Source organism: Ceratotherium simum, chromosome 4 (assembly GCF_057802395.1).
Source record: "Ceratotherium simum simum isolate JZ-2026a chromosome 4, ASM5780239v1, whole genome shotgun sequence".
Lineage (NCBI taxonomy): Eukaryota > Metazoa > Chordata > Mammalia > Perissodactyla > Rhinocerotidae > Ceratotherium > Ceratotherium simum.
Window position 1 is genome coordinate 25,178,362 of NC_141903.1, and position 72,089 is coordinate 25,250,450.

General features: G+C 42.0%; 1 protein-coding gene across 2 annotated transcripts; it reads right to left on the reverse strand.

The window, feature by feature from the left end:
- Positions 1–14,805: 14,805 nt before the first annotated feature.
- Positions 14,806–38,980, reverse strand: LOC147917217 (uncharacterized). 2 transcript variants are annotated; one of them, XR_015551931.1, is made up of 5 exons: positions 38,814–38,980; positions 30,084–30,192; positions 17,952–18,146; positions 16,136–16,299; positions 14,806–15,434 (listed from the first exon to the last, which is right to left on the reverse strand). XR_015551931.1 is itself a non-coding variant. In XM_087429523.1 (4 exons), the coding sequence occupies exons 1-4, from the start codon at positions 38,921–38,923 to the stop codon at positions 16,240–16,242; spliced, it is 474 nt and encodes a 157-aa protein (XP_087285649.1). In that variant the 5' UTR covers positions 38,924–38,980; the 3' UTR covers positions 14,806–16,239. The 2 variants fall into 2 exon arrangements, 1 of the variants encoding a protein (XP_087285649.1); XM_087429523.1 differs by having other exon boundaries at positions 14,806–16,299.
- Positions 38,981–72,089: the final 33,109 nt, after the last annotated feature.

Below are 72,089 nucleotides of genomic sequence, written 5' to 3' on the forward strand. Positions count from 1 at the left end.
TGCCCTGATACTGTCAGGGCCTTGCTACTCAAAGTGTGGTCCTTGGACTAGCTTTATCAGCACTATCGGAGAATTTTTTAGAAAGGCAGGAACCCGGGTTCCCACCCCAGACTTATAGAATCTGCATTGTAACAAGATCCCCCAAGTGACTCACATGTGCATTGAAGTTTGAGAAGCACTGGTCCAGGGGTCAGGAGGGTCTCTATGCACTTTTAATAAGCTGGAGGTGGGAATAAAGCTGGAAAGAGTGGCTAGGACCAGGTTGAGCAATTTGGGCTTTCTTTGTTAGACATCTGAAGACAAGATAAAGCATTTGAGTGGGGGAAACACATAATCAAAGCCAAGATTTATGAAGATTCAATCGTCCATGTGTAGAACAGATTGTAGAACATAAACTAGAAAAAGGGAGACAGTTACTATGCTATTTATCCTGAAGATAAAATAAAGAGAAAGTAATGAATAAAACCTAATGCTATTTTTGTATTTCAACGGCATGCTTACAAAAACCACAAGATTTTCTTATGATTTTAGAGTTTGTTCTCAGCCTCTGAGAGACTTAAAATCAGCATAGAGATCTTAAATCTCTTTCCAAAGTGCTAGGGGTAAAAATTTTAAATGACAGTAATATGTAAAATAATACATGCATTTCATGTATACAAGTAAAACCTGTCGTCAGCCACTCACACACATGGGTATTTAATCATCCATGGGTTGTTCTCCACTGCCAAAATGATCAAGTCATAAACAAACAAATAAACAAACAAACCTCTCTATTGGGCAACATGAATAAATAAATTAAAAACATATAAGTAAGCCACTTCCCTTTTCTGCAACTCTCTCTTCCCATCAGCCAGTTATGATGGTTAGATTAGTCTCTCAAGGGCCCTTAAAGTCTGACATCCTGGAATTCAACCATTCAATGGTATCATTCAGGGCCGGCCCCATGGCTTGGCAGTTAAGTGCGCACGCTCCGCTACTGGCGGCCAGGGTTCGGATCCTGGGCGCGCACCGACACACTGCTTCTTCGGCCATGCTGAGGCCGCGTCCCACATATAGCAACTAGAAGGATGTGCAGTTATGACATACAACTATCTACTGGGGCTTTGGGGGAAAAATAAGTAAATAAAAAAAAATTTTTTTTTAAAAATGGTATCATTCATTCAAAAAATACTTAGTGAGCACCTATTAAATAGGTTCCGGTACCAATTCCAATGTAGGGGGCAGCGGTGGTTCCCCACACCAACAAGCAATTCTCAGGACACCAGCTAGGTGTCCCACAATTCAACTCAATTCTGACACTATCTACCTGGAGATAGCATCAGATTCCACAGGTTAAGACTTCAGTCCTACAAGACTGTCCCCTACTCCCACTTCAGATGCCAATCACCAGTTGCAAGTCCAGGTTGTTACCTGTGCTTCTGACTGACTGGCTAGAAATCAGAGGTTCCCAAGACCCCCTCCTTCAGTTTGATTGATTTATTAGAGTGGCTCACAGAACTCAGAGGAAAATTTTATTTACTAGATCACCAGTGTGTTATAAAAGCATAGAACCCAAGAACAGCCTGACAGAAGAGAAGCATAGGGCAAGGCATGGGGAAAGTGTGAGGAGCTTCCATGTCTTCTCCTGGCACATCACTCTCCCAGCACCTCTACATGTTCACCAACCTGGAAGCTCTCCAAAGCCTGTCCTTTCGGGGGTTTTTTATGGAGGTTCCATTACATAGGCATGATTGATTAAATCATGGCCATTGGCAATTGAACTCAGTCTCTGAACTCAGTAGGGGGCTGAGACTGGAAGTTCCAACCCTCTACTCACATGGTTGGTTGTTCTGGCAACCAGCCCCTCATCATTTTACCTAAGAGCTTTCCAAAAGTCACCTCATTAAGATAACAAAAAAACATCTTTATCACAGGAAGTTCCAAGGGCTTTAGGAGCTGTAAGCCAGGAACCCTGGACAAAGACCAAATATATATGAGAAATATATTTTGGTCACTTGAATGATCAAATATATATTTTTTGTAAATCACAATATCGCACTTAACGATTACACCAGGAGCTATCCAGGCATGTAGATATGATGGTGAGTTTAAGCAGATGCAACTGTTGCCCTCACAGAGCTTGAGTTTCATGTGATGATCCTCCTGGGTAGACACAGGTTAAATTGCTGGAAAGATGCCCTGAATATTTCAAAGCTTAAGCTGGAAAACTTGGAGAGAAGGTGCATTAGTTTCATGTGACTGCTGTAACAAATTGCTGCAAATGTGGTGGTTTAAATGACAGAAATTTATTTTCTCACAGTTCTAGAATCCAAAATCAAGGTGTCAGCAGGACTATGCTCCCTCTGAAGCCTCTAGTGGAGATCCTTCTTGCCTCTTCCTGCTTCTGTAGGCTCCAGACACTCCCTGGGTTGTGACAATATAACTCCAATCTCTGCGTTCATCTTCACATGGCTTCTCCTCTTGTGCCTATGTCTTCTCCTCCTCTGTCTCTTATTGGATTTAGGGCCCACCTGAATAATCCAGGATGATCTTGTCTTGAGATCCTAAATTTAATTACATCTGCAAAGACCCTTTTTCCAAATAAGGTCACATTCACAGGTACCAAGTGTTCAGACTTGGACATACATTTTCTTGGGAACTACCATTCAACCTACTATAGAAGGCACGCTCATAAAATGATTAGGTACTGATAATCTGGTTGTATAAATAAAGCTACAAGTCTACCAACAGAACCGACCATTGATACTGCCCCCCAAGTTGCCTCTACTTGAGGAAAAACATAAATCAAGCAGAGAGCTAAGGTATTATAGAGGCACACACCTTATTTCTGCAAACCACTTAGCTTGGGGACTTTGAGGATGACTTCAGTGACCCTTCAGAAGTGCTTGAATAAGCTGATGGAGGTTCAGGAGAAAAGCACCATTTAATTGAGGGGCCAATAATATTAACCCTTTTAGGAAAAGCCTATCAGAATCACTCATTAGTAGAGCTCTATTTAAGTGAACCAGGGAACAAAACATAGCCCCATTACCCTTAGGAGAGTGAGAAGAGTCAAGGGAATGAATTTTAAAGCCAACAAAAGCTCAGTGAGGTTGATGGGCTTCAGATCGACTTGAGTATTTTCAATCCACTGCCATTTATAGTTTTCAATGAGGGTGTCCCCAACTCAATTATGTTTATTGGACGCGTGTTGATGGACGTTGGAAGCATGGAATAATATGAATTACATTATTGTTATCCCTAATATTAAATTGTACAATTTTGCATCATCAGAATATGAAGAAAAAATTATTATACATAAGATATATAATGACATTTAACCACTCACTATTATTTGAGAGAATAAGTTGGATAAAAAGCCGTCATCTACCGTGAATCACTGAAATCTTTCAAGTCAGAGAACATCTACATTATGCTTCTCTGATATTTTATACTAACTATAAAATTATCTGAAAGTGGAGATATATGTCATGTATGGATGTGACCAAAATATATTTATAGCCACAAAATAAAGAAATAGGTTTCTAGCCCAGGCCTTGATCATAATAAAATTATTAAGCTAGCCTAGAGCAAGACATCTTCTCCTCTGTGAGCTTCAGTGTTTTCTTTTGTCAAAGGAAGGGAAGTATCTCTAGGGTCATACGACACAGGTCCAGAGAAAGAAAAGGATATTGAAGTCAAGTAAGTTTGAGAAATGCTGCAAAGTATGTGTCTTTTTTAGACAGTTATATTTCACATTAGTCTACTAATGATTCTGTGAAGCCCTATAGTAAAAAACATATTTATGCAAGCTATTTTGTAGATGTCAATACACTAATTCTAAAGTTTATTACCTACTAACACCTAGTGGAATTCACATTTTGTAGAATACTCTTTAGAAAATACTGAGTGAGGTGGCTGCATAGTTCTTTCAACTTTAAAGCTTTATTTCATAAGCTTTGACCAAAATAATACTTGGATTTATGGCACATCCTTTCCAAATGGCCATTTGTAAGTTACAACTTCCCGGGAGTAAAAGAATGAAGGTCACTCCTGCCCCTCAGTGGTGTTGGTTGGTTCACAGTGTCCTTGAAGATTCCTCTAAAACTCCCACTCTGTTTGCTATCCCATCTTCAGGACTTGTCCCTCTAGGTTATGCAGTTCAAGGGTGACTGGCTTCTACTGCTAAAATGTCTCATTTGAGAGAGCTATTTCTGTCCAGGTCCTTACCTGATAGGTGAGCAGCAACTGATTGACCTTTCCCTTTGGATCCAGCTTGATATTGCCTTATACTCAGTGCTATGTGGGGTCAAGTCACGGTTCTTCTCCTTGTAGGGAGCTTGGAAGCATCTTTTTACCCGAATGTCAGTGTCTTCCCCTCTGAAAAGGAGAATATGCTACTTACCATGCCTTTCTCAGCAGAACATTGTCAGAGGCAAATGAGAAGATGGATGGCAATAAAACAGTGAACTACAAACTCTTACCTACCTATGAAAGTAGAGAATGACTGCTTTATACACACCACTCTCTTCCAAGCATTTGCCAGCATTGTCAATCTCCTTGTAATGAGCACAACCTATTCTCTCTTATGAAAACTCACCGATCCTTCGAGACTTATCTTAAATACCACTTCTTCCATGAAGGCTTCACCTATTCCCAAGTCAATACTCCCATTGTTCTCACACTGTTTTATACTGCTAACCCCTCCTTCCCTTGCATTTAATTTTCTGTGCATCTGTCCTATAGTGGTCATCTCATTCAAGATATATCTGAATGGTATTCTTGACTTCTCTTCTTTCACTTACTGTGCACATCCAAGCAATAATTAATCCTGTTAATTTGACCTCTTTGGATTTCATCCTCCTCTTCCCATCACCCCTACTATTGCCTATGTCACGATTATTTGTCACTTGGATAACTGCAACAACAATTTTAACATATCCCCCAAGCTCTGATCTTATTCTGTTCCACTCACTCTCCATTATGCTACCAGAACAAACTTGTTAAAATTCAAATATAATCATGTCACTGTTAATATCTTTCCATATTTCCCCACTGCTCTCAGGATGAAATTCGAACTCCTTAATATAGCATGGCCCTGCCATTTTTTGACTCTCCAGCATCATTTCTCACTTAGTCATACAGAATCTAGTCTTATAGAACTTTCTAAAGTTGTCTGAATGCACTAAATTTTCTCAAAGCTCTGCCACTCTACTGCCTAAGTCCTCCCACCCACATTCCTGCCATAGCTGCCCCCACTCCCTTCATCTGAATAACCTCTAACAATTTTTTAAGATTTCATCTACGTGCCGTCTTCTCCAGAAAACTTTTTTGAACCTCCCTCAAAGCTAAGCTATGTGCTTGTTCTGTGTTTTATAGATAGCACTCTGGACATAACACTATACATACAAAGGCTAAATGTATGTCCCATACATTTCTATTATTTTTATCTATCTCCCCATTAGACTGTGAGCTCCTTATTGGATAAACAAATGAATGAAGTCTATACCATGTTCCAGAATGTTCCATCACCTGTGTGGTTTTTGAGACAAAAGACTGCTCTAAAATCAGTATTTTCCTTTTGAAGTACCTGGGCCCATGGCCTAGTTTCTGGGAAATTAGCCTCATTTATTAGACTGTGAGCTAGTCTTCCCCTGGTTGCTGATGACCTGTAACAGATGAATTTCAGATACTAATCTGTTACTCAAGGACTTTATCTACGCTCTAAATTCAGTTGAAGTGATGATGAAATAATTTAACTCAGTGAAACATTGTATTGTTACAGTCACTAATTGGGTGTTTTCAAATCAAACTATTGTCTCTGCCAAATAGAAAATCGTCTGATTTCACAGAATCAAGTTCTTGGCCATTTGGCCCAGCGCTTCCACATTTTTCTTGAGTCAAATGATATCCTTTCATGCATGGGCTGACTAGATGGAAAACTACCTGGTGTGAGACGAAGGGTAAACAGAAGACCTCTGAAGAAGGTCCCTCTAGTACCCCATCCAGGAAAATACTTTTCCCTTAGATAATTTTTTATTCCAAATCAGCTACTCATTTCCTTTGTTACAGCAAATTAAATTCCTGCAATTGATCTAGAGCAGGGGGTCAGCAAATGTTTTTTAAAAGGCCAGATGATAAATAGTTTAAGCTTTGTAGGCCAAGCCACAAAATGGAGGTTATGATGTAGGCACGAATATGACTATTGAAAATGTAATCATTTAAAAATGTAAAAAATCCATTATTAGCTTGTGGGCTATGTGGCTGGATTTGGTCCTTGGGCTATAGTTTGCCAACCCATGAGCTTAGAGTGTTGCCTATCCTTTTCTGACAGCCTTGGGGTATCTGAAGATACCACTCATGCTAGTATAACCCCTGCCCCATACCCAAGCCCTAACCACAGTCTTGGCTTCTTTATTCCTCCCATTTCAAGGTGCCTAGACTCCTCCCTCTTAATAGCGCTAATAATGGGTTATCTATTTAAAAACATGGCACTCGGACTAAAAGGAATACTCTAGCTCTTGTTTGTGTGGCATAAATTTTGGCAAGCATCACTTATTCAGAATCCACACTTTTATTTAGAATGTTCTTTTGTTCTCCCCTCCTCCCTCTGCTTCACATACGCAAGGTCCTACTCCCCACTGAAATCTCAACTTAAACCTCCTCAAAGAAGCCTCCTCTGAGCACCATATCCAAAATCCTGCCCTCCCTCCTCATGTTTCATCTCTAGTTCAGTGCCTTTTTTTATTTGTTTTCTTCATAGAACATATCCCAATTTGTAATTATTTTCTTAATTTATCTGTTCACTTGGAGGGTTTTTTTGTTTGTTGCCCCATCCAGCAGAATAAAGTAAGAGCATCAAGGAAGCTAGGATAACTTCTAGTTCTGGCTTTGATGGAGTAGCTGATATCAGACTTAACCTCTGCTGTACAAGCTGAACAAAATATATAAAACAATTGTGTTCAGACGTTGGACAATAACCAATGCAGGGCTATGAGCCTCAAGAGAAGGGGAGCACATGAGGTAGGATGTTCCCATGCACACCAGCTTTCTTCTGAGGGCATTGTCCAAATCGTGGTACAGAGAAATAGAGTCAAGCAAACAGCAGCACTTTTGCTGGGTTGAGGTAACAAAGATCAGAGTTCATGACTGATAAGATGACTGGGATTTGTGGTGCAGAGAAAGGAGAAAGCAGCAGAGAATGAGCCCCAAAGATCTATGGAAAAATCCCTCCTGGGTCTTAGAAGTGGCTGTTAGCAATAATGATGAGGACAAATTATGTCCTTTGTAGATGTAAAATTCGTTGAAGTTTATAAATAACTTACATGCACCTCCCCTCACCGACCCTTAGAACAGTCAATGTCGAGGTGAAATGAGAAGACAAAGACTCAGAAATTATTTAACTTGTAAGGGAAGATATGTTTGCAGTCAATGGATGAGCTAGAACCAGAACCCAGAAGAAGATGATGAGACTAATAGTAACTTATTATTTATAAATATGTCATATATGTTTACAATACTAACAATTATTTTGACTAGCATTTCCTGACCACCTATTCTATGCAGATACTGTGCCAAATCCTTTCCATCGAGTACCTCATTTAGTCAGCAAATCTGCTCTAAGAAGTACTATAATGTGCTGAACTACCACGCCCTAATCTCTTCCCCAGAGCCTCTGCCTCTGGTGATTTTTCATGGTAATACTACTTCCATATTTGTACTTCTTTGGACCTGAGATTGTCAGTAACTGGACTCATTAACACCATTTCTTTAGTTTATTTGTCTGGACATGAGAAGTAAATGTGTTTCCTAGCAACTCTGTCCCCTGCTCCCTCAATTTTCCCTATTCATTATCTTCCCCATGATCAGCTACAAATTAGCCAAATTATGGGCAGGTTTTAGATTTCCCACAAATGTAAGGGACACTTGCAAACATTTGTTCTCTTAGCATAAAGTGGCTCTAAGGACCCACGCTTACTGAGGACAAAGCAGGGAAACGGAAGTGGCCATTAATCTTAATGTGTCTACAGATCTGGGAGCCAGGTCTCCCAGGATAGTCACTTATGTGCTTTTTTTTATGTCTTTTGGCCATTTCATGTCAGAACCAATGTTAACCCCAAGAGGAATCATCATTTTGGTTAAAAGGGGATCCACATGACATCCTTCTGCAAAGTTAATTGTCAACATGGTGGTTTTACTCTCAGCTCTGCTGTAAAATCCCTCAACGACTCCCCCACTCCACCTCCCACACTTTAATATCCTGAGAATCAGACAACTATTCAAACTGACCTGCCAAATACCCTTCGCAAACACATGAAAAAACGACCCCTATACCAATACAACATGCAACTGTAGGGACTCCTGCAGCCCAGATCCTCCTCAAGCCCAGGGCTTTCCAATCATGAATAATCTATATTGAAGACAACCTTCCCAAACATACTCCTTTCAGGGCTTATTTGCTAAAATATTCTAACAAAGATAATTTCAGAACTGTGTCCAGGAACCAAGGTTAACCCTGGGTGATGTGAACTATTATTTTACTTTCATATATTTATTCCCTCCTTCGTTTACTCTGTGCATATTTTTAAGCATCTACCATGTGCCAGACCCTGTTCTAAATGCTGGGGATGATGTAGAAGATAAGTCAAACTCCCTGTGCTGGGCTTTATGAACGAGTCTCTTCTGTCAGGCCCATAACAGGATTTTACTTCCCTGCCTACATGAAGTAAAGGCTTGATTTGGCTAATGCAATATGAACTGTACTGATGTGTCACTTTGGGGTGGAAGCTTTCAAAGCCAAGGTATGTTTTGGCATGAACTCCTTTCCCTCTGCCTCAGCAACTAGCCTAGTTCCTGGAGTTAGAGAAGATCAGAGTAGATAGAGCCCCCAGAAGATCCAGCGTAGATGCGTAACATCAGCAATAAACAAACCTTTGTTGTTGTATGCCACTGAAAAAAATTTTATTAAAATCTAACCTTTTCTGATAAATAGATCCCAGTTGTTATGGACATATAGATTCAAAATACAATCTCCCAAGATATCTACCTGAGTCCTACCTAGCCTGACTGTCTGGCATAAAGGCTAATAATCACACCAAGACAAACCATATTTCTCTGTTATAAAAGAACATTGTGATGTCCTTCTTCAACTATAAAGGCAGCAGGAAGATAGAAAGGAAAGAGTACTAGACTGGAAGTGAGAGGACCTAGGTCCTTGCTGCTGTAGGCTGGCTCAGAATCTGGGGTGTGTAGGCAGCTGAGGGCCCTAGTAAGTCAGAGGTTCCAAATCTGACCCTCAGAGTAACCACTTGATCTTGTCAAAAGAATCCTCTCAGCAGATTACTATATCTGGGCGAGTGCCCTAAAATCAAGAACCTCACATAATTTTGATGTATAGTGTAGACTTTGTAGTCATTCCTCTAAGCCATAAGACTTCTCATAATGCATGTCATCTTGGCCCATCCAATTTAACAGAAACTCTATCTTGATTCCTGATTTGCACGTTGATTTTCATTCTGAAATTGGGATCTTGTTCTGAACCTAAGCTTACTGGACTGGAACCTTGACCACACACATGTCAATCCCTTTGTTCTGCTAACTGAATCCTGTCATCCAAACTCTCACCTGGCTGGAGTTCTGCTTAACATAGATGACAGGGGGCAGCCACGTAACACCTCTGTGATTCAGGGCAATATCACTGCTTGAAGAAGAGGCCCTGCTGGGACTCACTGTGGTATATAACGTTGAGGGACCAGTTAAGAAAGGTGGACATGTTTTAACAGGTGATCTACTGCAAGCTACAGCCAATGGTACAACCTAACACACAAAAAAACAACACAAGGAAAGCCAGTCCACTAATTAGCTAGCAAATAATCAAGGTCTTCCTTGAGAGTTGGAACAAAGAAAAAGAATGAAAACATTATAATCAGACACTAGTGTATGTCTAAACTGAAGGTCATGTGGAGTCACCGCTGGGATGGTCATTTTCTTGCTGGCAAGTTGTCTTAGAAAGTTGTATTACAGAGAGAAACCAGTCAACAGTTTCTAATGCAGCTAGAGAGAGAGAAAAACAGACAGAGGAGGAAACTCAATCCTTAGGACCTTTTCAGCAAAACATAAGCCTTTTTGAAGCCAGGTATACAATTCTGTGTCATTTTTGTGAAATGTCCCTGTGAACTTTCAAAACTCTCTTTTACTTGAACCAGCTTGAATGGGTTCACCTCTTTGCAAATAAAAAGATTTCCCCATGCTGAATTCCCTTAAGTGGTGAACATCAGTCTTATTCTAGCTTGGAGTAGCCTCTTGGGTATGACAAATTAGACTATTATCCAGATTTGGGCCATCCTTTCCACCGGCCTGGGCCACTAAAGTCCCAACAATATTCCTCTCAGCTGAGTCAGTCTTAATTTCTCTTTTTTTCCAGTTTTATTGAAGTATAATTGACAAAATAAAATTGTCATATATTTCAAGTATACAATGTGATGATTTGATATACGTAAACATTGTGAAAGGATTCACACCATATAGCTAATTAACACTTCCATCACCTCACGTATTTACCTTTTTTTTTTTGAGGAGAACAATTCCATTCTACTCTCTTAGCAAATTTCAATTATACAATACAGTATTATCAACTATAGTTACATTAGATCCTCAGACCTTATTCATCTTATAACTGAAAGTTCGTACCCTTTTACCAACCTCTCCCCCTTTCCCCCACTTCCCAGCCTCTGGCAACCACCATTCTATTCTCCATTTCTATGAATTCAAATTTTTTTCTTTAGATTCCAAATAGAAGTGATACCATGCAGTATTTGTCTTTCTCTATCTGGCTTATTTCACTTAGCATAACGCCCTCCAGGTTCATCCAAGTTGTCACAAATGGCAGGATTTCCTTATTTTTTAAGGCTGAATAATATTTCATTGTGTATATACATCACATTTTCTTTATCCATTCATCCATCAAAGGACACTACAGTTGTTTCCATATCTTGGCCATTGTGAAAGATGCATTAATGAGCATGAGAGTACAGATCTCTCACTTCAAGATAGTGATTTGATTTACTTTGGATATATACCCAGAAGTAGTATTGCTGGATTGTACGGTAGTTCTATTTTTAATTTCTTCAGGAAGCTCCATACTGTTTTCCATAGTGGCTACACCAATTTACATTCCCACCAACAGTGCACAAAGGTTCCCTTTTCTCCACATCCTTGCCAACACTTATTATCTCTTGTCTTTCTGATAATAGCCATCTTAATAGTGAAGTGATATCTCATTGTGGTTTTGACTTGCATTTCCCTGATGACTAGTGATCTTGAGCACTTTTTCATGTACTTTTTGGCCATCTGTATGTATTCTTTGAAAAAAAGGTCTATTTAGGCTCTTTGTCCATTTTTTTTAACTAGGTTATCTGGTTTTTTGAGATGTATGAGTTCCTTGTATATTTTAGCTAATTAACCCATTATCAGATATGTGGTTTGCAAATATTTGATCTGATTTCATAGGCTGCCTTTTCCTTTTGTTGATGTTTCCGGTGCTGAGCAGAAGCTATTTAGTTTAACGAAGTCCGATGTATTTATTTTTGCTTTTGTTGCCTTTGCTTTTGGTGTCAAAGCCAAAAACATCATTGTCAAGACCAAAGTTAAGGAGCTTACTCATTATATTTTCTTCTAGGAGTTCTAGGGTTTCAGGTCTTAGTTCAGTCTCTAATCTATTTTGAGTTGATTTTTGTGTATGGTGTAAGACAGGGGTCCAGTTTCATTCTTTTGCATGTGGATATCCAGTTTTCCCAACACTATTTATTAAAGAGACTATCCTTTCCCCATTGTATGTTTTTGGTACCTTTGTCAAAAATTAATTGTTCATCTATGTATGGGTTTATTTCGGGGATCTCTATTCTGTTCCATTGATCTATGTATCTGTTTTACACCAATAACATACTGTTTTGGTTACTATAGCTTTGTGATATAGTTTGTGAGCAGGATAAACAAACTCCTCCTATGTTCTTCCTTTACTCTCACACTACTGACTACACTTTACTTCTAACACCAGATGTGTTTATTTTCCACACATCAAGCAATTCTAAGCAACAAACTGGGTGTTCTACAATTTAACTCAATGCTGATACTATCTACCTGAAGATAGCATCAGATCCCACAGATTAAGGGCTCACTCCCATAAGACTGCACTCCTGTTTCTGATGCCAGTTGCAAGTCCAGGTTGTTACTTGTGCTTCTGACCTATGGCTATAAGTCAGAGTTTCCTACAACCCATCCTCAGATTAGATTAATTTGCTAGAATGGCTCACAGACTCAGGAAAACAGTTTACTTAACTAGATTACTGGTTTGTTACAAAAATATATAACTCAGGAACAGCAAGATGGAAGAGATGCACAGGACAAGATATGTGGGAAGAGGTGCAGAGCTTCCATGCTCTCTCCCAGGACACCACTCTCCCCCCAGCTCTTCATGTTCACCAATCCAAACTTCTCCAAATGCTGTTCTTTGGGGACTTTTATGGATGCTACCTCAGGAAAGCATAATCAATCATTAGCTCAATCTCCAGCCCCTTTCCCCTTCCTGGAAAATGAGGGTAAGGATGAAAGTTTCAAGCTTCTAATCATGACTTGGTCTTTCTGGTGTCTGGACCCTGTCCTGAAGCTCTTCAGGATCCCACCAAGAGTCATATCATTAGAACAAAAGATACCCTATTAAACAGGAAATTTCAGGGCATTTAGAAGCTCTGTGCCAGGAGCCAGAAGACGCTCCTAGTGCTCTTATCACTTAGGAAATTACAAGGATTTTAGGATTTTTGTGCCAGGAACTAGGGGCAGAGATCAATATATATATTTTCTATTCTCTCACAGTTTGATATCGGGAAGTATGACGCCCCCAGCTTTGTATTTCCTTCTCAAGTTTGCGTTGGCTATTCAGTTTTTTGTGATTCCATACGAGTTTTAGGATTGTTTCTTTCTATTTCTCTGAAAAATGCCATTGGAGCTTTGATCAGGATTGCACTGAATCTGCATTCTCCCTCTGCACTGAGCCCAGGGGGATAGCTGTGGGGAGTTCTTATGCACCCCTTTAACAACTGCCTCTCTGTTTCCCGTAGTTCTGTGGGACTCATGAATGTAAGCCCCATTGGCTCTCAGAGTGAGATGATTTGGGGGCCTATTCCTTTGGTGACAGCCTTAAAAGTTAGGGTGCTAAATGTGTGGTTGAAATCCTCTGCTCCTCAGGGAGAAAATGGGAGCTGAGAGTTCCCTCCCATTTGCAAGGTGCTGCGCCAGGGATGGGGTTCATGGCGAGAGTGTGCCTCAACCTTTCCTACCCATTTTGATATGGATATTTTCTCAGATGCCTTATGTGGTGGAATCATTCAACTAGTTTCTGGATTTTTCTCAAAGGGAATTGATCCCCGTGTAGGTGTATATTCAGTGCATCCACGGAAGGAGGGAAAATCAGGAGCCTCCTATGTCGTCATGTTGGTGACATCCTCCCAAGTACTAGTAATGCTAATATTTCAACAAGATTGTTTATTTTTACTTTCTCCTACTCCTAAATTGAAATGGCTTTATTATTCATTTGATACTCTTAAAAAAGTATTAAAACTTTTTCAATCGACAGCAATCGCTATCTCTTTCACAAAGCATTAAATAGTTGGGTAAATAGGATATTAAAATTCAACCTAGCACCTTAATTGAGAAGTTTCCCCTATCCTTTCTTATAAATCCAGATGTGCCCTGACTCAATGAAATTTATAATGACAAATATCACCACTTGTAATAACTGATGAGGGTAAATTTGCTTTTCCAAAGCATTTCTTCAAATTCAGAGCACTTTCCTTCTACACATAGGCATGTATCTCAAAGATAAAAAAGACTCAGAAAAACTGAGTGGGAGAGGGAGAAAACAGTAATGCCCACTGAAGAATATCTTAGTGTATCATAAAAATCAATAGGAAAGCAGGACTTGATTTGCAGAGTATACTTCCAGGACACACCACTTATTAGTGACAGTCACCCCATAGAACCTATGACTCCTGAGACTCCGGAATGAGTTTAGCTGACTCTAACCTCATTCAAATACACTCAAGACAATCCCCAGAAAATGATTTCACAGCATTATTCTTTCCAGGAATCAAGTCTCAGTATGAGCTGGTTATATTTTTCTCGTCTCTTCACAACACAGTTACCATAATGCTGCAAGTCCTGGCTGCCTTCACATCTTAATGCACCGACTCTTTTTTTCCTGAAATTGCATCTGGTATGACCTAGGACACTCATTGTGAAAGGGATACTGAATTCTCAGTGTTTGCTGAGCAACACTCTCCTCATTGTATCTTGGCTTTCTTCTCCAGAATTAGGAAAAAATTTTAAAACACCAATTTCTTGGAAGACAGGTATTAACAGTACATTTATTTACTCATTTGATAGGAATTAATGGATGTCTAATATAATTAAACTATTATTAGTAATTACATTTGTGTTAAATTTCTGTAAGTCTTCTATAAATAATCAATTTAAAATATTTATTATAACATAGTGGTTAATGATGTGGCCCCAGGAGTCAGTTGCCTGGGTTTGACTTCTGGCCTTTTCACTTAGCAGCTGTTGTTATTCATGGACATGACATAAACCTTCCCAGGTGAGTTTCCTCACCTTTAAAACAGGAATGAGGGCTGGCCCTGTGGCTTAGTGGTTAAGTGCTCGCGCTCCGCTGCTGGCGGCCCGGGTTCGCATCCCGGGCTAGCACCGACGCACCGCTTCTCCGGCCATGCTGAGGCCGCGTCCCACATACAGCAACTAGAATGGATGTGCAACTACGACATACAACTATCTACTGGGGCTTTGGGGGAAAAATAAATAAATAAAATCTTTAAAACAGGAATGAAAACAGAAATAACCTTGCAGGATCATTGTGTAAGTTAAATTATACAATCCATGTGTCATGATTAATTTTATATATCAACTTGATTGGCCATGATGGTGAGAGATGGAGAGGCACCCAGATATTTCACCAAACATTATTCTGGGTATATCTGTGAGGGTGTTTTTGGATGAGACTAACAATTGAATCAGTAGACTGAATAAAGTATATTGCACTCCCTAATGTGGGTGGCCCTCATCTAATCAGTTGAAGGCCTGATAGAAAAAAGGCTGACCCTTCTAGAACTCCTTCTGCCTGCCCACAAAAACCTGGGACATGGATCTTTTCTGGCCTTCAGACTTGGACTGAAACATCAGCTATTCTCGGTTCTCAAGCCTGCCAGCTTTCAGACTGGAGGTTGTACCATAAGCTCACCTGGTTCTCAGACTTTCAGACTAGGGCTGGAGCAACACATGGTCTCTCCAGGGTCTCCAGCTTGCCAACTGCAGATCTCGGGACTTCTCAGCCTCCATACGCATACGCACACACACTCTTCCTATTGGCTCTGTTTCTCTGGAGAGCCCTAAGTAATACACCATGTAAAGCATTTAGCTCAGTGTCAGACTCATAATAAGCACCTGATGAAAAATTAGCTATTACTATAAATAAGGGACTATAATGGGCACTGGAGGAGGCAACCACCAAGACGACTCAAAATCAAACATTGGCCTTCAGGGAATTCACAGATTAATAGGAAATATAAGGTGAGTAGATTACAAAATGGTATTCACTACTTAAAATCCTCCAGTGGCAGCCTATGAGCTATAGGATAAAATGCCTGACTCCTGAGTATGGAATACAAGCCCCTTCATTATCTAGTCCCTGCAGCACGTTTGCATGCCCTCTCTGTTGATATAGTCTTTTTCCCATCACACACTGAGCTCCCTCCTGCCTCAGTGGGCTTCAGAGACTGCACCCCCAGCCTCAGAAGATGTACTCCTGAAGTACTCCTATTCATCTGTCAAGCTGCATCTCACGTCACCTTAGGTGCTTTTCTCTGCATGTTCCCTGTCACACCTTTCCTTCTCCTTTAAAGCATACTCCACAATATAACACCACTGTTGGTGTGCAGTTCTGTAGAGGTCCCAGCATGAGTCCGAGTCATGTCCCCATCTAGGATGCCAACACATTGAAGAATTCCAGAGGAGCAACCAGAGGAATCAAGAGCCCAGGAGTCTTTGGGGAGAACCTAACCCCAAAGAAGATGAAGTCAGGCAGACCCACCTGGCCCAGGAGCAAAGCCTCAGACCTGGCTAGGAGGGTCCTTATAATCAGTTAACTGGGAATCTAAGAATCCAGTGCTCAAGAGTTGTCATCTTGTTTCCCTTTCAGTAGAAGTAATTACTCCATTTGTGCTTTCTCAGACTGGACTTTCTTCCTTTAATCTCCTGGAACACAAGACAGAATTAATTTGTATGGTCAATTCAGCCCATGCAGGGTTTAAACTTATCTTCTTGAAACCAGTATGCGGCTGATTATCTCAGTAGTTAGGAGCCCACAACATGGATCCAGTCTCCATGAAGACCAAAGAGCTACTACAGCCTGGGGGTATTTAACGCTAATGTGAACAGACTTCAATCTGAAATGGAACCAGGGCATATGAAATGGAGAATCTCATGAATTTACCCTAAGTGGAATGGAATTTAAGAACCAAGAAATTGATTTCCTGTAAATGCCTGATTTACAGAAGACTGAGACTTACCTCCTCACCAATGATCATCCGTTAAGAATCTCTTCCCATCCCCAAGTCAATGAACTTACTGCTTGGACTCTGGCTGGACTTCCCTATCTTTGCACTTTTTTGCCCACAAATACAGCCTGCCCCAAATCCTCAGCGGACTCGCTTGTAGCTTGCTGCAGCATGCATTTCCCCAATTGCAATTCCTTTGCTATTCTCAAATAAACTCAATTTCTGTTCATTTGAGCTTACCTCAGTTTACCTCTTTATTTAGGTTGACAACTAACATGGAGGAGAGGATAGAGTACATGACATGAAAGGAGGTACAGAACATCCTCTCTTCCAGCAAAACAAGAACATGTCTTAGTCTTGCAATGTTGCAGAAGCCTTGCCTGATGCTTTGCTGTCCCCAGCCCCTTCCCAGAGCTTTCCAAGTCCCATTGCTGATGCCATTCATTACCCTGTGAAGGTTCAGACACACTGGAGAGATCTAAGATGCAAATTCTTATCAGAAATAATCTTTAATAATATTCATTATTATTTTTTGATTACATGTCCAATGTAAAACCATTGGAAATTACACAAAAGCTCAAAAATAAAATTATCTCTAATTTAATCACTCAGCAACAGTTAATATCATAGTATATATCCTTTCAGTGTTATACTCATATACATAAACATACACATAGAGAGGTATTATATCAAAATATTGTTGGGCAACTTGCTTTTTTCACTAACTACATAATATGGACATTCTCTTATGTTATTAAACAATCTTCTTCATTATTTTTATGACTTTGAAACCCTCTATTGAATGGAAGTATCATAATACAGCTAACCAATCCTCCTTTTGTAGGATAGCAAGTTATTTCCACTGTTTTTGCTATTTCAAGTAATCTCACAATTAACATTCTTGAGCCATAATCTTTCTGAGCCTCTAGGGACTTCCGTAGGATAAATACTCAGAAGTGGAACTGCTGGATCAAAGGATATGCACATTCTTAAGAATTTTGGAGATTTGCAAATAGTCTTATAGAAGGGTACCTGGGGCAGAGTATATTCTTCCAACAGTGCCTGAGACTGATTCAGAAGAATTTAAGGAGTCCTAAGCTAATAGAGAGGTAACACAGCATCCAGCCAGCCAGCCAGCCAGCCAGCCGGGCATGAAACGGATATTTAGTGACTGCATACTCTACACCTGTGCTGCGAACAGAGTAGTGAATGAGACCGACATAACCCCTGCCCTCCCTGTACTCACCGTCTAGTAGAGAAATCAGACCAGCAATGACAATACTGATCAGTTTAGCCTTATTACTGCTTCCATTCTGACAGTACGTCTCATTTTAAAAACAAGGCCCCTACCTTATTTCTGGGACTAAGCATCCCGTGCTGGAAACTGGGTCTCCTTATTTTCCTACACCAGGGGCCATGTCTTGCTCTCTTGAGTTCTCTTGGAGATGCTACAGGATCTGGAACATCAGCCAATCCTGCCGAGATCATTTCCCTCTGTCTGTGCAGGTTACCCGTGCCAGACTCCAGCAGCATATTACTCCTTTTCTGGAAAAGCAATAAAAATCAGGGCCACTTTGTTCTTCACTTTATTCACTCTGTGCTAGGCCCAATACCAGACACTTAATATAAATTATTTCATTTAATCCAAACAACAATGCTATAAGAGTGATACTGTTGTTATTCCATTTTACAAATGATGAACAAAAGGATCAGAGAGTTTTTAACTTGCCTGCTATCAAACAGCAGAGCTGGGATGCAGATACAAGTCTCTCTTACCTTCATTTTACTGTACTGTTTGCCCAGGTCTCTGTCTACACCGATACAATGCTTTGTCCTGCCTGGCTAGACAGCCTCTGGTCATCCACTGCTAGATCCACCTCCAAAGGCCGGTTACACCCAGTAACAGCTGGGGCCTGGCACTCTCCAAACTCTACTCTGACAAGGTATCAGCCTGCCCGGGGACAAACTCAATGATCTCCACTGCCAGTGGTTCCCAAAGTGTGGACCAGAGATCACCTGCTAGAGCCAAGGGAAGTCGTTGTTTAAATGAATAAACAAAATGTGGGTTGAGCATACAATTAAATATTATTCAGCCATAAAAAGAAGTGAAGTTCTAAGACATGCTACAACATGGATGAACCTCAAAATGTTATGCAAAGTGGAATAAGCCAGATACAAAAGAACAATACTAGATGATTCCATCTAGATGAAATATCCAGAATAGGTAGATCCACAGAGACATAAAGCAGATTAGTGATTACCAAGGGCTGGGATGAATGGGGAATGGGAAGCGACTGCTTAATGGATACAGGGTGTCCTTTGGGGTGATGAAAATGTTTTGGGGGGCCGGCCCCATAGCCTATGGGTTAAGTGTGCTCACTCCGCTGCTGGCGGCCCAGGTTTGGAACTGGCGCGCACCGATGCACTGCTTGTCAGGCCATGCTGTGGTGGCATCCCATATAAAGTGGAGAAAGATGGGCACAGATGTTAGCCCAGGGCCAGTCTTCCTCAGCAAAGAGGAGGATTGGCATGGATGTTAACTCAGGGCTGATCTTCCTCACACACACACAAAAAAAGTTTTGGAACTAGATAGAGGTGATTGTTGCACAATGTTGTGAATGTACTAAATGCCACTGGATTGTTCACTTTAGGATGGTTAATTTTATGTCTTGTGAAGTTCACCTCAATTAAAAAAGGGGGGAAGGGGATAACAACCCACTAGGTCAAAATATCTGGGCCCAGAAATGTCCTTTTATACAATCTCCCAGGGGATTCTAGTGCACATTAAAGGGTGAAGAATGTTCTTAAAAATCTCCCAGTATGGCTCAATAGGACAATCATTCCAAAGAACCAAACGATTAAAAGGTTTTTTCAAGGGTTGATTTTAAGACAACAAATCCTAAAGCAAAAGTGTGGTTATAACCAGCACAAAAAGCCCTAACGCAAGGTGACATCATTGCTCTGCCTGATGTCATTATTTCCAATCAGCAAGGAAATCAGAGGGTTTGCCTGGACCATGTGCACGTGTCCAGCCCAGTCCCCAGGATGGGGAATGAGGACAGAAAGCAGGGGCAAGAAAGGAATGGTGACATACGTGAAGAAGGACAAACACTGGGCTGGAGGGGGAGGGATATTGGCGCATTGATATGACCAGGCAAAGTGATGGCACAGAGCCTGTAGAGCCCTGAATTACAGTTAACGGGGATCAATGGGCTAAAAACCGTTCGTTCAATAAAGCCATTAAGTCACAATGATTCCTTTTGAGGCAGATTAATTCCTTTGTGGCTGTGTCCCCTGTAGCTCCCAAGACTCAATACTCTCCTGGCAAAGGATTTGTGTGGGAGGGCTCCTGATAAAATCTTTGCCACCATCTCCTCCACCCATTTTATCCCTACGGGAGGGGGACTTCTTTGCCTTGGTCATCTTCCATCAGCACATTGTTCTTGCTTTAACCCCTAAGTCCATTGCTTTATGTTGCAAGGGAAAGAACCTAATCTCATCTGCACCTAACAAGGGGCCAGGCCTCTCAATGGTTAGTGCTGCTGTTGGCACCCATCCTAAGGAACATATCAAGTCACTGCCTATTCCCTCGCTCATGAACACAGTAGCCAGACTTACCCTGTGACAGGTACTGTGTTAAGAACATCGTATGCATTTGTCTTATTTAATTTCTGCAACAGCCCTATGAGGTAGACATTATGGGGTCCATTTAGTGGATGAAGAAATTGAGTCTTGAATGGTTTAGTAACTGTTGCAATGTCTCCTGACCCCAAAGCCTGCCTTGTGACCACTATACTATACCGTTTCCATGTGCTTCCCTAACTGAAACCCTCCAATACTCCAGGAAATGACTGAGTCTCACCCCACCCACCACCCACTAGCAGTCAGAGGGGATATCTGAGAGCATCAGACACACAAAGAAGAATGGACTTTCTCCCAACTACAAAGTCAATGTTCTGAAGGACACTGACCAATAGACTTCCATCATCCCCTGATCTCTTATCAGCCAAATCTTTCATTAGCACATAGCCTGGTCAGGAGGGAGGAAGGGAATGCTTCAGGTGAGTGAGTACTAAGGACCGACAACCTGGATTTACTACAAGGGGAACATACATGCAATACATTAAGGTAAATTAAAGCAATGGTTTTGGATTTGAACAACCTAGGTCCTAATTCCCAGCTCCTCTTTTAAGTTGTATATCCTCTGGCAGTTTTGACCTTGCTAAGAATCCACATTCTCTTTGTAAATTGGAGATGTTTATCTTACATGGTGGCTAGGAGAAGTGAATGGGGTATTCCACATAAGAGCATGTAGCACATTCCTAGCACAGAATGAATTCTTAAATGCTAGCTGCCATTATTATTCCCAAGACCAGACCACTGCCATGACAATAAACCACACACAAGCACCTTAGGCCTGCCGGGCCCAGGTTAGAGCCTGCGTTCACATGGACCTGTGCCCACACAAACCTAGGTGTTCTTTTCTGCTAACGAGTGTGTGGTCTAATTACTTAACCTCTCTGAACCTCAGTTTACCTAGCAGCTAAACAGGGCTAACAGTATTGTCTACCTCCTAGGTTTGTGTTCTGGAATATTAAGAAGAGGTTTTAGTGACAGCCTGATTTTATAGATTAGATCACCCATCATAACACCCTCTTGCCCAGAGTTTTAGACTCCACCATTTTTTTCTGTTCCAGTACCGCAAAACTTGTTGATTGGGAATTAATGCAGTGTTTTAAAACTCTGTAGGGCACACAGCCAGAGGGTAGCACGGAAGCCAAGGCTCACAGCTCATGGCACTTGGAGCCACTGGCCACTAGGGGCCGTTGGTAAGCCACAGAAAGCTGGAAGGATGCCTAGGTGTCAGGTTTTAAACACTGCGTTTCTTTTTTAAAGGGCTGTCTGGACAATCAGAAATCCAGCTCAGGGACCCTTGCAAGGAAGGCTGGCTTTATTTTCTCTAAGGGGTCAGCCGCATTTCCCCTACAGTTGGAGGGAAGGGAAGATGGGCTGTAGCCTGCTCCTACCTCGTCAGTGAGCCACAAGGCTGGTGGGGGAGGAAACACCTCAGTGGGAGCATTTGTGAAATCCGGGGAGATGCTCCACCTGCAAGAGCTTCCCCAATGCCCAGTGACTGAAGTCCCTTTAAGTCTTATAACACTGTCAACGTCTAAAGCCCACTGATAAATGCAGATACCCAGGGAAGGGGCCACATGTCAGGCCTCTAGTAGATGCTGTGATGCAGAGAAGGAATCAGAGCACAACAAGGAAGAGCGTGCAAACCTGGAATTCCCAGAGGAGGATTTGAATTCTAGCTTAGCCAGTTATTAGCTGTGAAGCCTTGGCCAGATTACTTAACCTCCCTGAGCTCTGGTTTCCACTGAAACCCCTACCTCATAGGCTTGTTGTGTGAGTTCAGTTAAATGAGATAACGTATACAAAATTTCACACATATAAAAAGACTAAGTAATTTTTATTTGTTGTTATTCTTTTGTCAGGTTAAAGTAAGAGCTGAACTCAAGGCCTGGAGAGCAGACATGCTGGCAGGGGTTAAGGGTTTAGGAAGAGGAACAGGGGTACAAGGAAAGCATAAAAGGCAGGAGGAAGCCAAAGTAGATGTCTGCATCTCACTGAAGTCCAGACACAGCAAGTCAAGAAACCTCGACATGCGTGTTCACATACTCAGACTTCTTTTCTTGTTGTGTGTTTGTAGGGTGTGTAATGTGATGTGTGTGTGAAGTTAGCAGTGTTAAAAATAGAGCTCAACTTTATATCCCAGATGCCAGAGAACTTGTCAAGTCCCCTGGAGGCAGGACACCAAAGGCGAAATAAGACTGGAAAAAATATTAGTTGGCAGAGAGATCAGGAAAAATGAAGAAGACTACAAGGTTACCCAATTCTGGACCTCACCTTGTGAGAAACACAAAGCAAATCAGAGCACATGCACAGGGGAGTGAGTGGCTTGGGAGGGGTACATGAACAGTCCCTGAAGAGGAGTTGAAGAAACGTGGGATGATCTGCTAGAAAAAGAGAAACACAAAGGGAATTGGATCTCTATCTTTGGAGCCCTCGAAGGCTGTGTGGGAAAGACGTGTGGCCCAAGAAGGTAGACTTAGGATCAGTGAGTGTTGGAGAGTCCATGAATCCCAATATTGTATCCTCACAGCGTGTATTGTGTGTGTGTGTGTATACTATACATATTGTGCATCTTTTAGAGGAAAAGAATCCATAACTTTCATCAGATTCTCATGACCACAAAAAAGCTTAAGAATCTCTGATATAAATAATAACAGCTAATATTTATAAAGCAGTTACTAAATACCAAGCACTGGGCCAAGCCTTTTATGTAAGTCACTGAATCCTCACAAGAATCCTCAAGAGGCAGGATAGCTGACTATGACTACAGGCTTTGGAGCCAGCATGCCTCAGTTTATATCCCAATTCTAGCTAGCTACATGACTTTTGGCAACTCACTTTTTCAGTTCCCCAGTCTGTAAAATGGGGATAATAATAACCTCAAAAGATTGTTGTGAGGATTAAGTTAGTTAGCATATGCAAGCTCTTAGTACAGCATATGACAAATAATATACTTTATAACCGTTATCTCTTCAGTGGCGTACTGGTAAATAAATGTCTTAAAATCAGCTCTTGAAGGAAAAAAATAAAGCTCTAATTATAGTATTCAACAATTTCTGGGGTGTAAATACGCCCATCTTGGCCAATTTCAAGCTACAAAGTAAAGTGAACCAGCTCAAAACATTCCAGAAATTTAACAATCATCTTTCATGAGATGATATAAGCCAGCTCCCGCACACTGCCTGATTAAAGCTTTCTCCCTCCCTCTGTCTCTGTCTCTCTCTGTGTCTCTCTCTCATTAATTGCTGATTGGAGATGGCCAACAGATATCTCCCTGGTTCCTTGAAGGAGTGGAGTCTACGTAAAATTGACAGAAGCAAAGTTCATATTCTGTTAGAGGAGATAGGTTAGAGAAAGGGAATTTAAAAGAGGCTGGCAAGAGAATGGAATCCGTTTGGGTCAGGAGTGTTTCTGCAAATGGTGGGCATGGATCTTCCTTGGGGTAAGAGGGAAGTCAGCGGCTCTCATATATGGAGTGCTGATTACATGCAAGGCGACTTCCTTCATTCTTTCATTTAATCCTCACAACAGCCCTTTGAGCCAGGTGGTACCAGGTGGTACTTGCCCCAGGTTCACAGAGGAGGGAAAAGGGGCTCTGAGACATTAAAAATCTGCCCAAAGATGTAAGGCAGGAGGGGCAAGAGCTGAGAGTGGAGCCCAAGTCTGTGTGACTCTAAAGTCTACACTCTTCCCACTTTTCTGTGCTGCTGCTTAAGCAATAGAGAAACATGCAGGGAAAGCCACTTGGGTCAATGTAAGAGTGGAAAGGGGCATCTGTGAAACTCTTTCTGGGTAAATTCTACAGGTGGAGCCTCACCTTTCACAATCTTTCCAGCAGCCTGCTCCAGAAAGCCCCTTCGTAGATGGACCCTTCAAGCTGCTGCATGAAGAGAAGGCTCCCCCAAATCTCTAGGACCTGCCGCTGCTGCCACCATGGGGTTACTCTCCCATGGAGGTTCTCTGGGACTATCGATATCCAATACTCTTACCCACTAGGGTCCTTTCCACAGAGCAAGTTCAATCACCCAACTTGAGGCCATTTAGGGCGACTGCACCCGTGGAGTCATATAGTCATGTGACCTAGGAAGACACGCAAAAATGCTAAGCCTTCCACCATCCCTGATGGGCATTCTCCTTTCATTCCTCTAGAGAAGCCATACAGGGTACACTTAGGAAGACAGTTTCAGGAATTAGATTGCTCAGTTCCAACCACGGCTCTGTCATTTGTTAATGGTGTGACTTGGGCAATTTACATAAAATCTATGTGCTTCAGTTTCCTCATCTGTAAAGGGGAGATGATATAGGGTCCACTTCAAAGCGCTGCTGTGAGGATTCAATCAAATAATATTGAAAAAGGACTTAGAGGGGGCTTAACATGATATTGCAAACATATTATACACTCGATAAATGTTAACTACTACAGGCTATATACCCTCTTTCCGGTGAAATATACATATCAAATTTTACATATATTTTCAGGGGAGTACCTTGACCCCTTGAAGCCCATCCTCAGCCATGCCCACCAGACTAAAATTCTCTGCCTCCCATCGAAGTGTGTCTGTCCTTGATTTGGCTCCCAGGGCCTTGCCTCTTACTGCTCCATTTCCGTTCCGCCCCTCACCCCATTTTCTCCGATTCTTTCTACAGGCAAGGGTTTTTCAGCCTCCCCTTCCTGCCTGCCTCCAATCCCTTAATAACTAACATAGCTCTTCATCCACCGTCAACCCCTGTAACCAGTAAGAATCAAAATAATTAGGTCCATACGTTCAAGTGTACGTTGACAGGGCTAGAGAGAATTGTAATATTGTACAGAGAAGAACCTGAAATATCTTCCCTTCTAACAACCACAATTTCTCCAATTCCAATTACACGCCACTATATTCACTTTTCCCATTTCTGAATGGGAAAATTTACCCCTCAATTCATAATAATACTTTCCATACAGGGCAATCTTGATACTATAGCATCCTGACTGTCACGAGGATAAGTCCAAAATATATACCTTTGGTATATATACCAAAATATACACCAAAGGCAACACTTTATAGGGATCTAGGCTGAAATTCAGTAGATCCCTAGAGATAAGACACTGTCCCTTGAAGTGGACAGCATGTTTAATCAGTAGAAAGATTGTGTATAGGTCATGCAGACCTATACACATTATATGTGACCTTAGGCAAGCCCCTCTGCCTCGCCTACAGTCATCTGTAAAATGGAAATAAGAATGGGAGTGAGGGTGGTGGTGAGTACTAAATAAAGAAGCCTATGTTTATCACCCAGGAGTCATTCATCACCTGAACACCTATGTGTTGAGAACTTGCTACCAAGACTGAGAATGCAACTGTGAGGAAGACATAGTGCCTGCCCTCAAGTTGCTCACAGTGCTTTTGGGGAAATAAACCTCAGCAGCTCTGTGTTAGACGAATACACAGGATGCTCTGGGAACACAGAGAAGGGACACTTAGGAAAATGCTTAGCATAGAGTAGCTACTGAGCAAATGTGAGTTCTCTTCCTCCCTTTGCTGACAGGTAGACCCTCCAGTCACCTAATCAATAATCTTTTTACAGATGATGCCCCAGACAGTGAGTTCTTGGTAATGCCTATCTTCTGAGACACCAGCAGGTGCCATCTCCCATCATCCACCCAAAATACAAGGGGAGAAATCCCCAAAGCTTCATTAGGCAGAGGACAGAGAGCCATTTAGACCAAATGAGTGGAGCCCAACTGTTCACTCCATTCGTTAGAGCACTCACTGTTCTTATCTTGTGTCCAGGAGAGCAATAAGAAAGAAAGCAGCCAGGAAAATTAATCAGGACCCAGAGAATTTTAATAAAATGTTATTAGAAGTCAGAGAAAACTGTGGGAAGAAGAGGAGGTACAGGCTCTGGGGTACCTGTTCCTGTTTTAATTGGATGACTCAGGTCTAGCCAGTCCAAAAAAAATGCCCCACTGATTCCTAAGCTTTGTTTGCAGGGCTCATTTGCCTACAGCAGAATCACATTTCTTAGCTCTTCTCCTTCAGCCCACAACCCACTTTTATCAGGAACCCTTTGCACTCCATTCCAGAGGCCCCAAATTATAGCACATTTGTGGCACTTTCTGTTGCAGACAGAAATCAAAGAACCAGGCTTTTGGTTCCAGCTTCTGCCACTAACCCATGATGAGACCTTGGTCAAAATCTACCCTTCTCACTAGGTCTCATCTGTAAAGTGGCGACATTGGAACAGATCTTTAATTATCTATATTGACTTTCTAGTATTCTTTTGTTCCAGAAAGTGCACACATACCCCATGATTTTCAATAAAAGGATTTTAATAACAGCTGCACCCCTACCTGGCATTAGAAGACAGGATGGTCTTGCTTTGTTCTTTTCTGCTCCCAGTGAAAATTCAAACCTGAATAAGAGTTGGCGTCCTTGTCAGCTATCGGTTATAAACCAGCTTTCTCTTTGGATCTTCCTGCTCATCCTTCCACCGGGCTCAGTGATATCCACACCCCAGCCTTCCCTTACCTGTATTGCTGGGCCAGTTCCTAACATTGGTGTAGTGCATTGTTATTAAAAAGGCTTCCTCGTCCCTTATCTTACTTGACCTTCTCAAAACGTCTGTGAGGTAGGTAGAATGGACATTATTATCCCCATTTTATTATAAGGAAACTAAAGCTGAGAAAACTTAATTGAATTGCTCAATTCAATTGAATATGCATCAATAAAGTGATAGTCTAGACTCAGACTCCAATCTTTCAGCCACTATTCTTTCTGCCATATTAAAATCCTCTGCTTAGACAACACCAAGGACATTGCAAAAGTAACATTCTAACAATCTAAGATGATGAAAGGGTGATACTAATTTAAAATTTACTAATGAATACAGACCAAAAAAATAATTGAGTAATGGATAAAAGTATAGGAGGGCCAAAGGCCAGATAGTAAGGAAGGGAAACAAGGGGTAATTTTTCTTTGGCTTCACCAAAGAAAATGACACCAACTCTAATGGAAGTGGATCAGCTCCTTGGCAATAGGAAAAAATACTGCAAACACAGCTTTGAGATTAAATTTTTTAGAAAGAGCAACGTAAGGATTTTTTTCCTCTTCTTTTAGTTTTCTATTTGCTCTTTTATTAATATTCTATATCTCACAGTTACAAAAAAAGCCTTCTACCACATAGTGAAAATAAATTGGTAACATCAGCACTTTTTCTTCACAGCTGGGTCCCAGGTTGGTAATGTTTTTCTCCCATAAAACCATAATCTCATAAAATTTAAGGTTATTAAGTTGCAGGTGAATAATTCATGAGGCAATTATGAAACATTTATGATGGAATATTATGAGCTTCCAAATAAAGGAAAACATTTGGGGTCGCCAAATTGACAAACTTTGGTAGTTGTGCTTAGATCTCCCTTGAGGGAACTATGTGGGCATTCTCTGCTGCCTTGGATATTCAGAGATGGGCTAAAGTCCCTGCAAGAGGTGTCTAGAACATCTACCAACAATTCAACCAGCTGGTGTCACAATCCACTGCAAGAGACATAAGTACTGCCTGAGGTCAATAGTAATGGTGAGACGAACAAAGCTCTGTATAGGGCATACTCTGCCAGGCTCTGTGAAAATCACTTCACATGTATTATATCTCTAATCCTCATAATGGTCCTGTGAAATCAATATTATCCTCCTCAGCCCCGTTATTTAGACCAGCAAACTGAGACTCAACAAGTTTAATAACTTGCCAAAGATCACATATCCAGCAAGAGGCAGAGCAGGGATTCCAACCCAGGCAGTCTAAGCCTTGAGTCTCCACCCTTAACTACCATGAGGTACCGCCAGGCAAGACAAAGGCTAGAGAATGAGGAATTGTAGCCTCATTAACATATCATTTACACATAGTGTGTCTTGTTCTTCAAAGCACTTTCATATGCATTATTCCATCCCCACAAGGCTTCTGTAACATTATTGTTGGCCAGATGTCATTATCTCCATTCTGCAGATGAGTAAACGAGGTCCAGAAAGGTTAAATGACCTGGTCAAGGTCACATAGCAAGTTAGTAGAGGAACTGCAACCAGAACGTCAAGGTTTAATCATAGTGATGTATCCACTATAAAATAACAGAATTGGAAGAGTTTCTTTGCTAAACCCTTTATCCAACACAGCATCTCTGAAGGCAGACAACCAGCCTCTACTTGAGCACCCCGGCCCCAGTGATAAGGAGCTCCTTGCTTAATGCAAAAACCCCTTCCACTGTTGTAAAATTCTGACCGTTTTTCCTTATCCTAAACCAGTGTTTGCCTCCTCACAACTGACCATTGTTTAATCTGGAAGGACAGAATTCTTCTCTCTTCTTCTCTCAGCAGTCACATGCCCCCTCCTCATCATGGGTTCTTCACCCATCACTTCACTCATCATCGCCCCACCGCTGGGATCTTCAATGATTCTTTATAGAACATGTGTTTTTAACCTATCTCCTTTCTTATCTCTCTTCCCAGAAGTATCCTACTATGTTAATACCCCCTTCCAAACAAAGCTGAATCCCATCTCCAGGGACATCTGTTTGGAGTTAGGCACCCCTCCCTCCTGCAAGGAGCTGTAACCATCCATCCCTTTTATTGATATAAGTGAATTTGGATGAGACCCCATTAACTATTGTCATAATGCATTTATATGAACTTGCTACCCACCCCCAAAACTTGTTCAGTTCAACTGCTTTCAAACTAAGTTGCCTTCATCACATCTCCCCTCTGTGCACCTTCCCTTCATCTCCTGCAGCATATGGTAACTTCAAAACATCTTTCGGTGCAGGCAGAAATAGCATTCCCAAAGCCATCCCATTTATCTGCATTTTCTCTGCCATGCTGAGCAGTGAGCATGGCCTAAGCCGCTAAGGATGCCCAAAGTGGTCCAAGGAAATGGAAAAAAAAGTGCCTTCTGGGGAACAGGATGAACCATCCTCTCTGTTGTAAGTTAACTCTCTTCTATTAGATTCTCAAAATGATTCAGCTGTGTTTCAGGAACCAGTATCTGATCCTTGCCTTCCTGCTATAGTGGTAATCCATCTACTCCTCAGAATTGAGAGAGATATTAAAGACATCCTATCCAAAATCCCTATCTTATACGAAGCTGATGCCCAAAGAAGAGAAAGGACCTGCCCAGTCAGTGTTAAATGTGTGACTCAGTCCGAGGCCTCATGACTCCAAGCCCCTCTCTGCTACATTTGAATCTTAGAGATCATTTGGTCCAACACTTCATTTATAGTTGAGCAAACTAGGGTACAACGAGAGGAGGTCATCCAGCTCAGGGGTGCTCAGAACAAGGACCAAACCCAGATTTTATTACCAATGTTTTTCACTGAAGTAAAATGGAAATGTTATCTCCTGCATTTCTGTGCTGAGGGCATCCAGCTCGTATCACAGACAATAACACCCATATCATTTGACTTCTTTCCGTACCACAAGTATTTCGCAGTGAGAGCCGGTCTCATCTTGACTGTTACCTTATTGCTCCATATTCCCCAATAAAAACAGACATGCTTGCTTCTCCAGGTCACCCTGAGGTCCTCATTAAACAAGGATATCCAGGAGGAAAATTTCAACCGGAGGTGGAAATGACAGGGAAATCCAAATGCACCTACGTCAGCGACTCCCGCCTGTCCATCAATAGTGTTGGCCTAAGAATTCACTCAAGAGGAAGTTCCATATGGAAGGCCCCAAGACGAGAACTCTACAAACAATTCTATCACGAAAGCTGCTGTAACATCACTCAACTGTCAATGTTCTGCAAAAAACACTCTGCTGCCAAAATTCTTCAAGCAAAATTCTATTATCCATTCTCTTCAGACAGTACATTGTTACCAACCTTCTGTCGTGGATACTCATTTTTCTGCCTGTTTTCTGCTTGGATGTGAGGCCAGTCGGTATCTCCAGGCAGAATTGCATCACTGTGCTTAGGAGTTAGCCACAGGATGCTGTGGAATAAGCAAAGAAGGATGAACAGGTGTCAGTGGGGGAGACTCCACACAGGAGGGGCTTAGGGTGGTAATCTACCCAGGCGCTTGTCTTAAACTACATTCATCTTACCTAGATTGTGCATGACTAATATTTTTTTAAAAGCAAAGTTTTTTAAAAAATGCTGCTCTCTTTCACATTTTTAAGGTTGAGGTAATATCTTTAATTATTCACATAAAAATATTATTACTTTCATTTGGCATGACTTGAGTGGGGGCTGATGGAGTGACAAGAGAAGTAAGCCACCTCCATCTCCCTCATGGCCACTGTCAGGGACTGACCACTAAGGCAAAGACAAGGAGACAAAAAATAAAGCCAGGTGGCCAGCCAGTCCTCGGACTTCCCTTGATGGTTCCCAGCCCTATACCTTTCAGCCAGCCTCCTGCACCACCTGGAGGCACTGCAGTTCCCCACACACAGACAACAGGAGGTGACACGTGGATTCCAAGACGGTGAGCTTGTCTCAAGAGCTTTGGCAATAAAGCTTGGGTTAAAAAAAACCACCTGCAGCCTGAGGTTTGATAACCAGGCAGCACCTCTGAAGAAGGATTAAGAGGACTCTACCACGGGAATAGCAGAATCTTTTTTTTTTTTTTTTTTTTTTGAGGACGATCAGCCCTGAGCTAACATCCGTGCTAATCCTCCTCTTTTTGCTGAGGAAGACCGGCTCTGAGCTGACATCTATTGCCAATCCTCCACCTTTTTTTTCCCCCAAAGCCCCAGTAGATAGTTGTATGTCATAGTTGCACATCCTTCTAGTTGCTGTATGTGGGACACCGCCTCAGCACGGCAGGACAAGCGGTGCATCAGTGCGTGCCCGGGATCTGAACCCGGGCCGCCAGTAGTGGAGCGTGCGCACTTAACCGCTAAGCCACGGGGCCGGCCCAGCAGAATCTTAATTGAAATCCAAGTTGCTATGTTTGCATGCCTAGAGAGAACCTGGGGACTTCAAGGTTTGCAAATGGTGAGCTGCCATCACTCTAAGAATCCAGCTCATCTAAACAGTCCTGAGCACAGGGATATTGCCAGCACACCTTCTTCTCTAACTGTCCTCCCCCCATAGCTAACTGGGGGTCTGAATAGTGGAATCTCACGGTAGGACAGAAGTTACTGCACATCTCCCTCATTTCCTTCTGATTTTCAATTACATTGGTATAATGTACTTAAAATCTGTCTTTTATTTGGAAAGATAAACACGGCAGTTTGGTTATTTCATTGTTATGTCAATTTGCAAAGAAAATTCTATTTAAACTCAGTGACTGGCCCACGACCACCATCCCAGCCAGTGGCAAGCTGCTGTCTAAAGGGACAAGAGAGGCGCCAGCTGAGTCTCTTGGGTGGATGTTGCAGCTGGCAGGAAACCTCCCCTCATCCCCCCAACTGTCCCCTCAGATGCTCCAGGGGTCTTCTCAGTGTCTAAATCCTAGACTTAGAAAAAAAGATTGATTTTTTTTCTTGTTTATTTTCAGCTAGTTTGCATATAGTTAATATTAATTAGATATCTGTGACATGTTTGGCACTATGATAAGTGTTTTTTACACACTAACTCATTTGATCCTCATGGCCATCCTTTGAAAAGGCTATTATCCTCCATCTGATAGATGAGAAAACGGAAAAAAGAAATTAAATGACGTGAACAAATTCTCACATTTTGTAGTCCCAGTGGAGTCCCAGGGTTGTCTCCCCACAGCTGACATGTTTAACCACGATTGTAAACTGACATTTACTCCATTCACCTGGCCCACCTGTAACCTACCAGGAACACAGTAGACACTCAGTAAATGTTTGCTAAAGAAATGAATGATTGAATGGCCTCAAAGTTAATCCTAATGTTGGCCATAGTTGGACTCTTATCATAGGACTGATTAAGCCCTAAACCAGATCATATACTTCACCCAAATCTCCACTTTAGATTGACCCTCCAAGTCAGCTTATTATACACTGACCACCTGATTCCAGTTACAGGCTGACTCTTCACCATCCTATGTGCATCTGTGACCCCATGAAGCTGAAAACTCTTCTTTCAGCTGCTCAAAATCAAGCTTGTTCCTCCCACAGGGCCTTTGCATATGCTGTGCCTTCTGCCTGAACCATATCCCTGCCCCTGTTCACATAAGTATCAGTTTGGCCATCATTTCCAGTGGATGCTTCCCTGAACCTCTGGTCTCCGTCAGGTTTCTTTAGTAAACACTCTTACAGAGCCACATCTCTTCTCTATCACAGCCCTTACCTCTATCTATGATCATCCAGCCATTTTTGTGCTAGTTTGTTTAACGCCTGTCTCCCCTACCAGACCATATGTTCCAGGAGGGCAAGGACTGTGTCTCTTTCAGGAAAACAATGAACCCCAGTGTCCAGAGCAGCACCTGGCTCATGTCAATAAACACTTGTCAATGAATGTCTAGACCATATCCTAATCACAGCCACGGGCCTTTAACCCTGGCCATCAACTGGAAACTCATATGGCTCAATGTTATCAAATAAGCATGTTGGTACAATTGAGTGAAGGGTAAGAAATTATGAAAGAAATAATTCAAGGTGTAGGTCCTACTGATATTGAATTATCTTTCTAAGTGAAAGACAACTTAATAATAAGTTGTTGTCAAGTTATTATTAAGTTAAAAAATCTAGAACTTCAACTCATGTATTGATAAAAGAGATGTTTTCATTGGTTTAGCATATTTCTCACCCGTTAAATTTCTTTCCCACTCTTCTCATGCATTATCAAAAGGACTTATGGTGAGTAAAGATGTGATTACTTTACTACCTGTTTAAAGGAAATTCCATTATATCAATTATGTCAAATTCTAAGGGATTAGAATTATATTATATCAAATTCTAAGGGATAGTTCATACTATTTTATTCACCAAAATTTTGTTGTGGAAGATATGTATTTGGTATCATTAAGCCATTCACTAGGGCTGGAAATAGATGCACTATACAGAAATTTTCATTACAACATAATCTTTTGAAATAAGATTTAATATGTAAATCATTCTGGGAGAAGATAAGCTCGGAGAAATGACTGTGCAGTGTTTATACTTGCATTGCTGAATTAATTGCTTGATTTATCAAGTACTTGCTGGATGTCTGCTCTGTGCCTAGCACTAGGCTATGTTATTGAAAAGCAATCCCTTTGTCAGCAAAGCACTTTGGTTTGGTTATGCGACGCTGTATAAGGCAAGGAAACGAGAGCCCAAAGAAGTTTAGTTGCTTGCTCAAAAGTCACACGTGCAGGGCTAATGCCAGAACTAGAAGGCTGTTTTCCCAGCAGGCCCTCTCCAGTTGACAGAGAGGCCTCAGGAGATTTAGGGTGGAGTGAGGGTGAGTCTACAGCTGGGATTGGGCTTTAGGCCATAGCTTGAATCAGGGATCACTCTGTAGGAGCTTGTGAGAACAGGAACACTCTCTGGTTTATAAGGAAATCAAGCTATTAGGTCTTACTTTACTTATTACAGGATAAAATAGAACACCAGGGAACAGGGTTGCCATTGGTTCAGCAAAGAGAAGCAGTCTGATACGGTAGAAGCAGTACCAATTAGGAGTCGGGAAATTGGAGTTCCTATTATGTCTGACTTGCTTGGGTCTCTACTACCTCTCCGAGACAGTACCTCTGAGGGCCACAGTGTCCCCAACTGTAAAACCAATCAGTTAGACTGCAGCAGTGATTCTCAGCCTTGGTTGTATGTTGGAATCACCTGGGGAGATTTGAGAAAACACTGATGGCCTGGTCCCAACCCCAGAGATTGTGACAACATTTGTGTGGAGTAGGCTGTCCAGCACCGGGAGTTTTAAAATCTCCCCAAATGATTCTAATGTGCAGCAGCCAAGTTTGGAAAAGACTGGCCTAGGAAGTCTCTATGGCTTCTTTCAGCCCCAGTATGCCATAATTTTACAATGTAAGACAGTAGTTCTCAAACTTAAACGTGCATAAAAATCACCTGGGAAGCCCATTTAAAAAACACGTTTCTGGGGGGCCAGCCTAGTGGCATAGTGGTTAAGTTCACGTGCTCCACTTTGGCGGCCCGGGGTTTGCGGGTTCGAATCCCAGAGGCATGGACTGAGGCACCACTTGTCAAGCCGTGCTGTGGCAGCAGCCCACATAAAAAAATAGAGGAAGATGGGCAGAGATGTTAGCTCAGGGCCAATCTTCCTCAGCAAAAGGAAGAAGATTGGTGACAGATGTTAGCTCAGGACCAATCTTCCTCACACACACCAAAAAATACATTTCTGGGGGGGCCATCTGTAGAGATTCCAATTCAGTAGGTTTGAGATGGGCCCAGGAATCTGCATTTTGCAGTACCCCAGGTCCTAGGAGTGCACTGTGAGACACACTAATCTAAGGATTAGTTGACAGTCAGGACTCCAGTTCTCATCATCATCATAATCATCAAACAGGCTTTCAGATCCAAAGCTCACAGCTAGGAGGTAGGGTTGTAAGGCAGAGCTGTCCAACCACCAGAATCAGGCTCATTACTTGGCCTATCGTGGGGCTGACAGATGGCAGAGGGAGGGCCCCTTGGTTTTCAGGAGAAATAACTTGGTGCTGCAGTATGCTGCTGCAGAGGGAGAGACAGGTCGAAGATTGATAGTCCACAATGCTGCTGAAACTCACCATCAACTGAGCATCTTGTGACATCAGCAGCAATGCCACTGGCCATTATCAAATCACCCAGGGTGCCCCAGATTGATTTCCAGCTGTAGAAATGACGCCTACCGTCTCTAGGTGCATAGGCAGGAAGGGAGCCTCAAACCTGACTGTAATTTAGCATTCATTTGCATTTTTAAATTAGTTAGGCTGTGGACTGTTGCAAAGCAATGACAGAGAATTTTTATAATAATTAGCCTTGTGGAACGGGGGAAGGGAGGCAGGGAATGGCTGACTCACAATTTCACTGGAAGGAAAAACACAATTCAGCATCTCAGGTCACCAGATCTGATTATGATTTCCTGGCCCCCATTGACCCTGTGGACCGTGGCATCTTCTCCAAAATCTTCACTGAACATTCTGGTCTGTATCTGTCCTCTTTTTCTCGGGCTAATGCCACCCTCCTCCCTTCTCTGCCCTATGCAGCCCAACTAGCATTTCCTTATGTTGGCTGAATGCCACCACATTCCCTTTTGTTCATTCTCTTTGTGGCTGAATTAAGCTCCGCTCTGTACAAATACTCACTCAGTATGTGTCAACAGCATGATGTGTCTGCTAAAAATAACTGACATTGATAGAGCTCTTCACAGTTTGCAAACAACATCTCCATCCATTATCTCAAATGAGTGTCCCGCCATTCTCTAGGGGGTAACCAGGGTAGCAGTCCCACATTTTACAGGTAGGAAAACTGAGGCTTGGGGAGATCAAGTGACTTGCCCAGCATCACACAACTAGTAAATGGCTTTGCCAAGACTGGAATGGAATCTTTGGACTCCAAAATCTATACCGAGTTGCTTCAATCTCAGGGTGCATTAGAAGGGGTATAGAGCTCACAATAAAGAAGGGTAGAGTTCTACTGCTCTCTGCACAGTTCAAATCACTCAAACAAAGCTATGTTGCCCCCAACCCTGAGCACCACACTTGCAGAGGAGTTTTGAGAAGGAAATTGCTAACTGGAAGAACAAAGGAGATTTTTAAACCTTGTCATGCAAGGAATGACAGAAACTAGGTATGCTGAATCTGGAGAACACACAGAAGGCTGATAAAAGCTATCTTCAAGTAATTGAAGGGGATTCATGGGAAAGAGAAGGCACACTTGTTCTCTGTGGCCACAAAGGAATTATTAGGAGGCAAATTTCAAGTTGATATGAGCAAACCATGACTGCACAGTGGTTAAAGCTCTGGAATCAAACTGTCTATGTTCAAAACCCAGATCTACTACTTCCAACTACGTGATTTGGTCAAATTTGTAATTTCTAATCCCCAGACTACTTGTTTGTACAAAAGAAATATTGATGGCTACCTTATAGGATTGTTGGTACCACCAAATAAACCACAATGATGCAAACAAAGCATCAATGCTTAATCAATATTCAATACCTAATGGTTATGATTATATCTTTGTTCTGTATACCAATAAAAGAGTTTCGCACTTGCTTAACTCAGAAAATCAAGTAAGTAGATTTTGGGCCTCCATATATAGTTGAAGAATAGTTCCAAAAGAGAGTAAGGGAAGAAGAAGCAATAAATAGTTCTGCCCTGACATAAGGAACCCTTGCAAACAGTTAGCAGCCCATTAATTCCTTTCAGTAAGGTGGTTTCTGGAGATGAAATCAATGAAATAAGTCATGTTAGTCTGAGTGACACATGTCCCAAGCTGGAGAGAAATTGACTGCACACTATGACTACTTTTATACAACATTGTATTGGGCCTAGCTACTGTAATAAAACAAGGAGAGAAAAGGAATGAGAATAGAAAAAATATATGTAAAAATTACAAAAAACTCTACAGATAAACTATTTGAATTAATAAGTAAATTAAGCAAAGTCACTAGATACAAGGTCAATCTACAAAAATTAGCTGTATTTTCATTTATTAGTAACATTGGAACTTAGAAAAATAAAACTTAAAAGAGTATATCATTTATAGTATCTTCAAAAAACACCAAATTCCCAGGAATAAATGTTACAAAAGATGTATAAACCTCTACACTAAAAACTACAAAGCATTGAGAAAAACAAAAGAAGACCTTAATAAATGAAGAAATATGTTCATGGATTAGACATGTTGGCATGTTGTAATATGTCAATTCTCCCCAAATTGACGTACAAATTCTACGTAACGCTATTCAAAATCTCATCAGATTTTTTAATACCAATTGACTGGCTAATTTTAAAATTTATATGGGAATTTAAAGTGCCAAAACTAGCAAAGAAAATCTTGAAGAAGAACAAAGCTGCAGATATACACTACCATATTTTAAGTCTATCATAAAGATATACATATATTTATAATACATATATATTTAAAGGTCTATTATAAAGCTATATATATACACATACATATACACACATATACATGCATATATAGTATAATTTTGTTTTTCTTTTATTTTTTGTTTCATAGTTTTCAGTGTAAAGGCTTATGCATATTTTGTTACATTTATTCCTAGAAATTGGATGGGTTTTGATGCCGTCATAAATAATATACTCTTTTAATATATACACAGTGATTTCCATTCACAGTATTTATGCAAGAAAATAGCAAACTAATAGGTGACAATGATGACACTGCAGTTTACTGAGTAGAGAATCTTTTTAATTAAAAAATAAAAGGTAGAGGCTGGCCCAGTGGTGCAGCGGTTAAGTTCGTGCATTCCGCTTCGGCAGCCAAGGGTTCACCAGTTCGGATCCCAAGCGCGAACCTACTCACCGCTCATCAAGCCTCCCTTAGGCCTCGTCCCACATAGAAGAACTAGAAGGACCTACAACTAAGATATACAGCTATGTCCTGGGGCTTTGGGGAAACAAAAGAAAAAGAGGAAGATTGGCAAGAGATGTTAGCTAAGGACCAATCTTCCTCAAAGAAATAAAAATAAATAAAAGGTAGATGAATTGGATATTCACATGGGGAACAAGTAAATCTTGATCCCTACCTATATATGCCATACACACACACAAACACACACACAACCATTTCCAGATAGATTTCAGATGTAAAGGCAGGAAAAAAGAAACAATAAAGCTTATAGAAGAAAACTTATACGAACATCTTTATAACTTTGAAGATGGCAAAAATTTCTTAAACAAGATTCATAAAGTACTAACCAGGTAGGAAAAACAATAAATTGGAGTATATTAAGTTTAGAAATCTCTGTTTATCAAACAAAAACCATAAGTGAAAAGGCAATCCATAGAGTAAGAGATGGTATTCACAAGACACATATCTGACAAAAGACTCACACCCAGAATATATAAAGAACTTCTACAAATAAATAAGAACAGAGAGATAATACAATAGGAAAAAAGGCAAAAGACTTAAACAAGTACATTACAAAAGAGGATATCTGAATGGCCACTAAATTTAATAAATGGTGCTCTCTCTCAGTCATTAACGAAATGCAAATTTAAATTACAATGAGGGGGGCGGAGTCAAGATGGCGGCGTAGGCAGACTCTGAACTCACCTCCTCCCGTGGACACAGCCAATTTACAACTACTCGTGGAAAAATTACCCCTGAGACAGAACTGAAAACTGGATAAGAGGAACTCCTGCAACAACGGACAATCCTAACTGGGGTAGAAGAGGCAGAGACCCCCTTCCGGAGAGGAAAAACGCCGCCTTCACAAGCCGTCAGCTTCACGGCCGCCGGGAGCAGCTCACAGGTACGCAGCCTCCCTGGAGACACGGGGTCCTAGCCGGGGAGCGCCCCTGCTGTGGGCATTTTGTGGACCCAGCACAATCGACACCAGTGGCATAATATCTGACTTCGCCTGCTACTAAAACATTGGGGAGCACCCCCAGAAAACCCGGTTCACAAAGAAACTAAAACTGGCTCTTAAAGGGCCCGTGCACAAACTCACCCGTTCCAGAAAGCATCCTAAAATCACCAGAAAGAAAGGTGCACAGTGCTTTGGTGACAATAGACTCACCTAATAGGCCCTGAGTGCATCTCAGTGAGGGGAGAGACCTCTCCAGGGACTGGGACATTGGCGGCAGCCATTGTTGTGGCCCGGTGTGGGCGTGCTGACACAGACGCCATTGGAGTTCTCCCTGAGGCCTGCTAGCCCAGGGTCTGCTCCACCCGCTAGAGCACCAATTTAATCTAGCTCAGCCAGGGCAGGCAGCCCACCCTAGAGACTGGCCCCACCCAACAACAAGCCCTCAGGCAACGTGTGGGCCTGCATAGATTGGTGACTGGATTCTCTGCAGCCTGGCAACTGAGCCGACTTGAGTGGGGCAGGGTGTGCACAAGGAGCAGGTGAAGAGTGTGGGGCGGTGGCGGAGTGTGTGGGGCTCCCGCTGTGGAGAGACTGGGTCCGCTTGGGGAGGTCGGGGCGCTCACACGGGGCAGGACTGTGTTGACTGTGTGTGTGGACCTGTGGGCGGCAGGGCTTGTCAGCTGCAGGGCTTCTCAGCCACAGAAGACTTGTGCTTCTCAAAGACCCACATAGGAGGTTTGCCCCACCTTCCAAAGCCTGAAACAATTGGGTGCTCCTGTGCCTGAGGCCAGCCCCACCCAGCTGCAATCCTCAGAGAGCTGACAAGAGACATAATAGGCTAGAGGCTTACTGCAATTGTAAGGCCCTGAGCCTAACAACCTGCCACGCTGGGGGCCTACTCAGTTAAAAGAAATACTGCAACACAAATGTGGTATTAGAACTTACAGCCAACTGTGCTGGGGTGCCCCACACATGATAAAGAGACTGAAGGGCCCACAACAACTACAAGCAGCTGAGCATTACAACAGCTGGCCAGGAGCATAACTCAGCCTCCCTGGGCGCCTATAGGGAGAGCTAACAGGCCACAATAGAAGGACACACGTAGCCCACATAGGGGCCACCCCTGGAACATTGAGAACTGAGGGAAGCACACTGGAAGCCTCCCAAGGCATCATTAATATAAGGTCACCTATCCAAGAGCAGGAGACGTAGCTGACCTACCTAATACATAGACACAAGCACAGGGAAAGAGGCAAAATGAGGAGGCAAAAGAATACATTCCAAGTAAGGGAACAGGACAAAACCCCAGAAAAGGAACTAAGTGAAACAGAAATGAGCAACCTACCCAACAGAGAGTTCAAACTAAGAGTGTTAAGGATGCTCACTGATCTGGGGAGAAGAATAGATGAAGTCAGTGAGAATGTCAACAAAGAAATGGAAGATATAAAAAAGAACCAATCAGAAATGAAGAATACAATACTGGAAATGAAAAATTCATTAGAGGGCCTCAAAAGCAGAGTAGAGGATACAGAAGAACGGATCTGTGAGCTGGAAGAAAGACTAGAAGAAATTACCCAAGGTGAACAGGTAAAAGAGAAAAGAATTAAAAAGAGTGAGGACAGTCTAAGGGACCTCTGGGACAACATCAAGTGCACTAACATCCGTGTTATAGGTGTCCCGGAAGGAGAAGAGCGAGACAAGGGGGCAGAGAATCTATTTCAAGAAATAATAGATGAAAACTTCCCTAACCTAAGGAAGGAAACAGACATCCAGGTCCAGGAAGCACAGAGAGCCTCAAACAAGATAAACCCAAAGAGGCCCACACCAAGACACATCATAATCAAAATGTCCAGAATTAAAGATAAAGAGAGAATCCTAAAAGCCGCAAGAGAATGTCAAGTTACATACAAAGGAAACCCCATAAGGCTATCAGCTGACTTCTCAGCAGAAACCTTACAGGCTAGAAGAGAATGGCACGATATATTTAAAGTGCTAAAAGGAAAAAACTTACAGCCAAGAATACTCTACCCAGCAAGGTTATCATTCAAAATGGAAGGAGAGATCAAAATTTTCCCAGATAAGCAAAAATTAAAGGAGTTTGTCACCAAGAAACCAGTGCTACAAGAAATGTTAAAGGGACTGATTTAAGGGGAAAAGAGAAGACCACAAATAGGAAAAATTATCTATTTCCACGATTAGAACGTAATGGATACAAATGCACAAAAAAGAGGTTAGATATGATATTAAAAACATAAAAGGAAGGAGGAGGGGAGTTAAAGAGTACAGCTTTCAGACAGAGGTCAAACTAAAGTGACCATCAATTCTGTATAGAAGAAGTAAGGAACAGAGAAGGACTACTAAAACACTGAGAAAAAAAAAAGTTAAAAAATGGCAGTAAGTACATACTTATCAATAGCTACTTTAAACGTCAATGGACTAAATGCTCCCATTAAAAGGCAAGGTGGCTGACTGGATAAAAAAACAAGACCCATATATATGCTGCATACAAGAGACACACTTCAGACCTAAGGACACTCACAAACTGAAAGTGAAGGGATGGAAAAAGATACTCCATGCAAATGGCAATGAAAAGAAAGCTGGGGTAGCAGTACTCATATCAGACAAAATAGACTTTAAAACAAAAACTGTAAAAAGAGACAAGGGCATTACATAATGATCAAGGGAACAATCCAACAAGAGGATGTAACACTTGTAAATATCTACGCACCCAATGTAGGTGCACCTAAATATATAAAGCAATTATTAACAGACATAAAAACGGAAATAGACAGTAACACAATAATAGTAGGGGACTTTAACACTCCACTTACACCAACGGATAGATCATCCAAACAGAAGATCAATACGGAAACATTGGCCTTAAACAACACACTACAACAGATGGACCTAGTAGATATATACAGAGCATTCCATCCAAAAACCGAAGAATACACGTTCTTTTCAAATGCACGTGGAACATTCTCCAGGATTGATCACATATTAGGCCACAAAACAAGTCTCCATAAATTTAAGAAGATTGAAATAATACCAAGCATCTTTTCTGACCACAACGGTATGAAACTAGAAATCAACTATAGGAAGAAAATCAGAAAAGCCACAAATACGTGGAGATTAAACAAAATGCTACTGAATAACAACTGGGTTAATGAAGAAATCAAAGAAGAAATCAAAAAATACCTGGAGACAAATGAAAATGAAAATACGACATGCCAGAATTTATGGGATACAGCAAAAGCGGTTCTAAGAGGGAAGTTTATAGCGATACAGGCCTATCTCAACAAACAAGAAAAATCTCAAATAAACAATCTAACAATGCACCTAAAGGACCTGGAAAAAGAAGAACAAACAAAGCCCAAAATCAGTAGAAGAAGGGAAATAATAAAAATCAGAGCAGAAATAAATGAAATAGAGACCAAAAACAATAGAAAAATTAATAAAACCAAGAGCTGGTTCTTTGAAAAGTTCAACAAAATTGACAAACCTTTAGCTAGACTCACCAAGAAAAAAAAGAGAGAAGGCACAAATAAGTAAAATCAGAAATGAAAGAGGAGAGGTTACAACAGACACCTCAGAAATACAAAAGATTATAAGAGAATACTATGAAAAGCTATATGCCAACCAATTTGACAATCTGGAAGAAATGGATAAATTCTTAGAATCATACAACCTTCCAAAACTGGATCAAGAAGAAGTAGAGAATTTGAATAGACCAATCACCAGTAAGGAGATCGAAACAGTAATTAAAAACCTCCCCAAAAATAAAAGTCCAGGACCAGACGGCTTCCCTGGTGAATTCTACCAAACATTCAAAGAAGACTTAATACCTATCCTTCTCAAACTCTTCCAAAAAATTGAGGAGCGGGGGAAGCTCCCTAACTCATTCTACGAAGCCAACATTACCCTGATACCAAAACCAGACAAGGACAACACAAAAAAAGAAAATTACAGGCCAATATCACTGATGAACATCGAAGCGAAAATCCTCAACAAAATACTAGCAAATCGCATACAACAATACGTTAAAAAGATTATACACCATGATCAAGTGGGATTTATTCCAGGGATGCAGGGATGGTTTAACATTCGCAAATCAATTAACGTAATACACCACATTAATAAAATGAAGAACAAAAATCACATGATCATCTCAATAGATGCAGAGAAAGCATTTGACAAGATACAGCATCCATTTATGATAAAAACTCTGAATAAAATGGGTATAGAAGGAAAGTACCTCAACATAATAAAGACCATATATGAGAAACCCACAGCTAATATCATCCTCAATGGTGAAAAACTGAAAGCTATCCCTCTAAGAACAAGAACCAGACAAGGATGCCCACTGTCACCACTCCTATTTAACATAGTACTGGAAGTCCTAGCCAGAGCAATCAGGCAAGAGAAAGAAATAAAAGGGATCCAAATTGGAAAGGAAGAAGTGAAACTGTCACTATTTGCAGATGACATGATTTTATACAGAGAAAACCCTAAAGAATCCACCAGAAAACTTTTAGAAGTAATAAACGAATATGGTAAAGTTGCAGGATACAAAATCAACATACAAAATCAGTTGCATTTCTGTACACTAACAATGAAGTAGCAGAAAGAGAAATTAAGAATACCATCCCATTTACAATTGCAACAAAGAGAATAAAATACCTAGGAATAAACTTAACCAAAGAGGTGAAAGATCTGTACACCGAAAACTATAAAACATTTCTGAAAGAAATTGAAGAAGACACAAAGAAATGGAAAGATATTCCGTGCTCTTGGATTGGAAGAATTAACATAGTTAAGATGTCCATACTTCCTAAAGCCATCTATAGATTCAATGCAATCCCTATCAAAGTTCCAACAACATTTTTCACAGAAATAGAACAAAGAATCCTAAAATTTATATGGAACAACAAAACACCCCGAATAGCTAAAGGAATCCTGAGAAAAAAGAACAAAGCTGGAGGTATCACACTCCCTGATTTCAAAATATACTACAAAGCTATAGTAACCAAAACAGCATGGTACTGGCACAAAAACAGACACACAGATCAATGGAATAGAATCGAAAGCCCAGAAATAAACCCACACGTCTATGGACAGCTAATCTTTGACAAAAGAGCCAAGAACATACAATGGGGAAAAGAAAGTCTCTTCAACAAATGGTGTTGGGAAAACTGGATAGCCATATGCAAAAAATGAAAGTAGACCCTTACCTTACACCATACACAAAAATTAACTCCAAATGGATTAAAGACTTGAATGTAAGACCTGAAACTGTGAAACTTCTAGAAGAAAACATAGGCAGTACGCTCTTCGACATCGGTCTTAGCAACATCTTTTCAAACACCACATCTGACCGGGCAAGAGAAACAATAGAAAAACAAACAAATGGGACTACATCAAACTAAAAAGCTTCTGCACAGCAAAGGAAACCATCAACAAAACGAAAAGACAACCTAACAATTGGGAGAAGATATTTGCAAACCATACATCTGATAAGGGCTTAATCTCCAAAATATATAAAGAACTCATGCATCTCAACAACAAAAACTACCAACCCAATTAAAAAATGGGCAAAAGACCTGAACAGACATTTCTCCAAAGAAGATATACAGATGGCCAACAGACACATGAAAAGATGTTCAAAATCACTATCAGGGAAATGCAAATCAAAACTACAATGAGATATCACCTCACGCCCGTCAGAATGGCTATAATTAACAAGACAGGAAACAACATGTGTTGGAGAGGATGTGGAGAGAAGGGAACTCTCATACACTGCTGGTGGGAGTGCAAACTGGTGCAGCCACTATGGAAAACAGTATGGAGATTCCTCAAAAAATCAAGGATAGAACTACCATATGATCCAGCTATTCCACTGCTGGGTATTTATCCAAAGTACTTGAAAACACCAATTTGCAAAGGTACATGCACCCCTGTGTTCATTGCAGCATTATTCACAATAGCCAAGACTTGGAAGCAACCTAAATGCCCATCAAGGGACGAATGGATAAAGAAGCTGTGGTATATATACACAATGGAATACTACTCAGCCATAAGAAACGATGAAATCCAGCCATTTGTGACAACATGGATGCACATTGAGGGTATAATGCAAAGTGAAATAAGTCAGAGGGAGAAGGTCAAATACCGTATGATTTCCTTCATTAAGTAGTAGATAATAACAACAATAAACAAACACATAGGGACAGAGATTGGATTGGTGGTTAGCAGAGGGGAAGGGGGGAGGGAGGAGGGTGAAAGGGATAATTCGGTACATGTGTGTGGTGAAGGGTTGTAATTAGTATTTTGGTGGTGAACATGATGTAATCTATGCAGAAATAGAAGTACAATGATGTACACCTGAAATTTTTACAATGTTATAAACCGATGTTACTGCAATAAACAAAAAATTTTAAAAAAAATGAAAAAAAAAATTACAATGAGATCCACCATACACCTGCTAGAATTGCTAAAAAGGGAGAAAAAAGTCAGCATCTACAAAAATCCGAGTATTGACAATGATATTTAGCAGTAATTGGAATTCTCAAACACTCCTGATAGGAGTACCTATTTATATAAATACACTGAAAAATGATTAGGCAGCATGTACCCCATGACTGAACGATGACATACTTAGGTATTAACTCAACAGAAACATATGTCAACCAAAAAACATGTGAAAAGATGTACATAGCAGCATTATTCATAATAGCCCCAAAACGGAAACCCCAAATGCCTGTCAACCGTAGAATTAATAAATCGTATATAATACACAAAGTGGAATTCAGCAATGAGAAGAAACAAACTACAACTACATGCGATGTCAGGGTTGAATTTCACGAATGTAATTTGAGCAGAATACTTACTTTTGTACTTATATAACTTAACTCAAACAGAGCCGAAACTCATCTAAAATGTTAGAAATCAGGATAGAAGAGAGTGGAGGAGGGCTTCTAGAGTGTTGGTTTCCTGATTTGGGTGTCAGTTATAAGGGTATGTTGATAGTGCAAAAATTCAACAGGCTATACACTTAGAATTGGTACCTTTCTATATGCATGTGTCATAATTCAATAAAAAAATTCAAAAACAAGTACAAAAGCATGAAGTAGGGAATGCCTTTCTGGCTAGGACACGAGGTGCCTGAAGGGGATTAGAGGTAGAAATAACAATAAGAATTAGTTGGGACCATACTGACAAGGACTTCACATGCCAAGATAGATGTTTGGGTACCTTTCTCTAGACCAGGATGTGGCAAACTCCTTCAGTAAAGGGCTAGATGATAAATATTTTAGGTTTTGTAGGCCATAAGCTCTCTGTCACAACCACTCAACTCTGACATTGCAGCATGAAAGCAGCTGTAGATAATAAGAAAATGGATGAATGTGGCTGTTCCAATAAAATTTTATTTAGAAAAACAAGGTGGGCCAGATTGCCCACGGCTTCTCTAGACAGTGAGAGCCATAGAATGTTTTTGAGCATTTAGTGACATGCTGAGAGCCGTGTTTCAGGAAAATCATTCTAACAGATATATAGAATACTCTATATGTCTGTTCTCTAACGGATATATAACAGAGTGATGAGCGAGACTGCTGCATTCATCCAGAAAGACATACTGGGACAGAAGACTATGAACAAAGAGAGTATCAATAACTTTTTTCCTTTCAGTTTTGTGTCCTCCACAGCTGCTGTCTCACTCCCAACTATGAATCAGGAAGGAAGGCATGAACCGCACCCCCACCTTCACCACCCACCCCACCTGCACACATACACAAAAAAGAGTCATGATTATTTAGTTCGTCAGAGTCTAGAAAACGGATTGGACTGCTTTTCTAGGCATGGTGCTCTCAAGGAAACACACAGGCTTGATAGCACTTTCTGAGGGATCTTTGCCCAGCCATCTCTACATCTCCAGATGTTTTCTCTTCCTCTGGTGTAGTAGCCAGGCCTTAGCGTTATTAAGCCTGGAATAGCTCAAGGAGACAATGGGAGCAAGATGCCATCTTTCCATCTCTCTCTCTGCTCCTTTCTCTTTGCCATCAGCAGGTGTAAGCAGGCAAGCCAGCCCTACAGGTAAACAGAGGAAGAATTACCTCACCTAAACTGCTAGACAATGGAGAAAATGGAAAAGGAAATGCATCCCTCTCTTTCTTCTTTCCTCTTTTCTTGGGTGCTTCCTGCTCCTTCCTCCCCCAACTCCCTTACTCCCTGCCCCCCCCACACACATATACAATTGAATTAATTAGAGTGAGAGCAAAAGAGAGGAGAGAGAACAAACCACTCTTGGCATCTGAGTTCACTTGAAATTCTCATAGCTCCTGAAAATGAAGAAGGAATGGCATGTGTCTTCCCATCCTGAGCCATTTTCCCACAGGCACTTCCTCTCTACCCCTCCTTCCTCCAGGCAGAAATATTCACCTTGTTAATCATTCTACCTGCATCAGAAAACATTACCTCCACTACCGCAAAATAGCAGCCTCATTACTGCCAGCCCATAGTCAGATGAATTTCCCCAAAGGCCCCCAAACCTTTCCCATTTTATTACCATGTCACTCCTCATTTTAACACATATTAATCACAAAGATACATTTTTCTTGGGCTATGGATTTAAGTAGCCCTTTCCAAGCACTTGGTAAAGGTTGGTTCGGGAAGGAGGAAAAAGGAATGATTAAATTTGCAAAGTAGACTTTCTATCCCAATTTGTATATGCAGAAAGAAGGAACTGTTGGGGCTTGTTTTGCAGACTTCAAAAATGTGTTAGGAACTCATTCCTTTTGTGGGTAGGAGGCTGTAAAGCATATGAATAGGGGTCTGGGGTTCAAATCATCCTGGTTTAAAGCATGGCTTCACTACTTACTAGCTGTGTGACTTGCACAAATGGACTCACCTTTCTGACCCTCGGTTTCTTCATGTATAAAATGAGAATACTTCCTTCCACGGTGGTTGTGGGGCTTAACAAGGAATCTAGTGCCTGGCCCAAAGCAAGTGCTCAGTATACTTTAGCCAGTGTTTTCCTTCTTTTCTCTTGGTTAAAGGAACCACACTAAGAACCCCATCTTACTTCATAAGAACAAGGACCACCCAGGCTATTTTCCTCTCTCTTTCCTGCTTCTCACAAAAAGGGACTAGTGTTTGTCCTTGTATCTCTGTTTTGTTTTGTTTCAGGATTCTCTGAAATCTTTAAAGGGAAATGCAAACTATTTTTTCTTTTTCTTTTAGTGTTTAATGGACTTCTCTCCCAGTTTCTGCTATTTCAGAAATGGGACTCCTCCATCTTTGCAGGGTAGAGAAGATAAGTTATTCATTAGTGTCAGAATATCCATGGCAAAGAAGAAAGTCAAAGTGCACTTTCTTGTACAAAGCCAGTGCTTTGGTGGGGCTTGGAGTCTGTTTCTTGTGCAGTGGGTCTGGGCTGCATGGATCCAACCTCACTCTCACGTGCCAGCCCCCATCCCCTCTTCTCAACCAACAGCCTGCAATGCCAGAGACCTGGGACACAAGTGTGGACTATGACCAAGGGAAAGCTCATTAGCTTTTATGAGGATGATGACTATTATTGTGGCCTTGTAGCGGCTGAACTCAAAACATGAAGTCCACAAGCATAGTTAAGGATGGCAGTGAGGCTCAGTGTCAGGGGGTCTAAATTCTAAACTCAGATCTGTCACCAAATAACTGTGGGACAATGACCAAGTCACACTTCATCTCTTGACTTCAGGTTTCTTGAGTATTAAATGAGGACGTTGGATTGTATACCCTCTGAGGCTCCTTTTTGCCCCAAAATTGTGTCTACACTAGTGGATCCAATACTTGTATGAAAGTTGTTAACCTTTGCTCTTCAAGGTGAGTTAATTAGTAAGTGTAGTCATATTATATTAAAAGGGGAGACCGCAATCCATGTTGGGACATTTCTGTCATATATCAGTTAGATTCTTTGCCAGCAACACTGCTGTAACTTTTGCATAGAAAAAGGAAGTTAAATGGAACAGCCCTGGGTAGTGCTCAGAATTAAAGGAGGATGAGTGAATATCATAAATGTCACGGCTTTGTGAAGTCAGGAAAGAAGGAGGGTCTAGAGTCTTCCATGGGTGGAATTTGTGGATTGTCTATTTCTTACACAGGCTTAGGACGAGTTGGCTCCAGCTTCTTGCCTCTCTTATATGTTTCCATCAGGATTGTGGTAGGAATGCAAGGGTCCTGTAATTGCAACCCCATCAAAGCCACATGGAGTGAGAGGAAGGCAGTTCTCCAGGGGCAGAAAAAAGGGAATCCCTATGCAGCCTGATGTCCACTGGAGAAATTCATCTTCCACCAAGAAGGCACGGGTGTTGTGGGGTTTTGTCTACCATTTAATGGGAAGGGAAAAGTATTAGAGTTTGTGCTCTCAAGCCTGAAACAGTCATGTCTCATGGCAGGAGCAGATTTGCCTGTGTAGGTTCTGCAAGTAGAGCATCTACCCTGGGCCAAGCCCTCTGTTTGGCCCTTGACTTTCGAACTTCTGAGAGACAGGCATTACTAATCCCTTCTGTAGACGTGGAAACCAAGGCTCAAAGAGGCTGAGTGAGCTTACCCAGGCCATACGCTGGGTAAGAAGCAATGCTGGGATTTGAACCCACATTTGTTTGACTCCAAAGTCTGACCCTATTCATTGCACTCTGTGCTAACAGATTACAGGAGCAGGGATGCTTTCCACGGTCTGATGTGGCAACACCCAGAATCCTGAGGGCTTGGATGAGAATTTCTGCCTTGGTCTTTCCCAGGCAGCAGCATCCCCTCCAAAAAGGAGAGATTGGAGACAGAGAAGGAAACTTAGGGAGGAATGGGGGATGTTGAGACCTCACCTATTACTAAACACAGTTCTTACCTCTCTCTGGTTACTTTCCCAAGATTTGGAAGTTCATAGCTTTTGATAAACAAAAAGAAGAAAGTAAATATGATTTTTAAACTTCCACGCTCAGGAGGGAGAGAAAATGCAGTCATATTTCAATCTTCTCCAATGCTTTTACTCCTTCTGGTTTACTTACGTTCCATAAAGGAACTGGATTGAATAAGAAAAAAAAAAATCTAAACCCTATCTCAAAAAGCTGGAAGTTATATCTCTTCTTTTGGAAGGTGATTTCTATTTCTGCTTCACTCCCGTGAGGTGTGGATGACTGGCCTCAAGGTTCCCTTTTCTCAAATATTGAGTCTTCCATGTGTGTCTTTTGATGGAATCCATGATTTTTCTCATATTGATTTGAGCCCCAGAAAACACCACTGCAGTGACAGGCCTCTTGTGCTTTCCCAACTACTAGACTAAGTGATCCACATTTCCTGTTTCAAATACAAAAACTTAAGACCAGAATGTGGAGGTGATTTTCTCAAAGTTACCATCAGGAGGACAGGACCTTGTAATATGAAAACAGAACCCAATTCCCACCCCCACCCCCAAAAAAATGTGTGTGTGTATGCATGTGTATTCCTTAGCTTAGAGTCAAGACAATAAATAGATATCTTCCTAACAACTCTGAGCCATTGGTGCAATGACTACCAGAGTTACTGTGTGGGGAGAGCTTGTGAGGCCCAGCAGAAATAAGTCCCATGATTGATCGCCAATGTCTGCCGTGGTCACAGGACTGATAGAATATGTTTTGAGTATGTATTGAGCAATATAGCAAGAATCTCATTCAAAATAGATAAGATCAGGGTCTCAAATATGTTAAGGGCAATGGGAGGGAAAATGGCAGAAAAGTAGACTTGCTGCATAGTTGATTGTCACCGGACAAGGCACAAGACTGACTCTCTTCCCTATATAACAGTTTCCTTACTCTACCACTCCACCATTTTGTCTTTACCATTCCAACCATTAGGGCTTTGGGGAACTTCTAATGTCCTGAGAGAGGAGTGACTGCTTCTTTTCTTTCCCTGTTAGCTTGCCACTTATTAGCTCATACTTTAATTATCAGGTAACACAGTATGTTAAGTATCAGTAACATGGTGGTTCTCAAACTTTGCTGCACATTACAGTCATCTAGGGAGATTTTAGAACTCTCAATGCCCAGGTCACATCCCAATGAAATCAAAATGGCTATAGGTAAGAGCCAGGCATCAGTAGTTTTAAAAGAACCTCAGGTGGTTCCAACAGGCAACAAAGTTTGGAAACCATTGAGCTAACATATAAGCAAGTGAAAATAAAGATGGTGCCAGAAGCACAGAAGTTACAAATGGGTAGGGGGTACCAGAACCAAAGTTCTGGCTTATAACTGTGTGGAGGGTTCACCCAACTCTGGCAAAGTCGAATGAAGGGCCCCATGTGAAGACTTCGAAAAATCTCTTAGGACAAATTGAAGGAAGCAGTACTTACAGCAGGAATTTACTGACTTATAAGAGGTAGAAGAGACTTCAAATATACACAGATTTACACAACTTTAGATAGACTCATGAGTGACAACTAAACGTGTTATTAGAATCATGGAATGTCAAAGCTAGGACAAGCACAGATATCATCTAATCCAGCCCCTGCATGTTATGGATGGAGAAACTGGGACTTAGAGAGAGAGAAGAACTTACTCATAGCCACTTAGTCAATTAACAGTGGTTCTAGAACATTACACAAAGTCCTCAAACCCGTGTCCCTCTATTGGTTTCACTGTTCCTCATCATCTCTCTGTCCTTTCTTTGGGACCTAACATGTCCAAAATGGAACTAGTTATTCACACTCACACACCAGTCTTCCCCAACTCCCAGTGGCCTTACACAAAATTATAATGGTCATCCTTGATTTCTCTGTGCCCATCCTTCCCTACAGCCAACCCATCAGCAAGTCCTTTAGATTCTATCTCCAAAATATATCATCAATCTGTCTGCGTCTTGCCATCTTCATTGTCATCACTTCTATTCAAAACCACTCAGCTCTTCCTTGAATCGTTGTTACAGTCTCTTAACTGTGCCGTTGGCTTTCCTCTCTGTTCCACTCTCCACACAGCAGCTCGATTTGCATTCTTAAAATGCAAATCAGTTCACATAGCTCCCTTGCTTAGAAAAGATTTCAAAGAGTTGTTGTTGCATTTAAAATAAAATCCAAACTCTTTACTGAGGACTACAGGCTCTGAATGCTCTGGGCTCTGTCCCTCTCCAACCTCAGCTCAGGCCACTCTCCACTTACTCACTAAGCTCCAGTGGCCACACTGTTTCTTTAGGTTCCTAGAACCCTCTGACTCCTCTCCAGCCCAGCATTCCCGTCCACGATGTTTCCTGCCTCAAACGCAGCCCCCTCCCCACCCCTTCTTCTTCCACTTGGCTGCCTCCTTCTGGGTCTTCAACTCTCAGTTAAAGGGCTCTTCTCTCTTCCCTCTGATCATCCTGTCTAAGGTCTTTCTCCGTTATGTTCCATCTGGGCCCCTTTTTATTTCCTTTCTAATATTTAATACCACGGGTAAATATTTCATTTATGTATTGGTTTGTTGTCTTTTTTATTTTTCTCCTCCGCTAGTATATGAGCTCCACAAGGGAAGAAAAAGCACCACATCTGGCGTGTTCATTGTTGTATTTATTCCTGGCCCCTAGCAGAACACCTTTAATTACAGAATTATTGAAGGAATGAATGAATGAAAGCAAATGACACTATCATGATTTAAGCTGTCTCCTTGGAGGCTTCAGAAAAAGGCTGGATTAATAGCCAAGCCAGGACTAGAACTCAGGACTCCTGATGACAACACTAATGATCTTCACTCAGATTATGCCACCTGGTGGAGAGAATCAGGACAGTGTGTGATATTCCCCCAGAATCGCTTAGCGTCCCATGAAGACAGGCTCTGGGCGTGATAAAACTCAATAGCTCTGCTTTATAAGAGACGTTATGAACACTTTCAACAGCTCTGACGACAGCTTTGGCTACAGAAAGCAGCAAGCTAGAAGTCAACAAGCACTTGCCTTCGTTTGGATTCTGGTTCTGCCATTTCTCCTATGATTTAATTTGACCTGCCTAGGTCTCAGCATCCTCATCTGTCAATGGAGATAATAAGTCTATTCTGAATATTCCTAGAAGAATAGTGAGGAATAAAGGAGACCGTGAGTGGAGGGAAGATTCGAAGATCTCACAGTACTGTCTGTATACGTTAGAACAATTAATATTGTTGCTGTTTCTATCAGCTTTATGATTTACAGAATATTCTGCTTGTCTAAACCCTCTCCTTTGTCCTTCTCTCTCTTCTCCTAGTCCTAGCATTTCTTCTTTGTTTAATAATAATAATGAGGAGGAGAAGGGGGAGGAAGAGAAGATGAGAAGCAGCAGCTCCCATTTACTGATCTGCTTCTACGTGCCAGACTCTATAGACAGTAATTCTGATCCTCACCAGCTTCTACGAGGAAAGTGCTAGTATCACTCCTGTTTTACAGATGAGGAAACCAAGGCTCAGAGGTAAGGTAAGTAGCCCTCTCACACAGCACAGTAAGTAAATAGCAAGCTGGGATTCAGCCGGTCTGCTCGACTCCAAAGCCCATGCTTTTTTCTACCATGCCACGCTGTCTCCCTGGATTAATGGAAGAAGTATCTGGGCGGGAGTGTGGAGTAAAAGCAAGCCACACTAACAGTCAGGCCGCAGGCCCCTTGCAGCTGGCTGTTCTCTGTTGTATTTTACTACAAAACTAGCTGTAAGAAGTCATCTTAGACAAGAAGAGAGGTGGGAGAACTGCCACCTGTTTACAAATGATCCGCAAATCTGGCCCATACGTTTATGGAAACTCTTTTTTTTATTGTGATAAAACACACATGACACAAAATTTACTATTTTATCCATTTTAAAAGGTAGAACTCTGGTGCGTTTCGTACACTCATAATGTTGTGCAACCATCACCACTACCTAGTTCTAGGACATTTTCATCATCTCAAAAGGAGAGCCGGTAGCAGCCTTTAAGCAGTCACTCCCCAGCACCTCCCCTCCCCCAGTATCCACTAATCTGTCTCTACGGATTTAAGCAAAGTCTCGGATTTAAGCAAAGTCTCTTCGTTCCCTCTTGAATAAGACCCTTGACAAGATCGCTGCTTCAGAAAACATCAGTTCGCCTTCTGCTCAAGGTTCTGCCACAGCATTTTCACCTGGTTCCCCAGGGAGCTACCTGCTAAGTACCTAATTGAATGACACAAGAGCTGATAAATAGCTTCTTCCCCCAGGGGAGCCATTGCACCAGCAACTGAAGATGCCTAAGAACATTAATGTCCATTAGAAGCTGTCTAGATCTCTGGGGACAAGACAGGCTTTCCAGGAACAGAGGTGGACAAGACAGCACAGTGATACAGAGGAGCAAGCAAAGAGGTTGGAGTTCGACAGACCTGAATTTGAATCCTGGCTTCTCCACGTATTAGCTATGAGACCTTGATCAAGTCACTCCACTTTCCTGAGCCTCTGTTTCCAAAAATGTACAATCAAGATGGTAAAACCTACCTAGCTGGGGATAGGAGGAAGTTAAGGGGGATCCCAAAGGAGGCACTTAATACCTGTTTGCTATGACTTCAATTCTTGGACCCGTGCCAACTCAGGAAGACATTATATCTACTCTACACGATCTGAAAATTAAGAGAAATGATAAGAACCTATTTTTACCATGTGGAAAAATAAACAAGGATTATGTTACCTCTATTGAGATGAAAAAGAAATTTACTAAATTTTAGGTCATATCCTGATTTCACTCCTCTCTGGGTGACTGGTCCAGGATCAGAACCCCGGGGCCTCTGGGCCAGAGCATTTTTTAACAAATTTAAGTCCTCCATTTGCTTTCCTTTATATTGGTGAAAATTATATCAAATATTAGTACTGCTATTATAATAACTTTCAACCTACTTCAACATATTTTATACAGTGGAGGAAATCAATTATTGAAAGTAAACCATGAACTAGTCACTGTGCCAGGTTTAATTCAAAATGTATTATCTACGTGCCAGCCACCATTCTGGGTTCTGAGGTTAAAAGATTAATAAAACAAGACTAGTGCAATCAGAGTACCTTGATTTCAAATCCCAGCTACACTAACTGCATGACTTCAAACCAGTTACCTCACCAAGGCTCAACTTGTTCATCTATGTAATAGAGATGATAATAGTACTAACTTCATAAGGTCATTTTGAGGATTAAATGAGATAATCTATATAAAGTATATAGCACAGTGTACCAAGTCAGCTGTCAATAAATGTTAGATATTTGAATTATAATATAATTTTTAATAATAAGAAGCAAACACAATAACATACGAAGATGAGTTCTGTTGGACAAAAGCTCTAAAGTCCAAGAATCCAGGATTGTTTTCTGGAGGAAGTAATGTCTTAAAGGATGAATATGAATTAGCCAGGTGGAGAGGGCAAGAGGGCAAGGTCATTCTAAGAGGAGTGAACAGCAAAGGCAGGAAGGCTTGCAGCAGTGAACAGTACGATAGAAGCCGCAAGCAGTTTGGCGTGAGGCCGTGAGAGGTAGGAGAGCAGAGCCCAATGAGGACAGACTCTGGGGGCCATACTACAATTCAGCCTGTATCCTGCGGGCAGTGGGGAACCACTGAAGGTTTTAAGCAGGAGAGTGAAACGCTCTGCTCTGCATTTTAAAAAGATCCCTCTGGCATTTACATGCAGCGTGAATTTTAGAAAGAGAAATCCGGAAGCAGGGAGACCAATTAGGAAGCCATTGGAATAATTCAGATGAGATGACAGCAAACTGAACCACGGCAATGGTAGCAAAGACAAAGAAAAAAAAAGGTATAATAAAAATATTTAGGGCCGGCCCTGTGGGTTAGCAGTTAAGTGCGCGCGCTCTGCTGCTGGCGGCCCCGGTTCGAATCCCGGGCGCGCACCGACGCACCGCTTCTCCGGCCATGCTGAGGCCACGTCCCACATACAGCAACTAGAAGGATGTGCAACTATGACATACAACTATCTACTGGGGCTTTGGGGAAAAGAAAGGAGGAGGATTGGCAATAGATATTACCTCAGAGCCGGTCTTCCTCAGCAAAAAGAGGAGGATTAGCATGGATGTTAGCTCAGGGCTGATCTTCCCCACCAAAAAAAAAAAAAATATTTAAAGGTAAATCCAAAAGATGTTGGAGATTGATTGGATTGAGGTTGAGGGAGAGGTTGACAGGAGGTTTCCGGTGGGGTGTCCACGTATACAGTGGGGCCCTTCACTCTAGGAGGAAACATTAGAGGTGGACAAGGATGCAGAGGGAAGACGAGGAGTTCCCTTTATTTGTCAAATAAAGAGTATGACATGTTGGGGTTGACTAACACTGAGATGTGCCACTCAGATCCCCCTCCAGGAATGAAGGCCTCTTAGAGGACTGCCTCGGCAGAAGAAATGGGCCTTGCCTACACCCAGTGACTGACGGGAGTAAAGGCCGCCTCAGTTAGGTCAACTCAGAACAACTCTGAAGGGTCTTCTCAGCTGCGCAGCCACCTGCGGGGCCTCTGTCTTCCCTGCCCAACCCTCTTCCCTGCCTTCCCTCTCACAGGTGAGAGCCCTCCCTAATGAACTTCCTGCCTGCTAACCTCCACCTCAGAGTCTGATTCCTGAGGAGCACAACCCACCACAAGTTTGTTTCTTTTACTCAGCACAACAGCTCTGGGAAGAGTATGAGGTGCTGATAATTATCTCTGTTTAACAAATGAGGAGACTGAGGACAGGATATGGAATTGTGCTCAAGGGCACTTGGGTGGTTAAAGATGAATCAGAATGAGACTCCTTACACACTCTACTCTATTTGGCCACCCACTTTTTCTTCATTGTATCTTTAAGCAAGCTTCTCAAGCCTGACTGAACATGATAATCCTCTAAGGAGGTTTTATTTTAAATATTAGTGTCTGGAACCCAGCACCAGAGATTCTGAATCTGTGGGTCTCAGATTGGGCCCCTGTAATTTATTAGAATCCCCTTGGTTGCAAGTGACAGATCAGGCTTAGCAACAAAAGAATTGTGTGGGGGAAATAATTTATAAAGACATTGCAGTGTCTCATTGAGCGTAAGGGTAAAATACAGTGCAGCCTCAGAAATAATGGAACCGACGTCTCAAGTGCCATCAGAAGTCATATTCTTTTCCTTTTTTTCTCCTTGTGTGCCTGCTTCAGTTCTGTTGTGCTTCTTTCTTGACCTATCATAGCATTCATGGCTAAAAACAAAAATGACCACAACAGCTGTCAAGCTGTATATCTTATCAGTGTAGACACCCAAAAAGAGTCTAGGTTGTCTTTCTCAAGACTAGAATCAAACTCCCCATGAGACACTCTGATGAGCCCAACTCTGGTCAGGGGCCTGCCCCTGAATAAATCAATTGTGTCTTAGGGGTGAGATCATAGTAGAATATAGTTAATTACTCCTTCTGCAATGATTTTGGCTGGAGCAAGGGGTAATTCCTCGCTGAGCAGACAGTTCCAAAGCCGTCCACTGCATCACCTCACACCATCCCTTGGCCTCTTCATAACTCCTTATTTCCATCCTTCTAATCCCGACATGGACTTGATTTGAAATTGTTCCTTTGGTGGTTTAACTTCTATGTGTTCTTGACCCTGAAGAGGCTAAAGAGGAGAGGAAGCCAATTGGGATCAAGGACATAAAATCAGAGATGCCTATGATACGAGAGATAGAGGGAAGGCTCGTAGAGATCTTCTCCCTCAAACTGTGCCATTTTTCATTTCATTGGGAGAAGCTGAGGAGCAAAGAGGTTCAAGATTTTTCAAGATCACATTGTGAGTTTGTGGCAGAGTTGGACCTGGTACCTATTTTTTTAGGCTCTCAGTCTAGTGTTCTTATCTTTACAAAGAAAAAAAGTGTTGGAGCAATTACCAACGGAAAAGAATTCAAAAATTAAGATAAAACACCTCTGACATAAAGTAAATCAATGAAAAAATGGAATTTGATGTGTACAAATTTGATTTCTACGCCATTTTTCTCAACATTTACTCATTCTATAAATCAAGAACAACCCACAACAATCACACCATGTCTAATGCTCGTATAGTTCCAGGGTAGCCACTGTGACAAGTAATCATGAGATAAATGTACTATTTTCATCCTCAAATGGAAGCAATAGAAGGTTTAGATTTGTCAAGCAGACCCCTAATTAACAGATCAGTTGCCTGGGGCTCTAAGAAGGATTATCAGAGGAGGATTATGGAGGCAGCATAGGCAGGCAGGAAGCTCACTGACCAGTAGGCGGGTGACCTGGGTTCTATCCCAACTCCACCCCTGGTTCTGATCCGCTGAGCCAGTCATTTCCCTTCTCTGGGCCCCAGTCACCCTATCTGTAAAATGAGGAGTTTAACTAAAAATGCATTTCCCCAACTTTAGCTACGCCACCTTGTCACTTCTTCAGTAACTGCAAGCCAGCTGTATCATCCTTTCTTTAATACTCTTTCTTTACATCAACTCTCTTTACTGAAGTTTCAACAAGAAAACTTTATCACTGTTGTAAATGGAAAACCAGTATTACTTACACTAATTGAGGATAACTACATCAGCGTATATGTAATTATTAAAATTAAAAAATATTCACCTGAGTTCCACAAAAAATCCTCTTGCTACCTCCAGTGGTGTGTACACCCCATGATGGGGACCCCTGGGCCAAATGATCTCTAGGGGCTTCCAGCTCCAACTCACTATGGCTCTTAGGAATTCGCAGAGGTCGAGTGAGGCGGAAGTCAGGGGACCTCACACATAAGAGAATCTTCTGCAGGCCCCCCACTCCCCATTGCGGGGCCTAGTTCCCTGCCATGTGCACCTTTCATACCACCACCCTCACAATGCAGCCCAGAGTCCTGGCCTGGGCTTGCTTACTTATCCTTTCGTGGGCACCTCAATCCAAACCCTGCTGCAAGGTTGACTCTGAGAAGGACTGACCTGATAGCAGCTTCCTGTGTTTTTCCCCAGCTCATGAAATTCTAGATTTTGAGAGAGGACAGTGCCTTAACACACACACACACACACACACACACACACACACAGAGTTTCTAATTCCAATGCTGGAACTTCAGACAGCTCTAACAAAGTGTATGGAAGAAATCATAGGCAAGACACCTCAAATTTCATCTATGTCTCTCATTCTACGGCCTACCACATCCACCATTTATTATTTGCTCCTCCCTCCATCCCTCCCTCTTTCTCTCTTTCTCTCCTTTCCTTCCTTCCTATTAACTTATGTCTTTCCCTGTCTACTCCTTCCTTTCTTTCTTTGTATTTCTTTCTCTGCAATCTCTTTTTCTCCCCAGCTCCAATTCTATTTTCTCTTTATATTCTTCCATCTCATTTTCTCTTTTCCAACTTTCGTCAACACTGACTTGGCCAGTGCCTTCCCAGTAACAGGCATTAGTCTGGTCTTCGCCACTGCCTCCCCCTCACCTTTCTCCACCACCCATTCATTCATCTACGCAGTCACACCCAGCCCATCCCAGCATTCATCCATCCAGTACTTATTCAGTACCCATTTCTCAGCCTCTGCTCACTTCTTGTTCATTACCCTCTTCTGGCCCCTACCCTGGCCCAACTTCTGCCCCCGCCAATTGCTGGCTGATCAGGCACAAAATTGCACAAAGGAGCTAAAACATGGACAAGAGGGTTGACTCTGGCTAAACTTATGGCAAACATCCCAGATTGGTGTGGAGCTCAAGAAAAGTCTGCGACTGCAAAAAGAACCACAGAGCCAGACTCCCGGCACCAGCCTCCAGTGGCAGCAGAGCAGTCTTCAGCTTGGGGATGGGAGGGCTGATATCTGTCTGATGGACAATAGAGCCATCGGCTCCTTTGCCTCTGCCAACCCTGGGTTCCCAGCCCAACCTCTGGCCCAGACTCCATGCCTGGTCAGATGCCTCAACCCTGTATGTGTCCAGATTTTGCAGCAGCTGAGAACTGCAAACTACACTGCTGGACTCAGTGTAGACTCTAGGGGTGGAATCATAGACTAGTAGAGCTGAGAGTGCTCAGCCAGTAATACGCCATTCATTCATAAGTGAAAGAAAAGCAAGCAGGAGAAAGAAAGAGCTTTGCCTACCCCAGGTCACAGAAAGGTTAGTGGCTGAGGTGGACCAGCACCTAGATTATGTGACAACTAACCTCCATGCCCCTGTCACCAAAGCTTTCCCACCTTCCTTTCCACCTCCCTGAAAGCCCCTTTGGATGAATTAAATGGTGAGCGTTTGCACTTTCTGCAAAGAGAAAGTCTAATTATACTGCTCCATTTTCCCCTCTGTTTGAACCAGATGCCCTATAAAGTCAGTATAATAATAATGAAAAAAAATCAACATCAATGATTTATCAAGTGTTTACCATGTTAAGTACTTTACATAAATTATCTCACTTAAACCTCACAGCAATCCTCTGATGTAGGTATTAATATTATCCCCAATTTACAGATGAGGAAAAGAGGCTTGTAGAGGGTTTACAAGGCCATACGATTAGCAATCATTAGGACTCAATTGAGCAGCTCACATTCTTTACAATAGAGCACAGACAACATGTCTCAAAAGGAGGGGTCTCAGAGGAGGGGGACTTGTGTATAAACCAGAAAGTTAGGTAAGTGGGAATCTGCAAAAAGTGCAGAGTCCAGGCTGGGTTCCTGAGGCCAAAGGAAAGAGCGGTGTCCCAGTAGAACTTCCCAGCAGCAGGGGCCGTTCCCATGGCGGGTGGTGGGAGCGGGCACTTAAAGCGGGATGAGTGGAGAGGACGGGATACACAGGAGGGCTGACAACGGGGTGAGGTTTGGGTCCTGAGAAGACAGCAGCCCAATAAGCAGAACCAAGGCACAAGATCAGAGGAATGATATGACAAAGCCTTTGTCACCTGCCTCTGGCAACCCTGGGTTCTCTGCCTAGGTGCTGGTGGGTGCCAGGGCCCTGAGGAAGGGTTAGCCTAGTGATGAGGACCAAACAAGTGGCCCTCAGGGTGAAGAGATGAAGCTGGGCTACCAGAGTGTTGTGCCAGAAAATCAAAGATCTCAGTCTGAATCCAAGAGAAACTAAGCACATATACCTTTACCTAAAGCCTTTCAGTGCCTCCAACCCCACCTCCATGGAACACAGGATAAAATCAAGGTCATTAGCAAGGCATTCAAAGTACTTCAAGAACCAAATTCTATCAAATTCTATCATCTCCTTGACTTCCCATTCCTGGCTTTTTGTTCTCAAGCCATTTCTCCAGGCCAGGCCTTTGCTTGTGCCATCTCCTCAACTCCTTCACCTGGATTACACCTCTTCAGCCTTTAAACCTCAGGCATCACCTCCTCCAGGAAGCCCTCCCTGATTACATCTCCTTGTTGGGCCAGACTGTATATTCCTCTTCCCTTTCCTTTAATTTCCTGACATATTTATATTATTGTGCTATCCATACTATAATTTCCTATTTATGTGTCTGTGCTTGTCTTCCCCACTAATATGTGTTCCTTGAGGCCATGTCAGTGTCTGGTATATCTCTACCTGCCTAAGGTAGGCTCAGCACATAGCAGCTATTCAATAAATATTTGATAAATGAATGAATGCAAAACGACTTTGTCGTTATCTGACCTACATAATTCCCCTGTGACTCAGTTTACCTAGCTAAGAATAAGACTGACTTCCTGTCCTGCCTGCCTCACAGGACTGTGAGAGGATGAAATTAGGTGAGATAAATGAAAAGCTCTGAGAGCTTTAAAAGCGGCAGGAGTGTAAGGGATTCTTATTATCTCATGCCTCCCTGGGGCCGCCTGAGTGGCTGTACTATCTTCTGCTTCCTTGTCGGTCTTCAGAGGAAGTTTTCCTCCCAAAGAAACCAATTCAAGTTTGCTCCAGATAAGTGATGATAAAGATCATACTGATACCCCTCCTTCTCTTCCTCCTCCCCATCCTATTTTCATGAAAACGGGCTGCCCCAGAGGAAAGGAGAAGGAGTTAAAACGTGACAAGCATGTTCTCCCTAGTAACACCTCTGCATGCTGGGCAGGCCACAGAACTCCTGGTGCGGCAGGGAGGGGCTGGGGGAGGCAGGAATAATAACTTGAGAGCCCAGGAATTCAAACCACAAGTAGGCAATGGGATGAATGCTGTTTTCCCAATGACACTGTGGGATATCAAAATTGGCCACCTCAAAATATGTCTTTTTACCTTGGTTATTTTATTGATAGACTGGGAGGGTCCTTGCTAAGACCAAACATTTACATTTGTAAGGGAAATCTCCACTTGTAAAGGTATCCCCCTCTCTGTACCGGGAAGAAGGGTGAATGACTTTATCTCTAGAAACTGTTATCAGTGTGGAAAGGGAGGACTTAAATCTGCACACTCTTGATTACTGTGCTTTCTGGTCTGTGCTTTATCTCCCGTAGCTGACTCCCCCACCCCCAACATCCTCCTTTGTCTACCTGAATATGCTATTTAAGGTGAAAACCTCTGCCATTTGTCAAGAAACTCAGTTTCCCTGGCTTCTCCCATGTATACATGTTATAAAGCTTTGTTTTATTTTCTCCTTCTATTCAGTCTCATGTCAATTTAATTTGTAGCCCAGCCAGAAAGGACCCAGAGTGGGTAAAGGATAGTCTTCCTCCCCTTCAACATTTTGCATTTGTTTTTTGCCTGAAAAATACATGGTTGAATGGAAGTACAGGGTGCAGGGCATCTGGTATGTAGAGGTGTGGCCTTTATCCCAGACTTCTGGCCCAGCTGTGCAACCCCAGGCAAGTCCCCTTTGCCCTCTGGGTGCCACATGTGTTCATTTGTGAAAGGGGACAATTATAATATGATAACCAAAGTGTAGTGAGAACCAACTGTGTTCAGGGCTGGCTTCAGCTCTGTGTTTCGCACAAATTTCCCCCAATGGTCCCATCCCATTCTTCCTCACCGTTCATCTCAGCTTCACAGAGGAGAGGAATGAAGTTCAGAATGGCTAAGTGAGTGGCCTGGAGTCACAGAGCTGGCGAGTTGTGAGTCACGTGCCTGACTTCAATGCCCTCACTCCTACTACGTTTCCCAGCCTGAACGTGTGTCCTCATGGAAACAGATATAACGAATGTTTGGGGAAAAATTAAAATTCCATATGACCAGGAGGTATTATTATGAAAATGTAGTTTTTCCCCAATGATGTATTAGCCTTTAGGAGACAATGATGCTTTTTGCAAAACTGAAAGAGAGAGCGAGAGCAAGGAAGAGAAGGAATTAGATAAGACACTTTTGTTTAATCTGGGCTTTCTCTTGCCCAAGATAGTTATTGCAACTTTATGGAAATAGAGTCAGGGATTCTAAGTAGGCCTCCATTTTTTGCCCAAATATTTTAGGCACAAGAGCAGGTGAAAGCAGTGTTCTTTTAGGAAGCCCAGACTCTCGAATGTGCCATTGTCAGTTTGACCTTGGACGTGACCCTTAGTGTAGAGATTAGACGCAGAGACTTGAAAAACAAACAGGCAGCTGCTGGACCCCCAGCTCTGGGGTGCACATGACGACTACTGTTTGTCTCTTCATTTGGAAAAAAGGTAATGGAGCCTGAAGGTGACATTTCTAACCATGATTTAGTCTGTGTTCCATGTGCCTGAAGCCTGCCTGGTGATGATTAACCAGCCAAGCATCAGATACTTAACTACAGCCAGATGACTATGGCACACGAGGGTGTGGAAAATGCTAGAGAGACTTTCAGGCTGCACATCTGGGCTCAAGTCCCAACTCTGTCCTGCCTCAAGGGGATTGAGTGACTCGCTGACCTTCTTCAAGCCACAGTTCTTTCTCATCTATAAAATATAACACTGTAACAGAGTCAGCCCTGCCCACTTCATGGGGTTGACATGAAGGTCACTGATTCCCCAACCAGGATTCCTGGGCCACCTACGAGTGACTTCAGTGCTCTCCACCCTCCCCTGGTAGTGGTCTAGTGTATGTTCAATCCCTTCAGATCTCTGGCTGTGTCACCTCCTTGGGGAGGCCCTCTTGGAGCCCCTACACCCAATCAAGCCTCGATGTTAAACACACTCATTGAACCATGGAATCTGCCTTCACACAACCTTCCACTGTCCATAATAAGACATTTTGGGATTATTTGATTAATATGCCTCTCCCTACGAGATGATAAGCTTCACAAAGGTGGCAACTATGTCAGTTTTGCTCATTGGTACATTCCTAGTCAACCAGTCAGGTAGCCAGTTAGGGAGGTTCATTCAGTCTCTGAACCCCTTTCAGGTGTACCTTCTCAGTTCCCAGTGCTGTAGGCAATATAGGAGAGTGAGAAGACGGTATGGGATATAAATTTCAGGTAAGTGAAATTTCAGAGGCCCAAGAGATCTTCTCTGACCCCCGTCTCAATCTAAATTAGATCCATAGTTATTCTCTCTCAGAACTGCCCTTTTCCTTCCTAGCGCTGGTCACAATTTATTCGGTAGGTTTTTTATGTGTATCTATTGTCCACATTGGCTCACCACTATAACCCTAGCACCTGGCACAGTACCTGGCACCTGGTGGGTTCTGAATGAATGCCAATCACCAATCTACTGCTGTGGGGCATACAGGGATACAGAGAGGAAATGGACAAGATGCCTCATCTTAAGAAGCCATCAATCCAGTGAGGAGCACAAGAAGGATAAATGAATGTGAAACACCCTGTTAAATACCGTGTGAATATAAATGATTGTTGATTTGCTTATTGTGAATATAATAATATGCTGAAGATTCTGATAACTAGAAATTTCTAGGCTGACAAGACTGAGAGTGGGGTGCTTTTAGGGACTAATGCTCTTCTAAGGGATCATTTGTTCATTCAACAAATTCTTGCTGGGCACCTACTATGTGCTATGTAGTGTGTTAATGAAGAGAGAGCAGTAAGGAGGATGGGTTGGCTCCCAGTTCTCGTGGAGCTGGAACCTCCCAGAAATAACAACCCTTTCCTCCTTCTTTCTCATCTTCAGTACCTTACTCACCTGTAAACAAAGGGCCTGCTCTCGTACGCTATAGGATCACTATTCCAGGCTCATAAAAAAAAAGCATTTACACCAGAGAAACCAGTCTGCCAGGCAGGTGGGAGCTGCTCGTGGATTTACAACAGTCATACATCAGCCAAACTGTCTCATACTTGATTTACTCAGCTTCCCACCACCATTGTCCCTATGGTTCTATCTACATGCCCTCACCCCACCCCTTCCTTTCTCCTACACAGTCCCCGACCCTCAGCTTCCCTGCGGCCTGCCGGCATCTTCCTTTTCCATCTCCAAGAGAAAGAACCACCCTCCCAGCCACAAGACAAGAAGATTCCAGGGAGACGCAGGGAGAAAGCAGCAGCCAAAGCCACCATCTGTCCCTGAGTCATTGGGGGAGCAATTCAGATAGCAGCTTGGAGGGAGGAAGAGGATGCTTTGGCTTCTGGGGAAGAATAAAATAAATCAATCAAGTTCCAAGGATAGCTTCAATCCCTTTCAGTCAATTTGACTTGAGAAAGATCTGCCCAGTGATGGGGACTTGGAAGACAGCTCAACAATGACCTCATCTGAAGGGCCCATTTCCTGTACTGACGATCTTTGTTGTAAAGATGCCATGGATCCTCAGGGAGGGGAACCGATTCAGCTTCTATCCAGCACTCAACCTGGCCTTCTCCTGAGAGCAAGGGAAGAGAAAGGAAGTGCTGGGGAAGACGGCACCACAATGGCAGATGATAGCAGCTCTCTTGGAGCCAGAGACAAGCACAATGTGAGGCTACAAAATGCTTCCAACCTCAAAGAAAGGGAAAAAGGTGGGGGGTGGAGTAGAAAATTTATTCAAGGAAATGAATCAGAGGAATCATGTTCTGGTGCCTGTACTGCTACTAATTCATTATGTCAGCTAGGTGGGCGATGGCTCTCTCAGAGCCTCAGTTTCCCCATCTCGGGAGTGAGGGGCATGAACACCACGAGGTGCCCATCTGGCTCTGGTGCTCCCTGCAGGCCTGCATTTCACTTCCTGGATCTGTCGCCCTTGCTCCCCCAGAGATATTGCGCCAGGCCAGCCACTAATGTGCTGTGAGGCCTGGGGCAGCGTGATTTACTGCAAGGCGGCCTGGATACCCAATGGTACCCTTGGAATAATCTCGCCATCCACAAGCTTGAGTGTCGTCATTATTGGCCTCGTGGGAGAAGTTTGTTTCTTCCCTGCCCTTCAATACTCAGCACAAGGTGAGAGGCTCCCGCTACTTTCCCAGGGCTATGCAAGATCTACGTCTCACAACACAGGGACAAATCCATTTCAAGGGCTGGCTGCAGGCAGAGGAGAAATGGCCAGCCCCAGATACAGTATCAGTGGGATACCGTTCGTTCATTCCACACATCTGTTTGAAATCCTACAATGTGATCCTACTATGAGCTCTTTTGCCTGCCCCCCCGCACCCTTGAATCCATTCTCCACCTAGTCTCCCTCTTTCTGGAATGCCTTTCACCCTTTTTTCTTTTTTAACTTCTAAAATGTCTTTTATCATTCAGGTTCCTCTACAGAGAGCACCTTCTCTGATTTGCTCAACAAACTAACTGCTCCTCCTTCCGCTCTGGCCCAGGCCATGCTGATACTTGCACTTCAAGCCCATTTCAACCTGCTGTTTTATAATTAGTCACTTGTGTATTTCTCTTTCATCTGATGATTATAAGCTCACTGACCTGAAGGAAGACAGTGTCTCTGTAATTGATCCCAACCAGCATCTTGTACCCTCACGGCCCTCTGGGTATCTTTTCTCAATTGGAGGAAGACAAGGTAAGAAAATCTGAATGGCACATTTGCTAATCCAATGGCTGCTGTCAGCTAACATTTTTGAGTGGATTTAGCCACAGCATGCTGTCAATGCTCTCTCTAGCCCTATGGCTTTAAATACCATCTTAGGCTGATAAGTCTCAAAGTTTGTACTTTTACCCCTGACTTGTATGCTGAGCTATAGCTCCTCTATCCTCTTAGATGTCCAATGCCCATCTCAAATGCAATATGCCCATAACAGAGCTCTTGATTTTCACCTCCAAATATGCTTATTCCCAACCTTCCCCAGATCGGTAAATGGTACCACCAGACATCCAGTTGCTCAAGCCCAATGCCTGGAGGCCTCCTTGATTTCTTACTTTGGCTCACCCACTACAACTCCTATCAGCTCTACCTCCAAAGTATTCCTTGAATCTGTCCTCTTCTCTCCATCTCCATTGCTAAGATCCCAGTCCCAGCCTCCACTGTCTCTAACGTGGATGGCTGCAACTGTCTACCTGACCTCCCGCTTCCCCTCTTGCCCCTTACAATTCATCTACCAGCCAAAGAGGTTTTTTAAAAATGTGAGTCGTATAGTATCACTCCACTTCTTAAAACCCTCCAATAGATTCCCAGTGCAATTAGAATAGACTCTACCCTCCTTTCCATGGCCTTCAGGCCTGCTTACCTGTCCAACCTCAGGCCCTGAAGGCTCCCTCTAGTCTAGCCGCTCTGCTCATCAAACTCACCGAGCTCATTCCTGCCTCATGCTCCCTCTGCCTGGAGCACTCTGCTCTTAGATCTTCATATGGCTGTCTCCATATGAAGCACATCTGAGCACTGTGCTCTTAGATCTTCATATGGCTGTCTCCTCTTTATTATGAAGACCTCCGTTTGAATGTCACCTCTTTCCTTGACTGCAAATCTAAATGTCTCACCGACCCCCACACAACATTCTGTCATATTGCCCAGGTTTAATTTTTTATAGCACTTACCACTCACTGAAATTATCATCATCCTTTATTTATTTGTTTGCTGTGTTTCCCCTATAAGATATAAATTTTATGAGACCATACAACGTGTCTATCTACCTTGTTCATCTTCATATCCTTAGGATCAAAAACAGTATCTGGCACATATTAGGTACTCACAAATACCCACCACAATCAGTCAGCCAGAGGAAGTAACAGGAGTGACAGGTACAGAGAGGAGTAGCCTGGTAGAACAGTGGGAGCTCCCCAGCCCAAAATGACAACTGGTGACAAAGATCAGGTTGGAAACGAAGGCTGCTGGGGCATCCTGCCTCCTTCTCTGGTCATCCAGTTTCCAAGTTCCGTCTGAAATCTTCATGCTTAGACAAGGAAAAAACAAGGACCTAATTGATCTGTAATCTTTACGAAAAACAATAGAAACAAATCTCCTTCATAATTCGTATATAAATCATTTCAGGTATGAGTAATGATACCAGGACAGGCAATTTATTTTAAACATCAGAGGCTTTTAAAGCCTGGTTGAGTTGTATTTAAAATCCTTTGTGGAACTAGAATGGGCTACTCTATGAAGAAATGAGTTCCCTGGCACTGGAGGTTTTCAAGCTAACTCCAGCTAGTCACACGGCAGGGACATTAGGGAGAAGATTAAAGTCATCAGACGAAGGTTGGACTGAAAATGCTCAAAGACAATTCAGTGGTTTGATTTCAACTTGCCAATAACAATAACAAAAATGATGATGATGTTAATAATGCTGATGATGAAGATGCTGCTGTCACTGTAGCTCATGATGATGATGACCACAATGATGGCTAACATTTATTGAGCTGTATCCTGCTTGATTATAAGCATCTTCAAGTACTTAATTGCTTTATATAAATTAATTCAGTTAATCCTCAAAACAAGCATGAGAAGGAAGTACGAATACCTCTATTTAGCAAATGAGAAAACTGAGGCAGAGAGAACTTTAAAGACTTACCCAAAGTCATACAGCTAGTTAGGAAGCATCGGGGCAGGTATTTCAGTACAGCTCTATGTGACACTCTTAACCATAACCCCATGTGATCAATTTTCTGAGTGCAATTGCAGAATGTAGTATGTTGTTTGGGTGCTGGAATTAGTGAAGAAAAAGTTAGTTCTAGCAGATATCTTAAATACAGGATATGTGGGCTACTCATGCATAAATGCATATAGTAATGACATTCATACTGGAGTGAAATAGAGACCCAACTATAATTCAGAAAATATTTATTCTGGTGTGAGATCTGTCACTGCCTTGCTGTGTGACCCAGGTACATTGCTTTCCCTTCCTGTGCAACCACAGTGTAAAATGAGCAAGGGACATGAGATGATCCCTAATGTCAGTTCCATAAGTGTTTAGGTATTCGTGGAAACTCAATCTTATCTATTCATCTATCAATCTATATTTAGAAGTGAATAGCAAGTAAAGTATCTCCTTATGTGGATTTAAGCAAAATGCAAATTCAAAAATCCCTAAGAACTCCTCAAAACAACAGGGATCTCAAGCTATGGGTCAAATGAGGAAATGCAAGGTGTTTCCAAAGCAAACAGGCTAGAAACTCAGGAAAGCACCTATTTCTTCTCTAAGATCCCCCAGCAGTAAAAGGAAAAATATGACTCCTAAAATTGCTTGTCCATTATGTAATGCAGTATATACTCTGTTTCCTAATCACAATCAGAGTTCTTATACCTATACACTAAGGGGGAAAGGTGTTCTGAGTATCACTGTAACATTCTACAGATAAATAAGCACATTTCATCCTCTTTCTTAGGCCTTATAAGAGAACACTGCTTCCTTGAAGACTGCCATAAGCTAAGAGAAATGTCTTCTAAATCAGAATCATGTCCACACATTTTTTCCAATAAAATTTTATTAAAAGAAAAAAAAACTATCTTTCAAAAAAAAAGTTAACTATGCTGGTTTTCCGATTAACAGTCTGGAAGCCCTGATTTCCCAAGTGGGTTCAAGCTATGAATGCGCTGAAGGATTGTTTCAATCTGACTTTCATCTCCTTTGGGAAGAACAGAAAAAGCATTGCCTTGTCACTGTCACCTTCTAGCCAGGTGACCTTGAGTGAGCTCCTTCATCCCTCCAAACTTAACTTGTCTCTTCAGAGGAATTTTAGTAGTAATGAAAATCAGCCACTTTAAAGTGAATTCACTTAAAACAAATCCTAAAATGTTATACTAAACAGAAGAGATACCACTGGGATTTCAACTTAAAAATAAAACCAAAATCTTTGAAATAAGTTATTTCTACCTCATATTTAGGGTATTGCTGTAACTCTATGCTAATTCTAAGAAGCAACAAAGAATAAATCAAGTACAGTCGGGTTTTGAGCACACTTTTTCAAAAGCCTTACAAAGCAAGATACAACTTTCATTTCTTTATGTTTGATGTTCACAAATGATCATTAACAGGGTCATGTTTTCAAAAATGTGTAAGAGTAATAAAAATTTTCCCAGAGGCCTCGCATAGTCCTTCAATTAAACATTTTCCTTGAAAGAGCTTATCGTGTTCAATCCTCAGCGATTCTCTCTTCTTCAACTGTTAACTGTGAAAACTCAGAGCCTTATTTTCTTATAACTCAAGCACTTCTCCAAGATAACTTTCACCAGTTTCATGAAATCATCATCTTTACTATAATTGGTAATTTTAGTTTACAACTAGTTTGAATTACTCCTGCTTGTATTATTTGATGTTTATAACATCTACTAATTATCAGCACACTTGCCAACAAAAATATTGATATGACAGGTAGGGAAACAATTGTTAAGCAGAGGAATGTTTGAGTGGGGCTAATTTTACAAGCGGTCAATCCATCAGTGAATATTTTCATGTTAAGACAATTTTTGCTTCTCTGTGCAACCTCAACAGGTATCCTAAAGGTTAGAGAATGTTGCTGATAGTACCAGTGTTATAGGTTTCATGCTGTGTGCTAGGGGAGACAGCTCCCACCACAGCTTTGTTAGTGGCTGCCTGAGCACTAAAATGAGTGATAAGATCGATTAGCAGTGTCTGCCCTTGGGCATCAGAAGTGCCCACAGGAATAATCGCATCAGGCCAGGTATTCCTTCCTGCCCTGTATTGTTGCATAATCATCCCCTAGTCCACATAGGCCCTTCACTAGTGTCTACCACTACACGCACACACACGTATCCCCTAGACAAAAGTGCAGCATGGCTCACATTGTTTTAAAAGGTAACCGGCATTTTTAGGATTTCAGCTAAGATATTTTCTTCTTTACACTTTATTTTGGCTGCCAGCTAATTGCTAATTGCCAACCTGTTGGAAGTAGTCATCAAATAATGTAGCATCCTTGGGAATCAGATTTTTAGGCTGAAAGAAGCTTTAGAAATAATCTGATCCAAACTAATCATTTTACAGATGGAGAAACCAAGGTTTAAAAGATTAGACATTTGTTCTCAAATCCCACAGCTAAAATCATACAAATTTCTTACTTTGTGTCTTTAGCATTTGTAAATAAAAGACAAACCAGAGATCTAAGGAAATGAAGGAAAAAAACTGAAAGAGAAGAAAAGAAACACATCTGGGCAGACCCTGCAGGACACTCACGTCCTCTGTGTTTCCTCTGTCAATGAAGTGAACAATCACTGACTCCCCATTTCTGAGAGGCCACAGTGTCTCAGGTCATTGGTCAGCCTCTGGGTCCAGTCTTCCCAGTTTTTGTTTTGTTTTGTCACAATAAGAACATCTTGCTAGTGTTAGTTGATCACAAGTCCTCCACATGATTTCCTCAGATAGATAATTTAAGAGATGGCTTCACTTATAATGGAATTCCATTTCTCTGCCCTGGGGGTGGCCCTTCTCTTAGACACATGGTTTTATTCCTCCTGGCTCTCTCAGAAAGCTATTTGTTGCCACCACTAGAGTCAGATGGCACTCAAGACAATATTTTCAACTGACAAGTCCCTATTGTTCCAAAACTATTTGCTAGAAAATTCTAACAAAGCTTTCCTATACAAATATTACTGAATATAAAGTTCACCAAAATTATAGAAACTAGCCAGCAGTGTCTTTAAGCCTTCCTCACACCTGTATTATGTTTTATTGTATCAAAATTGCCTTCTGAGTACTCCCCAAGTCTTCACCAACATGTGGGTAATTTGGAAGGCTGCAAGGGGTGGGAGAGATCTGACAATTAGATCATTCCCACATTGTCTCACTCCCCCTTCTCTTCAAGCCTTACTCATGGAGGGCCTCCAGCTCCACCAGGCTAGGAAGGAGAGATGTGTTTATTAGATAAATCATCCTGGAATCTGCCAAGCCCCATGTAAACAGGAAAGATTGCTCAGCAAATGAAGGGGTCACCCGAGAGTCTGAGATAAATAGACACACACTGAGGTTTCAGTGACCCAGAAAGCCTTGACAAAATTATGGTTTTACATAGGAAAAAGAAATTTTCCATCTAAAACAGCTGATGGGTGTTTTTCCCCTTCCAAATGGACAAAATAATACCTTGAGGAAGAGGGGAAAATGGGACACTTTTTAACTCCCCAAGGAGACATTCTTGGGAGAATTAAGAGCCAGTGAGAAGGATCAGCTGGAATCGGAGCACTACTGCAGCGAGATCTGTGCCAAACAAGGTCAGAGCGTGGCCAAGTCTATTTTCAGTGGCATTTATGCTCCCCGCTGATGATGTCTCTGACACGCCAGGCTGTGTACTTCGTGAGGGCAAGCACTGTGCCCTGCTCACCATGATAACACAGCTCCTTCCAGGGGCCCTGTCCATCGTGGGTGCTCAGTACCTCTTCGGAGAATGAGCTCATGAATCTTAGCCCTATTTCCTATTCTTATCTCA

Bases quoted from the DNA above. Each gene is read 5' to 3' on its own strand.
- LOC147917217 (XM_087429523.1), bottom strand. From the start codon at position 38,923: ATGGCGTCTGTGTCAGCACGCCCACACCGGGCCACAACAATGGCTGCC. The intron at 30,193-38,813 runs GTGAGTCTATTG...CTTATTCCACAG, and splicing joins ATGCACTCAGGGCCTATTAG to CATCCTGTGGCTAACTCCTA. The intron at 18,147-30,083 runs GTTGGTAACAAT...TTGCTTTTCCAG, and splicing joins ATGAGTATCCACGACAGAAG to AAAAGGAGTAATATGCTGCT.